This window comes from Triticum aestivum, chromosome 2B (assembly GCF_018294505.1).
Source record: "Triticum aestivum cultivar Chinese Spring chromosome 2B, IWGSC CS RefSeq v2.1, whole genome shotgun sequence".
In the NCBI taxonomy this organism is placed as follows: Eukaryota; Viridiplantae; Streptophyta; class Magnoliopsida; order Poales; family Poaceae; genus Triticum; species Triticum aestivum.
This window is the reverse complement of record NC_057798.1, coordinates 188107128-188179216: the sequence shown is the minus strand read 5'-3', so window position 1 is coordinate 188179216 and position 72089 is coordinate 188107128. Positions and strand designations below refer to the sequence as shown.

The 72089-nt window shown below is 47.1% G+C and overlaps 1 protein-coding gene across 4 annotated transcripts; it reads left to right on the top strand.

Annotated features, from left to right (window-relative positions):
* Positions 1–46838: 46838 nt before the first annotated feature.
* On the top strand, positions 46839–65947 carry LOC780634 (MADS-box transcription factor 18). 4 transcript variants are annotated; one of them, XM_044466956.1, is made up of 8 exons: positions 46839–47229; positions 63469–63550; positions 63728–63792; positions 63878–63977; positions 64084–64125; positions 64389–64427; positions 64566–64698; positions 65524–65947. In XM_044466956.1, exons 1-8 carry the CDS (start codon positions 47045–47047, stop codon positions 65811–65813), a joined length of 936 nt encoding a protein of 311 aa, XP_044322891.1. In that variant the 5' UTR covers positions 46839–47044; the 3' UTR covers positions 65814–65947. The 4 variants fall into 4 exon arrangements, with proteins under 4 accessions (XP_044322891.1, XP_044322890.1, XP_044322893.1 ...); XM_044466955.1 differs by having other exon boundaries at positions 46845–47229; positions 64503–64698; XM_044466958.1 differs by having other exon boundaries at positions 46847–47229; positions 64566–64678.
* The last annotated feature ends 6142 nt before the right edge of the window (positions 65948–72089 follow it).

The window sequence follows — 72089 nt, the reverse complement described above, 5'->3', positions numbered from 1 at the left end:
CATCGCCATCGTTGGCGCCATCTTCGCCGTCATTCACCACATCACCTTCATCTGCAGCAACTACCACCCCATCATCATCAGAGGTGAAGGCCCGGACAAGTGCATCCACATTGTCATCCACCCACCGCGCCAGGTCACCTCGGATGGCCTCGGGCACCGGGGCGATGGCGGCGTCGAAGTCAAAGTGGGGGTCGATGTTCTGAAGATGGCTGAAGACGCGGGAGAATGCACAGGCGAGTAGGCCGCGGCTCCTCTCCTCGACAAGCTGATGAGCCCTCTTAGAGCGATTCTCTAGATGCGTCACCACGTCAGTGAAGAACTGGAGATTACCAGCGTAGTTGGTCACATGAGGTTGCTCAGTGGTCGCATCATAGATATTGACCAGGGCCGTGTTGGCACGTTCCCTAAGCGTTCGGAGAATGGGCCCATGCACGTGCTCCAGCGTCTGCCGCTGGTGAATCTCATCTTCGTTCCGCCGCGCAACGGACTCGGTGTCATTGACCCTCCATTGGAGAGAAGCAGCTCGGCACGGGAGGAGGCCAACTCAGCCTGCATCGTGACTAGGGCGGCTGCGGTGGCCTCAGCATGCTGCGTCGCTTCAGTCAGCTTGGTCCTGAGAGCGGCAGTCCTACCCGCAGCCTCGGCCTTGATCAGCTCCAACCTCTCATCATACTCGCGCTCAAGACCCGCACGAACTTCCGCCATGCGGTGGTCAATCTCTTCTTGGATTCGGACCTCCCGCGCGCCAACGTTGTCCTCCGCCTGGGTAACCTGGCGCTCCCTCATCTCCAACCGTTCAAGATCGAGATTGTGCTCGGCAGCCTCCAGCGTCACCGCTTCCGCGCGCCTCCGGAGCTCCTCCTCTGCGACGGGCGTCCCCTTCAGTGATGCAAGGGCAGCTTGGTGCAGCTCCACTTGCTGCTCCAGGGAATTGCACCAGGCTTGGAGCTCCCACGCTTGCTCCTCCGCGATCTCGCGTCGTTAGTATGCCTCCTAAGCCTCCTCAATGGCTCGGGAGCAGGCCTTCCGCGAGGCCATGAGAGACGCTTCGGACTTTGCATTGTCAGGATCACGCTGATGACGCACAAGGCTGACTGCCACCTTCAGCTTGCGCCGCTCCTCAACCAGCCGCAGGCCTTCAGCTTCAAGACACGCGTCCACATCCGCGAGCTCCCCACCAAGCTGGCCCATCGCATCCGTCACCTTCCAGAGAAACTCTTGGCGGATGGCGCTGCGCTCCCGCGCTCACTTGAGCATGTCGTTGACATCAACCTCCGCCACCGGCGTTGGCGGAGGGCCCTAAAGTGGTTCACCCCCTCTCGGCAGGGGGCTGGGAGCTGGCGCCCCCATGATCGTCGGACGGACCCCGCCAGGGACCCAGGCCAGCGCAGATCCGTCCCCCGAAGAAGAGCCGAAGATCAACTTCAACCACTCACCGTCCATGATTAGGGGAGGAGCCCGGGGCAGGCTGGTTGCGCCCCGGGCGAGCTCGCGGAGGAAGGACGGCGAGCGCACAGGCTCGAGGCACTCCACTGGTCGGCCCATCTCTCCAGCCGAGCTCACGTTAGGTGTAGCGCGCAGGCTCGGGACGCTCAAGGCCAGCAATGGAGATGAAGCCTGAGGAGGTGGCCTCTTAGCTGGCTTCGCAGGCTCGGCAGGAGGGATCCTGAAGGGCCACAGTCAGCGAAGGGAACAACGAATGAGGAGTTACAAGAAGTAGGAACTTACTCATTGCTACGTCTTGAGCTTGCGTTGGATTTCCTTGAAGAGGAAAGGGTGATGCAACAATAGTAGCGTAAGTATTTCCCTCAGTTTTTGAGAACCAAGGTATCAATCCAGTAGGAGGCTCCTCAAAAGTCCCACACACCTACACAAACAAACAAAGAACTCGCAACAAACGCAATAAAGGGGTTGTCAATCCCTTCACGGCCACTTGCGAAAGTGAGATCTAATAGAGATAGTATGATAAGATAAATATATTTTTGGTATTTTATAATATAGATGCAAAAAGTAAAGATGCAAATAAAAGTAGATTGGAAGCAAATATGATAAGAGATAGAACCGGGGGCCATAGGTTTCACTAGTGGCTGCCCTCAAGATAGCATAAGTATTACTGTGGGTAAACAAATTACTGAAGAGCAATTAATAGAAAAGCGAATAATTATGAGATTATCTAGGCATGATCATGTATATAGGCATCACGTCTGCAACAAGTAGACCGACTCCTGCCTGCATCTACTACTATTACTCCACACATCGACCGACTCCTGCCTGCATCTAGAGTATTAAGTTCATAAAGAACAGAGTAACGCATTAAGCAAGATGACATGATGTAGAGGGATAAACTCAAGCAATATGATATAAACCCCATCTTGTTATCCTCGATGGCAACAATACAATACGTGCCTTGCTGCCCCTAATGTCACTGGGAAAGGACACCGCAAGATTGAACCCAAAGCTAAGCACTTCTCCCATGGCAAGAAAGATCAATCTAGTAGGCCAAACCAAACTGATAATTCAAAGAGACTTGCAAAGATAACTCAATCATACATAAAAGAATTCAGAGAAAATTCAAATATTATTCATAGATAAACTTGATCATAAACCCACAATTCATCGGATCTCGACAAACACACCGCAAAAAGAGTTCACATCGAATAGATCTCCACAAGAGAGGGGGAGAACATTGTATTGAGATCCAAAAAGAGAGAAGAAGCCATCTAGCTAATAAGTATGGACCCGTAGGTCTGTGGTAAACTACTCACAACTGATCGGAGGGGCAAGGATGTTGATGTAGAAGCCCTCCGTGGTCGATTCCCCCTCCGGCAGAGTGCCGGAGAAGGCTCCAAGATGAGATCTCGCGGATACAGAAGGTTACAACGGTGGAAATTGTGTTTCGTTTGCTCCCTGGATGTTTTTGGGGTACGTAGGCTTATATAGGAGGAAGAAGTACGTCGGTGGACGCCCGAGGGGCCCATGAGACAGGGGGGCGCGCCCTATAGGGGGGGGCACCCTCCTATCTCATGGAGGCCTCGGCTGCTTCTTGACTTGCACTCCAAGTCCTCTGGATCACGTTCGTTCCAAAAATCACACTCCCGAAGGTTTCATTCCGTTTTGACTCCGTTTGATATTCCTTTTCTTCGAGATACTGAAATAGGCAAAAAAACAGCAATACGGGCAGGGCCTCCGGTTAGTAGGTTAGTCCCAAAAATGATATAAATGTGTAAAATAAAGCCATAAACATCCAAAAGGGGTAATATAATAGCATGGAACAATCAAAAATTATAGATACGTTGGAGACGTATAAAGCATCCCCAAGCTTAATTCCTGCTCGTCCTCGAGTAGGTAAATGATAAAAAAAGAATTTTTGATGTGGAATGCTACGTAGCATAATTCTTAATGTAATTTTCTTTATTGTGGCATGAATGTTCAGATCCAAATGATTCAAAATAAAAGTTCATATTGATAAAAGAAATGGTAACACTTCAAGCATACTAATCAAAGTAATCATGTCTTCTCAAAATAACATGGCAACAGAAAGTTCATCCCTACAAAATCATATAGTTAGGCTATGTTTCATTTTCGTCACACAAAGATGTTCCCAACTTCTATACCCCGATGAGAAGCAAAGCAATTGTTTCATACTTAAATAATCTCAAACTTTTTCGACCTTCACGCAATACATGAGCGTGAGCCATGGATATAGCACTATAGGTGGAATAGAATATGATGATGGGGATTGTGTAGAGAAGACAAAAAAGGTGAAAGTCTCACATTGACGAGGCTAATCAATGGGCTATGGAGATGCCCATCAATTGATGTCAACATGAGGAGTAGGGATTGCCATGCAACGGATGCACTAGAGCTACAAATGAATGCTCAACAAAAGAAAACTAGTGGGTGTGCATCCAACTTGCTTGCTCACGAAGACCTAGGGCATTTGAGGAACCCCATCATAGGAATATACAAGCCAAGTTCTATAATGAAAAATTCCCACTAGTATGAAAAAGACAACTTATGAGACTCACTATATGAAAAACATGGTGCTACTTTGAAGCACAACATATGAGACTCACTACATGAAGAACAAGGTGCTACTTTGAAGCACAAGTGTGGAAAAAGAGATAGTAGCATTGCCCTTTTTATTTATTTCCTTTATTTCTTTTCTTCCTTTTTTTCTTTTTTTGGGCCTTTATATTTTTTTCTCTTTTGGCCTTTCTTTTTTTTTATTTGGGCAATGCTCTAATAATGATGATCATCACACTTCTATTGATTACAACATATGAACTACAACTCGAAACTAGAACAAGATATGACTCTATATGAATGCCTCCGGCGGTGTACTGGGATGGTGCAATGAATCAAGAGTGACATGTATAAAAATTAATGCATGGTGGCTTTGCCACAAATACGATGTCAACTACATGATCATGCAATGGTAATATGACAAAAGTAAAGTATGTCATGATGATGATAAACGGAACGGTGGAAAGTTGCATGGCAATATATCCCGGAATGGCTATGGAAATGCCATAATAGGTAGGTATGGTGGCTGTTTTGAGGAAGATATAAGGAGGTTTATGTGTGATAGAGCGTATCATATCACGGGGTTTGGATGCACGGCGAAAGTTTGCGCGGCAATCACGAGAGGCTAGCAATGGTGGAAGGTGAAGTGCGTATAATCCATGGACTCAACATTAGTCAAAAGAACTCATATACTTATTGCAAAATCTAGAAGTCATCAAAAACAAAGCACTAACGCGCATGCTCCTATGGGATAGATTGTTAGAATAAGACCATCGTCGTCCCCGACCCGCCACTCCATAAGGATGCCACAAGCGTAGGTACAACTTCAATGTTTCAAATTTTTACACAACTTTAACCAACGGTAGCATGCTACGGGACATAGCTAACTTCAAACACAAGCATTCCTTTAAATTCATAATCACCAAACAGCCATACTTTAATATCACGACCTCCATATCCTCCAAAAACAATTATCAAGTGTCAAATTGATCATAAGCATCCAATTCACTTCTATGATAGTTTTTATTATACCCAACTTGGATGTCCATCATTCTAGGACCAATTTTATAACCATAGCAAATACCATGCTGTTCTAAAAGACTCTCAAAATAATATAAGTGAAGCATGAGAGACTAGCAATTTCTACAAAATAAGTCACCGCCGTGCTCTAAAAGATATAAGTGAAGCACTAGAGCAAAAACTATCAAGCTCAAAAGATATAAGTGAAGCACATAGAGTATTCTAGCAAATTCCAATCAAGTAGGCTTCTCCCAAAAGGTGTGTACAGCAAGGATGATTGTGGTAAACTAAAAGCAAAGACTAATATAATACACGACGCTCCAAGCAAAACACATATCATGTGGCGAATAAAAATATAGCTCCAAGTAAAGTTACCAATGAACGAAGACGAAAGAGGGGATGCCTTCCCGGGGCATCCCCAAGCTTAGGCTTTTGGCTATCCTTGAATATCTTGGGGTGCCTTGGAAATCCGCAAGCTTAGGCTCTTGCCACTCCTTATTACATAGTACATAAAAGCTCTACCCAAACCTCGAAAACCTCACAACACAAAACTCAACAGGAAATCTTATAAGCTCCGTTAGTGAAAGAAAACAAAACCACCACATAAGGTACTGTAATGTAATCATTATTTATTTATTTTGGTGTTAAACCTACTGTAATCCAACTTCTCTATGGTTTATAAACTAATTTACTAGCCATAGATGCATCGAAATAAGCAAACAACACACGAAAAACAGAATCTGTCAAAAACAGAACAGTCTGTAGCAATCTGTAACTAACGCAAACTTCTGGAACTCTAAACATCCTACCAAAATAGGAAGTCCTGGACAATTTGTCTATTGATCAGCAGCAAAAAGAATCAACACAAAATCACGTTTCTGTGATTTAACAAAACTAAATTCGTGCGCGCAAAGTTTCTGCTTTTCAGCAGAATCAAATCAACTATCATCATAGGTTATCCTATATGTTCTACTTGGCACAAACACTAATTAAAAGATAAAAACACATCTAAACAGAAGGTAGATGCAAGATTTATTACTAAACAGGAACAAAAACAAAAAACACAAAGAAAATTGGGTTGCCTCCCAACTAGCGCTATCGTTTAACGCCCTAGCTAGGCATAAAAGCGAAGATAGATCTAAGTAGTGCCATCTTTGGCACTAAATTCATAAGTAGCCCGCATGATAGATTCATAAGGTAATTTGACTTTCTTTCTTGGAAAGTTCTTCATGCCTTTCTTTAATGGAAATTGGAATCTAATATTCCCTTCCTTCATATCAATAATCGCGCCAATCGTTCTAAGGAAAGGTCTACCAAGAATAATAGGGCAAGAAAGATTGCAATCTATATCAAGAACGATAAAATCCACGGGCACAAATTTCTATTTGCAACAATGAGAACATCATTGATCCTTCCCATTGGCTTTTTAATGGTGGAATCCGCAAGGTGCAAATTTAAAGAGCAATCATCAAGATCATGGAAACCTAGAATATCACGTAAAGTTTTCGGAATCGTGGAAACACTTGTACCCAAATCACACAAAGCAAAACACTCATGATCTTTAATTCTAATCTTTATAGTAGGTTCCCACTCACCATTAAGTTTTCTAGGTATAGAAACTTCCAAATTAAGTTTTTCATCATAAGATTGCATCAAGGCATCAACGATATGTTTGGTAAAAGCTTTATTTTGACTATAAGCATGAGGAGAATTAACAACGGATTGCAACAAGGAAATACAACCTTCTAAAGAACAATTATCATAATCAAATTCCTTGAAATCGGAGATAGTGGGTTCAATGGTATTTAAAGTTGTGACCTCTCCAATCCCACTTTTACCAAATTTAGCATCAAGATCTAAAAACTCCGAATTCTTGGGACGCCTTCTAGGTAAAGTTGACTCATCATCAGTCCCATAATTATCAAGATTCATATTGCAAAACATAGATCTACTAGGAGACGCATTAATAACTTTAAGGTCTTCATCACTATTTTCATTGAAACTAGAAGAACACGCCTTTACAAAGCAATCTTTCTTAGCACGCAATCTAGCGGTTCTTTCTTTGCACTCATCAATGGAAATTCTCATTGCTTTGGGAAACTCATTGATATCATGCTTAGGAGAATAAGATCTAAGTTTAAGAGAATCAACATCAAGCCAAAGTCTATCAACGTTCCTAGCCAAATCATCAACTTTGAGCAATTTTTCTTCAAGCAAAGCATTAAAATTCTTTTGAGAAATCATAAATTCTTTCACATTATTCTCAAAATCAGAGGGCATCTTATTAAAATTACCATAAGAATTATTGTAGGAATTTTCATAATTATTAGAGGAATTACTAGGGAACGGTCTAGCATTACAGTTTCCTCTATAAGCATTGTTTCCAAAACTATTCCTACCAACAAAATTCACATCCATAGATTCATTATTATTCTCAATCAAAGTAGACAAAGGCATATCATTGGGATCAAGAGGAGTATTTTTAGTAGCAAACAATTTCATAAGTTCATCCATCTTTCCACTCAAAACATTGATTTCTTCTATAGCATGCACTTTTTTACTAGAAGATCTTTCGGTGTGCCATTGAGAATAATTAGCCATAATATTATCAAGAAGTTTTGTAGCATCTCCTAACGATGATTTCCATAAACATGCCTCCCGCGGACGAATCTAAAAGATTTCTAGAAGCAAAACCGGCATAAACTTTTGTATGATCATCCATAAATTCAAACCATGAGTAGGGCAATTGCGAATCATCAATTTCATTCTTTCCCAAGATTGGGCAACATTCTCATGATCAAGTTGTTTAAAATTCATAATATCGCTTCTAAGAGAGATGATCTTAGCGGGAGGAAAATACTTAGAGATAAAAGCATCTTTGCACTTGTTCCAAGAATCAATACTATTTTTAGGCAAAGACGAAAACCAAACTTTAGCACGATCTCTAAGTGAAAACAGAAATAACTTCAATTTAACAATATCATTATTCGTATCTTTCTTCTTTGCATATCACACAAATCAACAAAGTTGTTTAGATGGGTAGCGGCATCTTCACTAGGAAGGCCGGCGAATTGATCTTTCATAACAAGATTCAGCAAAGCAGTATTGATTTCACAAGACTCAACATCATTAAGAGGAGCAATCGGAGTACTAAGGAAATCATTATTATTGGTATTCGAGAAATCACACAATTTGGTATTATCTTGTGCCATGGCAACAAGAAATCCAACACACAAGCAAACAGAAAAAGGCAAGTGAAGAGAGAGGAGGAGATTGGGAAAGAGAGGGCGAATAAAACGACAAGGGTGAAGTGGGGGAGAGGAAAATGAGAGGCAAATGGAAAATAATGTAAATGCGAGGGGGATGGGTTTGTGATGGCTACTTGGTATGTCTTGACGTGAGCGAAGACCTCCCCGGCAACGGCACCAGAAATCCTTCTTGCTACGTCTTGAGCTTGCATTGGTTTTCCTTGAAGAGGAAAGGGTGATGCAGCAATAGTAGCGTAAGTATTTCCCTTAGTTTTTGAGAACCAAGGTATCAATCCAGTAGGAGGCTCCTCAAAAGTCCCACGCACCTACACAAACAAACAAAGAACTCGCAACCAACGCAATAAAGGGGTTGTTAATCCCTTCACGGCCACTTGCAAAAGTGAGATCTAATAGAGATAGTATGATAAGATAAATATATTTTTGGTATTTTATAATATAGATGCAAAAAGTAAAGATGCAAAATAAAAGTAGATTGGAAGCAAATATGATAAGAGATAGACCCGGGGGCCATAGGTTTCACTAGTGGCTTCTCTCAAGATAGCATAAGTATTACGATGGGTGAACAAATTACTGTCGAGCAATTAATAGAAAAGCGAATAATTATGAGATTATCTAGGCATGATCATGTATATAGGCATCACGTCCGCAACAAGTAGACCGACTCCTGCCTGCATCTACTACTATTACTCCACACATTGACCGACTCCTGCCTTCATCTAGAGTATTAAGTTCATAAAGAACAGAGTAACGCATTAAGCAAGATGACATGATGTAGAGGGATAAACTCAAGCAATATGATATAAACCACATCTTGTTATCCTCGATGGCAACAATACAATACGTGCCTTGCTGCCCCTGATGTCACTGGGAAAGGACACCGCAAGATTGAACCCAAAGCTAAGCACTTCTCCCATGGCAAGAAAGATCAATCTAGTAGGCCAAACCAAACTGATAATTCGAAGAGACTTGCAAAGATAACTTACATAAAAGAATTCAGAGAAGATTCAAATATTATTCATAGATAAACTTGATCATAAACCCATAATTCATCGGATCTCGACAAACACACCGCAAAAAGAGTTTACATCGAATAGATCTCCACAAGAGAGGGGGAGAACATTGTATTAAGATCCAAAAAGAGAGAAGAAGCCATCTAGCTAAAAAGTATGGACCCGTAGGTCTGTGGTAAACTACTCACAACTCATCAGAGGGGCAAGGATGTTGATGTAGAAGCCCTCCTTGGTCGATTCCCCCTCCGGCAGACTGCCGGCGAAGGCTCCAAGATGAGATCTCGCGGATACAGAAGGTTACGGCGGTGGAAATTGTGTTTCGTTGGCTCCCTGAATGTTTTCGGGGTACGTAGGCTTATATAGGAGGAAGAAGTACGTCGGTGGACGCCCGAGGGACCCACGAGACAGTGGGCGCGCCCTATAGGGGGGCACCCTCCTATCTCGTGGAGGCCTCGGCTGCTTCTTGACTTGCACTCCAAGTCCTCTAGATCACGTTCGTTCCTAAAATCATGCTCCCGAAGGTTTCATTCCGTTTGGACTTCGTTTGATATTCCTTTTCTTCGAAATACTGAAATAGGCAAAAAAACAGCAATACGGGTTGGGCCTCCGGTTAGTAGGTTAGTCCCAAAAATGATATAAATGTGTAAAATAAAGCCCATAAACATCCAAAAGGGGTAATACAATAGCATGGAACAATCATAAATTATAGATATGTTGGAGACATATCACTCGTCCATGGCGAAGTACTTCCTGTGCTTCAACGGGCGGCAGGGGCGATCACTGCCACCCGAAGCCTCCTTCCTCTTACGGAGGGTGTCGAAGTCTATGCGGAACCGGCCCAAGCTCTCGACATAAGGGCCGGCGCGAGGCGTGGACGAAGAAGCACCAGGGCGACCTGCCTCAGGGGCGCCAGGCTGGGAGGACCGATCAGGCGCCACCTCTCAATGGCCTACCGAGGCCTCAGGAGTTTCGGCCTCGGGAGCCGCAGGTTGCGTTCCCTCATCAACTACCACCTCGGGACGGGTTTCGCAAGCTCCGGAGGATGACGCCTCGGGAGCCCCGCATGACATCGTCATCTCGACACCAGACCCCCCAACCTCCAGCGATGTTTGCCTCCCCGCACCACCTCCTGAGGCAAGATTGACGTGGGCGACAGGGGAGGAGCCACGGCGACAGGATTTTTGCGGGGCCCCATGAGGTCAGCTGGGCACAACCCCCATTCGTCGAAGCAGGGCATCTACCTCGCGAACTCGGCCCTGCCCGAGCAAAGATACAGGAGGCCGCCCCCATGCCGGATGTCGCCCGAAGAGGGGTCGCCAATCAAGACCTTCAGCACCTTCCTCGGCGTTTCAAGCGCAAGATCCCCCTCCTGAAGCCTCATGCGGTCTTGATACCCAGTTAGGGTCCACATCGGTCAAGAATGGCGCTGGAGGGGAGCGATGCAACACTGGAGGAACTCCTTCACCACCTTGGGCGCAGTCACACCAAGCGTCCTCAACCTCTCGAATCGGCGCCAGATAAATGCGAGCTGGGGCTCGCGAGCTTCTCGTGACTCCATCCTAGATTGGGGATAGCATGCAATGTCGGATGCACGAGGAGGGGGCTGGGCACCCCGACATCCACGTACGGCCACCGCTCCCGGAACCCGCTCATGGAAGGTGGAAGGCCAAAATCAATCCCTGAGGCGGCTGTCTCTGGCACGGCCTGGAAGCTCACGCATCCCAAGCACGGAGACAGGTCGGTCAGGCGCAAGGAGAAGAAGTGGTGCAGGAGGGCAATGGAAGGGGCAATGCCCACCATGGCTTCACAGACAAAGGCAAAGACAACAAGAAGAGTAATGGATTGGGGATCGAGATGCATCATGTGGATCTGGTAGTGGGAAAGCACCGCATTGAAGAAGGCAGAGAAGCAAGGAACCAGGCCAGCCCACAGGGCGTCGGCAAAGAATCGAACCTCTGTGACGATACTGTTGAAGGAGGCATGGGACGCAGGCCAAGCCGTCGTCCTTCTGCACTCGTTGAAGCTGGAGGCGAGGGCGGAGCGGACCTTGTCCAAGGCTTCCGGATTGAGTATCAGCGACCGGCCGACGGCGGGCGCGAGTGCTAGAGGCGAGCTAGCCAAAGCGCGGGCTTCTTCCCTTTCTCCTTTTTTGTTGGCGCCATGGCAACGGAAGGGGGCAGAGCTCCAGTCGGATTGGAGGTGGAAACAGAGGCTCAAGGAAGAAAGGGGAACAGGAAGCACGCGGGCAGCAAGGAGAGAATAACTGTGTACAGTTTCGTGGCCGCCTAGCCAAGCGGATATTAGGGGAGCGTGGGGAAGCGGAGACGCCCACGTCCAATCAACCGCCACGTGGCGACCAAGTCCGCAGGCTGTTGGGGCCCGCGGTGCTCCGCACTTACCCTTTCACTTCGCTACTAAGCCAAGTCCAAGCGCGCCTTGGGGGGGCTACTATCGGCATTCTGGGAACGAGGGTCCCCAGACTTGCCTGACTGCGGCCTGCGGCGTGGCTCAAGCAGAGGCCCAGTACGGCCCGTCTTCATCAACCCGAGCTCAAGACCCTCGCGAGGGGCCAAGCCTCGCGGGGCAGACGATGCAAGGCTTCCTCAGGGGCGGCCTCACCAGGCTGGCTCGCGAGGAGGCGGAGAGATCAAGGCAGGGGTACCCCGCGAGGTGCTCATGACGCAAGCCATGACGATCGAGACCAGGCGGGCGCCATGCTACGCAGTGTCCTCGTTTCCTCTTTGGTGCAAAGGGGGCAAGCACAGGCGCAGAGTACCGAGGCATCAAGCAAAGGTTACCATTTCGGTGCAACAAGACCAAGACCAGGAGAGCGGCAGGACGGAGGTCACCGTGGAGCCCAAGATGGCGTCATTGCTAGTGCCTTTGGCAGTCAAAGACCAAATTTAGTCAGGATAACTTGTACTAGATGTTCCCCTTCAAAATGGTCGTTGTTGGATCCCTTCCCGCTCAATATTTGGGAAGAGGACCAGGGCCTCTATAAATAGAGATAGCCACCAAAGTAGATCGGATCTCATCCAGAGACGATCGAATCCACCCAAGTAGAACACGACACCAGAACACCCCTCGCGAGGCTGTTCTTCCTCTGTATTGTTCATCATCAACCCCTGAGGCAATCCACCACACCACAAACTAGAGTAGGGTATTACACCACAACGGTGGCCCGAACTAGTATAAACCTTGTGTCCCCTGCGTTGTTCATCGTGTATCTTCGATTCACGGCGAGGCGTTGGGACGTGGATCGGCACGAGGTAGATCTTCGCGCGCACCCTGGAGTTCGGACCTTAAGGGTTTTGCTGGAACCCGATATCCGACATTTGGCACGCCAGGTAGGGGTGCGCTGAAATCCTCTTTCTACCAACCTGCATTCCACTGCTTCGTCGCATCCATGTCCAGTGACCCGACGGCCAACGCCGACCGCTGGGCGGCATGGCCTGCCCACGCCGCGCCATCTGCCCAAGGTGACCTCAACCCCGCGCCTCAGGCAGCCTGCGCTCCGCAGAACGCTGCGGGGTGCCACTACTAGAAAAACCCCTACTAATGGCGCACCTAATATGGCCATTAATGGCGCATCTGTGGTGCGCCATTAACAGCACGCCATTAGTAATTTTTACTAATGGCGCACCACCTGGTGCGCCATTAGTATCTGGTATACTAATGACGCACCTCGGGTGCGCCATTAGTATAGGCCAGGTGCGCCATTAGTATGCCTCCTAGGGGCCATGTATACGCAGGTGCTTTGGCATACTAATGGCGCACCACCTCCGGATGCGCCATTAGTAACCGACGCATACTAATGGCGCACTGCCCAGTGATGCGCCATTAGTATGCACTGTCATACTAATGGCGCACTGTCATGTGATGCGCCATTAGTATGAATATTAGGTTTTTTTTATTTTTTTATTTTCTGTTTTTTGCACAGGTTACAAAATGTATAATTTGACAAAATATAGACAGCACACATCAACAACAGATTCATCAAATACAATAGAAGATTAGTCTTTGAATACAATTCATCATATTAGTCTCCGAATACAATTCATCATATTAGTCTCCGAATTGAAAAGACCGAACAAAGATAGAACATTATATTACAAGTCTCGAGACCGCGAGTAGCGAGTCTGTCTTCACATTACAAGTCGATATCGATCATCTAAACTACCATCACATAGAAGAGAGCTGCGGTCATCACGATGAGCATCATCACGATGAAACTCGTCTTCATCCGGTTCCTCCAACGCTCCCTCCCCTCTCCCGCTAGATAGCGGGCGTATCTAGATTCGGCCTCGGCCCTAGTGGTGTACCCTTTGTAACTGTTACCGCTGAATCGGTGAACCTGTCTCCGACACTCCTCCCAGTCATCGTAGACTCCGGGAACCTTACCCTTGTACACGACATACGTCGGCATCGCTATGCACTAGCCAAACGAAACGTTAGTACCAATTCACAGACAATACATAAGCAATATATAAGTATGCAACAGAACGATCGGAAGAGAAAAGCAAGACATTAATAGCATCGATTACATCTAAGTTGAACGACTCTCGAAACCAAAGAGACATACTACAAGTTCATTAAAGTTTAATTACAACATGAGCCAATCGATGTTTCAGAACTAGACAACTCGACTCAAGGGACCGGAGCGTGGATGAAGCCGCCGTCTATCGTGGGAGTCATGAAAGAACGGGCGTTGTCATCCTGCATTTGTAGCATTGTGTCGATGTCACTGTTGGACGGTTGATTTCTGAGGTAGAACTGCCCCGAGGTACGAAGGACATCTTGATGGATGATTTCCGCAAACTCCGACTGGATGCGAAAGAATTCTTGTCGGAGGTCCGCGTCCTGGATTGCCGACACGCTCGCGGCCCAATCTTTGAGTTTACTCGGTAGCAGAAGTTGATGATGGTCCCGTACGATCGCCCGCATGTGATGGATGGCGTAGTAGGCACCCTTCTGACCGCCAGGCGGCTGCTTGACGCAGCAGAACGTCGTATTGTGGGAGAACACGTGCTTGCCGTACTTACGAATAGGCCTGGTGAAGGTGCCTCCAGATTGGGCGTAGCCGGGGAGAACATCATCAAGAACCTTCTTGACATTTGTGTAGTCTACGTTCGACTGACGGTCCGGGTCGAAATACGTGGCCATGGAATATTTGGGGCTTAGGAGGATGAGCGTGCAACGTGTGTCACTGCAGAAAACACGGAATGTTAAAAGAAAAACGATCGAAATGTAAGAATTCATATGTTACGGGCCGGTTGAGGGGAGGACTTACTCGGGAAAGTAAGGCACGAGGAAGTTATCCTTATCTTGGTTTGCCAGAATGACGCCTTCGAGGTAAGAACTCGCGACTTGCCGGTCCCCAGCGCTGCCCAAGATCTTGGCACGCATGTAGAAGGGGTCGACTATCACGATGTCCGGGGTCTTGTCGCGAATGATCCGCATCTCCATACTCAGCGAAAATAGCCGAACGAAGGTGTAGTGCAGCGGATGAAGGTTCAACATAGCGTGGATGTCATCAAAACGCAGGACGATCGTACGCCCAATGGAGTTATCCACAAAGCCCTTGCCCTCTGGCACCTTGGCCGCGAAAACCGGGTATGCCACATCCTTCTCTCTGAGACGCCGCTTCTCCAAAGCAAGAACACTGTCATGCAGACTCCGCATAGCACCGGTTGCAGCATTGAGCATATTTGTCGGTAGCATCGCCCTACCCGCCACATGCACCCTCCTCGAGATATCCTGCGGTGAAGGTGGCCCGTCCTGAGCACGGATCGTACTCGGTGCCGGCTGGCTCGCACCCTTCTTAGTCTTTCTTTTGCGTGCCTTCTTCTTCTCCTGTAATGGGACCGAGTTCTGCTCACAGACCGCCTTCTTGAGTGTGTTGGGGCTGATAATATTTCGCACCTCGCCTATCTGAGGCTCGGTGAAGTCGGCAGCTGGAGGCGTCTCCTGAGAGCTGAACGCCAGACGGCGCCTGTTGCAACTTGGCTTCTCCGCGGTACGAGCTAGATCGCACACGTCTTTTGTTGGGTTTGGTTCTTGAGAAGGAGGCCCCATGAAGTCGCCATCGTACCCATGCTCGGCAAAGTACTGATCGACATTGCCAAATGTATCATCGTCGTCGTCGTCGTCGTTCTGATCCTGTGCCATATGCATGTTTGGATCTAGTGGCATAGGGATGTCCGGCACCGTTACGGCGGTCTTGCCATGGGGCCGACTTGGCGCCGGCACGACTGGCGGTGTTGTCTTTGGGGTGGTGTCCCCCGCCCCCAAACGAATCTGGCTCTTCGGCCAAAGCAGGGGCCAGCTCAGGCAGGCGCTGAGGGTCATCACGTCTTCATCGTCGGCCCCGACGGGTCGAATCGGAGGTAACAAGTCGTCGCAGCCTGGCAGCACCCGAACCAGTTGAACCCTAAACAAGTTGGGTGGCATCTGGGTACCGTGGAACAAGGGGTTGCCCGGTTGAACGATTTTGCCCTTGGCGACATCGACCAACTCGTTGTTCACGAAGTGGAGGAGAGTGCACGGAACGTCGGCGGCGCCCTGCGAAAACATGTAGGGCGTCAGGGATGCCCAGTCAAAGGCAAGGAGATGAAGTCCTCGGCCGAGAGAGGCTTAATTAGTTACCGTGATGATGGCGTCGAGCTCGGCTAATGTCGAGGCACCGCCAACGGCGGGCGTGCAGTTGACGGAGGGGCCGCTTGCTGAAGAGGTGCCGGCCGGCGTACACCCGGGTGCATTAAGCTCCCGTGCCGGCGTCGGAGACACCAATGCCGCCTCCGCCGGAGGCACCAATGGCCCCGCCATCGCATTATGCGAGTTGCTGGCCGTGAAGCTAGGAATCGGGGGCGGCCCCTGTTGGCCGCCCGCAATCCACGCACTCAACCCCGAGATCAAGGTAGGCACAAGGGCGGTGATCGTCGCTCCGAGTCGTTGTTCCACTTGCTCTTGGACAATCTCCGGAATCCGCGCCACCTGTGCCTTGAGTTCTTGAACCTCTCGCGCCTGGCTTTCCGAGCTGGTCTTTTTCTCCTTCCGCACACCAGCGGTATAGTATGACCCCCATTTTGTCGACAAGCCTTTGCCGGCCACACGACCAGCTGACGTCGGCTTACTGAGCTTATCCTTGTTCTTCATTACATTCAACCCCCTATTTAGAGTGGTGTCCCAAGGGTTGCTCTTAGTCGACCCCGCGCTACTGCTTTCAGTCGCCTGCGGAAGGAATGTGAACCATTTAGAAATTTGGCTTCATTAATTAGAATGCAACCATATGGAGCTAATTACGCGGGGGTGTATTCCTTACCAGAACAAGCTCAAGCTGCCCTGGTCTTCGGATCCGTGGTAAGCTCCTTTGTTTTCGGGTCCTTCTTGTACCGGGCCCTGACAAAGTTCCTGGTCTGCTTGTCACCGTATTTATCGAAGAGGGGCGGTAGGCCTTGCTCGGCACGGTCCGCCTCCTCCTTGTCCCATATAGGCTCCGCCACTCTGTAACCGCCGGGACCGAGTGTGTGTTCCCCTATGTTCAGCTCCCGCATTTGTTTCCCCCACTCACTTGATTGGGAGCTTGCGGTGCTCGAGCAATTGATCTTGAAGTCGTTGTAGTCATCTTCGGTGATCGAAGGATTTTTCTCCTTGATCTTCTGATAACTCTCACCTTTCTCGATCATTCTCTTCACATTGCTTTTCCAAGTAGACAGGGCCTTGCTCATCTTCGTGAGGGCAGCATTGTTCACTTTATTCCCTTTGAGGCTTGTGTTTTCAAATTCAGCGGGGAACTTGTATCGTTCGTGCAGCTTCGTGAAGAGGAGGTTGCGCAAATTCCCTCGGTCAGGATGCCTCAGGTTCTCGGTGTTGATCGAGACGGTGCTCCGGACAATGCACCCGAGCTGAAGCGAGTACCCCTTGACTATTCGTTCGGGCGCCGTTGGATTCCCGTTGGAGTCCACTTCAGTAACTTCCTCCTTGAGGGTGCGGAGCACGATCGGGCGCCGGTCCTTCCGTTGCCTCTTCGGTTGGCTGCCATCTGTGCGTGCGCCGCCATCATCAGTGGTGGCATCCTCGGCGGCACCATCAGTGGTGGCATCAGTGTGGTCATCCTCGGCGGCACCATCTGTGGTCTCAGGATCGGTGGGGAAGGCGGCGGCCTCATACAAGTGAGGTTGTTCCTCCAGCTCCTGGGACAGCTCCCAGAATGCCTTGCCGCCCGAACCCCCGGCCTCATCGTTGTGGGCCATGTTTCTCTCTAAATAGAAACAAAGTTTGGTCAAAAAGTTGGTTATTGTCAAGGAACAAGATCTCTAAGTTGACCAAATAACCTAATTCTCAGGGTAACCTAGTTCTTGAGGGGTGTGTCTAGAAAGTTGGTTGCTGCAAAGATACAACGTTGTGAGTTTGGTCAAATTGCCTATGATGTTTGTGATATTGCCTTGGATCTTGAAGGCACTGTTGCATGATGCAGTGGTACAGCCAGCATGGGACCTCATCTTTGCAGGCTAATTTTCTAGATTGTAACACTGGGATTTGTGCACAAGCTAAGCTAGCTAAGACAGTAGCTTCCTTGCAACCCACAAAAGACAAAGGAAAAGGGGTGAAAAGGGGGAGATGGTTAGCTTTGATGAGCAGGCAACATCTTCCTAACCCCCTTCTTCTTGTCTCCTCTCACTATCTCTCTCACACACATGGCAAGCAAGGGTGTCTGAGTGTGTGAAAAAAATACTAAACTAATCCAACCACTAAAGCAAATTAATTTTTATTTCGGTTGAGAATCGGGCACCTTCTAGGTCAAGAAAATTGGGCATGACCTTTGCTAATTTTCTTGACCTTGGAGTGCCCCATTTCTCAACCGAAACGGAAATTAATCAACGTTTCAGGAGAAAGGGGTCATTTTAGAAGATCACAAGTAGCAGCAGCATCACTTGACAAAATCACAACTAGCAGCAGCAACTCGCAGATAGCAGCAGCAGCATCACTTGACAAGTAGTACAGCAGCAGCAGCAGCATGCATGCACTTGGTGCACAGAGTCCCATTTTCAATTTAGTTTCAGTAAAAATGCCACTAGCAAATACAGAGCAAAAATCCACTAGAAGTACACTGTAAACCCACTAACATTTACAGTGTAAATTCCACTAACAATTACAGAATGACAAAACAATATATTTATACTACAACATATATAAAGAAATCTCCGAGTATGGAGATCTTGTAATCAGAAGTAAACACAAGCAAGCTTCAATCCAGATAAAGGCAGTGGAGGCAAAGGCACTAAATCAAAATAGACACCTTAATTGTTTGTGTCCTACATATGTACACCGAAACAAGAATATTACTTTATACTGCAGCCATCACTGCAGCCTGAGCCTCACCCGTTAACTGTTGATTCCTCAAAAAACCAACCTCTTATCTATACTTACTAGTACTTTATACTGCCAAGCAAAAGGAGCGTTAGCATCCCTCTCCCTGTTTAATCTCATAGCACAATGATAAAGTTATCTTGTCCTGGCCATGGGGAAGCACCAAAACCCAATGGAGCCATTTTTTTTGTTTTATGAGTTATATAAAAAATTAAATAGTTCCGTGGTTCAGGCATAATTGCCCTCATGTAGGATGGACGGGTGGCCAGGCAGGCTTGTTTAGTTTCGTCACTCAGTGTAGCTAGTTGTCTATACTATCGACCAATAACCAGTTGACTTGATGATCATCGTGTTCATTTTTCTCCTTCACTTTCCTTCTGGTGGAAGCAAGGCATCACTGGTTCATTGTGCATGTATGCATCACTGGTGGAAGCAACCTACACAAAACATATATCACCAACAGGACGGAAAGCGTCTTATCAGACCACATATCATCTCATCTGATTGCAATCTACCTTCCAGTCTTTTGTATCCCCTCACCCTTTCCAGGAGAGACACAACTAATTCTCCAGTGAAAAACAATCAAAGGCAGACACAAATAATAACGCATTCTTCATACTAAAAACCTGTGAACCAAGAGCAACGATACAGTAAACTAAGCTAACATCACACCCGCTGGAAAATTAAAAATGCACAGCCCATCGTGTTGGCCAGAGTTAATCATATAACAATATGCTTCTCTAAATTATAGGAATCTGAGCAAAGCCACGGCAAGTAAAAAAAATCATGCTACAAGACAGATCAGACAACCGCAGTACAAATCATCTACACCCTGATATCCCCATCCTTCCAGGAGACTAACTAATCTCCAGTGTAAAACAAGACAGCCATACAATGTTCATACTAAAACCTCTGGTTACATGAAAAAGTGTTCCAGTGAACCAAGAGGAACAACTATGATGTGAGTGAATTAATCTAGGATGACACCACTGGAGAACTAAAAATACATAGCCCATCGTGTCGGCTAAAGTCAACCGTGGGATAATAAGCTGCGCTAAAATTCATGCTACAAGACAGATCAGACAACCTACTGAAACAATATCAACAACAGGAAGCAAAGCATCCAGATGAACATGCAACTGCGGGAAGCAAAACTCGTCTCCATGCATACCTCTCGGACCACAGTATTCTCCAGGGGTAGGGGTCCTCTCACGAGTTCTCTTTGCCTGCAATTCAGAAGGTCATCAGCGAATAGGAATTCAAATGCATGGATCATAATCATTCTGCATTAATAAATAATTTTACTCGAGGCAATGAATGAAATGTGCATCAAACTGGTCCTGGCGGAAGCTGAGTGCAAATTATCATGCTCATATGGAGATGGGATGGGAGGAGGGAAGGGGATAGGGGTCGGGGCGGTAGCTTACCTTGGAGGAGCGGGCCGGGGTGGAGGAGGCGGCGTCCGGTGGTGTGGACGGGGCGGCGTCCGGGCGGCGGGACGGTGGTGTGGACGGGGCGGCGTCCGGGCGGCGGGGTCGCGTCGAGGCGGCGGGGCAGCGTCGAGGTGGCGGGGCAGCGGCGTCGGGGCGGGGTCGAGGCGGCGTCGGGGCGGCGTCGGGGCGGCGGGCGGCGTCGAGGCGGCGTCGGGGCGGCGGGGCAGCGTCGAGGCGGCGGGGCAGCGGCGTCGGGAGAGGAGAGGGGAAGGGGATCTAGGGCGAGGGAGAGGGCGAGGGAGGGAGAGGGCGAGGGCGAGGGCGAGCAGTGGGTCAGGGCAGCGGCGGCGGCGGCGGTGGATCGAGAGGGAGAGGGAACTGGCGAGGGGGAGAGGGAAGGGGGGATCGGGCGAAGGGGGAGAGGGAAGGGGGGATCGGGCACCTCACCGTGGGCACAATACTAATGGCGCACCTCACCGTGGTGCGCCATTAGTGTATCCATACTAATGGCGCACCTCACCGTGGTGCGCCATTAGTATTTTTTTTATTTCAACTCAAGCCAACAGGTTATGTACCACCAGAACTGATCCACATCAAGTCCCCTCTACTAGCTCGACTGGTCAGCAGCCAGTTCTCACACCAGGAGGTCCTGGGTTCGACTCCCAGGCTCCACAAATTTTTTTTAGCATTTAAAAAGCTGTTTGATACTTATTTGTGTTTAAATATGTTCAAACTTGTTTAAATAATAACAGTAATATTTTTTTATAAGACAGTAGCATTTAAAAAGCTGTTTGATACTTATTTTTTTATAAGACGGTGCGCGGGGTGCGGGGGGTCGGCGGCGGCGGTTGAGTAGGGGAATCGAGGGTGCGGGGGGTCGGCGGCGGCGGCCGGTGGACTGGGGGGGTGCTCGGCGGCGAGGGGGACCGGATCTGGCGAGGTGGGATAGCGATCGAGATGGAGGGGGATCGAGGTGGGCTCCACAAATTTTTTTAGCATTTAAAAAGCTGTTTGATACTTATTTGTGTTTAAATATGTTCAAACTTGTTTAAATAATAACAGTAATATTTTTTTATAAGACAGTAGCATTTAAAAAGCTGTTTGATACTTATTTTTTTATAAGACGGTGCGCGGGGTGCGGGGGGTCGGCGGCGGCGGTTGAGTAGGGGAATCGAGGGTGCGGGGGGTCGGCGGCGGCGGCCGGTGGACTGGGGGGGTGCTCGGCGGCGAGGGGGACCGGATCTGGCGAGGTGGGATAGCGATCGAGATGGAGGGGGATCGAGGTGGGCTCCACAAATTTTTTTTAGCATTTAAAAAGCTGTTTGATACTTATTTGTGTTTAAATATGTTCAAACTTGTTTAAATAATAACAGTAATATTTTTTTATAAGACAGTAGCATTTAAAAAGCTGTTTGATACTTATTTTTTTATAAGACGGTGCGCGGGGTGCGGGGGGTCGGCGGCGGCGGTTGAGTAGGGGAATCGAGGGTGCGGGGGGTCGGCGGCGGCGGCCGGTGGACTGGGGGGTGCTCGGCGGCGAGGGGGACCGGATCTGGAGGGGGATCGAGATCGAGTGTCCATGAAATTTAAAAATATTCATGATAGTTCAAAAAGTACCCATGAAATACAATCGAGAAATGAAGTCTACGATTTAAATACAATCGATCTTAGCTAGCTATCTGTTCACAATCTTCTTGCCCTTCTTTTTCGCAAATGGAGTTCTTCTGTGGAACGGACGTCCTTTAGGTAGGGTGGTCCTGCTTCTTCTTGTGGTGTATGCTGCTACTTCATCATCGTCGTCATGTTCGATCCTCGGGTCGCCGTACTTGTCGAAGTCTTGCTCATTGGCTACTCCATCCATTCCGATGATCTTCCTTTTGCCTCTCCTCACGACAACACGACTGGGCTTTGGCGGGTCGGTAATGAAGAAGCATTGGTCCACTTGGGAAGCCAGTACCCATGGCTCATTTTTCGCGGTGACGTTTGCGCCCGCGGTCTTGGATTTGGCTTCGGGTATAACCATGGTGGTGAAATACCGGTCTTCTTTTATGACGTTCTTGGCCCATCTGACACGGAACATCGGGACCTTCTCTCCAGCGTAGCTCAGCTCCCAGATCTCCTCGATCCTTCCGTAGTATCTGTCCTTGTCGTTACCGGTGTAGGATTCCATCGTTACCCCGGAGTTCTGATAACCATCGCTCTTCATGTCCTTGGCCTCGGTGTAGAATGTGTAGCCGTTGATATCGTATGCCTCATAGGTCATCAGGTTGTGCTCGGCGCCCTGTGACAAGGCGAATATGAGTTGTTCTTCCGCGGAAGAATCCTCATGTAAAGGGTACGACAGAAGCTTCTGCTTGAACCAACGCGTGAAACATGAGTTGTGCTCTTTGAGTATATCTCCGTCCGTCCTCTGTTGGCCTCGGTCATTGTACGTCTTCTTAATAAAGGTTTTGTGCTCTACCACCCAAGGATCGACCACGTCTATGTGTTGTAGCGCGACTAGGTTTGCTCTTTCAAAGTCGGCGAGTCGACCCTCGAAGTCGACATGCATTTCGCGGCGACCCTCACGGTGACCCCATCCAGCGAGCCTGCCGAGGTGCCTGTTGACGGGCAGACCAACGGGGTTCTCGATGCCTAGATAATTCGTGCAGTAGGAGATGCACTCTTCGGTCAGAAAGCCCCTGGCTATGCTTCCCTCTGGACGTGACATGTTGCGAACGTATCCTTTGATGACACCATTCATCCTTTCGAACGGCATCATGCTGTGCAGGAACGTCGGCCCGAGTTGGATGATATCCTCCACTATATGGACCAGCAGATGCACCATAACGTCGAAGAATGCGGGCGGGAAGTACATCTCAAGCTCGCATAGTATCACCACGATCTCTTCCTGTAGCCTTCTGAGTTGCCTCACGCCAATCGACTTCCGAGAGATGACGTCGAAGAAGTTGCATAGGCCAAATAGCGTTTCACGGACGTGCGCGTCCATGATCCCACGGATTGCAACTGGAAGTATCTGCGTCATCAGCACGTGACAGTCGTGAGACTTCATCCCGCTGAACTTCTGCTTCGCTGGGTCTAGGTATCTGCTTATCTTCCCCGCGTAACCGTAAGGAAGTTTTACTCCTAGGAGGCAGGTGAAAAACTGCTCGATCTCCTCCTGACTTAGAGTGAAGCACGCGGGAGGGTAGTCATTTCCGGTCTTCTTGGCCTTTTTGCCTTTGCGACGACTTTCTGTGTCCTGCTTCGCCTCATCATCATCATCATCATCATCATCATCATCATATATAGCGTGAAGCTCCTGCCTGATGCCCATTGATTTCAAGTCTGCCCTTGCTTTCGGCCCATCTTTGGTCCTCTCTGGCATGTTGAGCAGGGTACCAAGCAGACTCTCGCACACGTTCTTCGTGATATGCATGACATCAAGGCTGTGAGGCACACGGTGGATCTTCCAGTACGGCAAGTCCCAGAAAACAGACCTCGTTTTCCATACCTTCAGCAGCGGCTCTGGCGCCTTTTGCTTCTTTCCCGGCAGTGGGCAGTCTTTCCAATTTTTCAACAGCTTGTCTATTTCCTCGCCGCTCCTCGTACACGGGCGTTTTCGGGGTTCGGTTTCACCATCGAACAGATCCTTGCGTTTCCTCCACGGGTCATCGTCGCGAAGCCACCTTCGATGTCCCATGAACACGGTTTTCGAAGACCCGGGATCTCTATCTAGCTGGCGATACGTTGTGTCATCCATGCACCTTACGCATCCAGAAAATCCGTGGACTACCTGCCCCGCAAGATATCCGTAACCGAGATAGTCGTGCACCGTCGTGAGCAGTGCGGCTCTCATAGGGAAATATTCTTTCTCTGCGGCGTCCCACGTATTGGCTGGCGTTTTCCACAGCGTGTCAATCTCCTCTTTCAGCAGCCCCAGATACAGATTGATGTCGTTCCCTGGTTGTTTCGGCCCTTCAATTAGCATACTCATGTGAATGTACTTCCTCTTCATGCACAACCAGGGGGGAAGGTTGTACATCCACACGAACACAGGCCAGGTGCTATGTGTGCTTCTCTGGCTGCCAAACGGATTGACTCCATCGGTGCTCGCGCCCAGCATGATGTTCCTTGGATCGTTCCCAAATTCTGGGTATTCGAAGTTCAACGCTTGCCACTGGCTCGCATCCTTAGGGTGACTCAGCATCTTGTCTTTTTTATCTATCTCCGGATCATTTGCGTCATCTTCTCGCTTCTTCTCCTCCCTATCCGCGTGCCAACGCAGGAGCTTTGCTACCTTAGGGTCCGCGAAATACCGCTGCAGACGAGGAGTGATCGGAAAGTACCACACCACTTTTCGAGGAGCTTTCTTCCTCTTCTTGTATCGAGTGACACCGCACACCGGACATATGGTAGACTCCGCGTGCTCGTCCCGATAAATGATGCAATTGTTCATGCACACATGGTATTTCACGTGCGGTAAATCCAGAGGACACACGATTTTCTTCGCCTCCTCCAAACTGGTCGGGCACTTGTTCCCCTTGGGAAGACGTTCGTGCCAGAATGACATGTTCTCGTCGAAGCATGCGTCGGTCATTTTGTGTTTTACCTTCATCTCCAGAGCCATGAGCGTTACTTTCAGGCGGGTATCCTCGGGCCTGCATCCTTCATACAATGGAGTAACCGCGTCTAACTCAAGTTGATCCATCTTGGCTTTCTCTCGGGCGGCAGCTCTTGCGTTATCCGTCTGCTTGAGAAGCAGCTCTTGAATATGAGGGTCCTGCACCCAGCCCATCGATGGTCCAGCGTCGTCTGCTCCGCCGGCATCATCATCATGTCCTGCATCTTCTACATGATGACTGTGTACAGCATCACCGTCGTGATCATCTCCTGGGGATTCTTCGTCTTCTCGCCCCCCCCCCGAGCCGCGGTGGTTGTCTTGCTGCCCTTCCTCATTTCTTGCCCGGCCCCCATGGACGACTTCGTAGTCATCTTCATCACCTTGCCACCTATAGCCATCCATGAAACCACGCAAGAGCAGGTGGTCCCGCACCTGCCCGGAATCCGGGTCCGCAATAAGGCTATTCAGCTTGCATCTTCGACACGGACATCTTATCTCCGTCTCGTTCTTTTGAAGCATCTCGGCCTTCGCGGACCTCAAAAACCTATTCACGATGCCTTCGGTCATCGTGCGGACCATGGTCGCCTGCGGGGTAGAGCAAAACGATATTTTAGAACCAAGAAAAAATTTGGCATGACTTTCCCTAAAAATAGGACCAAAAAGAATGCTTAATGCCAAAATTCTCGCCGAAACGGAAATGAATCAACATTCCGGCAAAATATTGGCAACTATCGCATTTCAAATACCGGTACACCTCCAAACACAAACACATATGCAACACCACAAACATATGCAACACCACGAACATACATAGATCTAGCTAGGCCATAAAAAGTGCATGTGCACATTGTTGTAGGGAGAACAACATAAATATAGCTTCCCCCCTTACTTACCTAGCAAAACAAGGTAACTTAACCACTTAATTTGAATGAATCTATGGTGGAAATGAGGTGAAAAAGAGGAGGCACCCGAGACAAGGAGGAGGCGGTGGAGAGAATGAAGTGGGGAGAAAGTGAGTGTGGGAGGAGAGGCTGTCCAAAATATCTTGTTGCTGCCCACTTACTAATGGCGCACCAGCAGCAAATGCGCCATTAGTAATCCAGGTTACTAATGGCGCACCCCCTGGTGGTGCGCCATTAGTACTTTTGCAAAAAAAGGAATAAAAACAATAATAAAAAAATAACATTAGTGGCGCACCTTCTGGCTGGTGCGCCATTACTAGTTACAACTAGTAATGGCGCACCACCAGTGGATGCGCCATTAGTATGTTTGGACAGGCGCACTAGTTCAAAAAAAAAATTGTACTAATGGCGCACCGTCGGCAGGGTGCGCCATTAGTAGTTTCAACACTAATGGCGCATCAGAAGGTGGTGCGCCATTAGTATATACTAATGGCGCACCACAAGTCTGGTGCGCCATTAGTGTCATTTCCATCTATAGCCCTTTTCCTAGTAGTGTGCGGTCGACGCGGTCAAGCGCCACCTGCCCTCACCCCACGGCAGGTACGATCAGCAGCAAGGGCCTCAAACCACGCCGTGACCACAGCACCGCACACCCGACAGGAGCAGGCGAACATGAAGGCCGCACTCACGATGGCTCGAGAGCTGCTACGGTGCATGCTGCAAGAAAGCGGCCATGACGTGCTGCTGGAGCACGTCGCCGAGCTCCTAGATGCCGCTGCTTCAGGGGCGCCCCCTTTTTGCCTCCAGCTTCCACCCCAGGACCCAGGCGGATCACACGGCAGGCCCATCCGCGCCCGTGCACCCTCAGGCGTACTCCAAGGCTTCGTCAACACCAGCTCGACCATCAGCGCTAGACGTCCACCTGTGCCAGCACCGCCCCTGGTGAGCGAGGGTATGCGCATCGCCGCTTATGGCTCGGGCGGGCCGCCGCCCTATCACCCCTAACATGGTGCTTCGAGCCAAGCCACGTGGAGCGTGGAGCACTACGGTGAAGCCTTTGGGGCGGCGACCCCGGAGGCTTACGTGCCCCACATGGTGGATCAGGAATACGCACTGGAAGAAGACCACGGCTCGTTCCTCGGGCCAGGCTGGGAGGAAGAGACGCCAGAAGCCGAGCCCTTTCAGGAGCCTCAAGGAAGCCTCACCAACTGCCCCGGTGGCAGCAGCTATCGGGTACCGCTAATTCCTCGAGAGCAAGCTTATGCTAACCATGGGTCGGAGGAAGTCCAGATCACTACAGCAGAAGGCTGCGCCAATGCGGCAGCCCCCCTCCCCTCAGGAGGAGGGCATTGGGGGCTGCAGGAGAGGGGCCGGGAGCCAGGCCCCTCCCCACGGCGCGCGGAGCAAGGTGTTCCTCGGAGGTAGGCCCTCTGCTAGGGAGGTGCCGCAAGGCCTGCCCCCGGCGGAGGACCCGTGGTTGTCGGGGGAACCGCTGGCGTCCCCTTTTCCCCATTGGTGCCGTCCTTGGTTTCCGGTCACCATCAATGGTGGTCAAGGGTGGCGCAAGGCAGGGCCCTCATCTGGCGATATGAAGCAAGGCCGGTACCTGTGAAGAAGGCCCAGTGCCTGTGAAGCTCGCCGCCCGTGACACTCTCAGTAATAATGAGTTGGGGTTGTACACGCCCCGGAGTCTCCGGAGAGCCGCCTCGGGCCTCGGGGGCTCCCTCCCACGCCCAGTGGCAGCACTTAGCGCCGCGCTGGTGAGAAGACGTCGAAGACTAGACTAGGTGTCGGACGCGGCCTTTTGCTTTTGCTCCCTTTTATGTGGTCAAGCTTTCTCATTTCAGATTTAAGTTGAAGATGAATTTGTGTTTGTGTATGTGGGGAGGGGTGTCTTGTCTTGTTCGCGTGATTTCTCGTTTTTTGTTTCCTTCCCAAGTTGGAATTTGCACTAGCCGCCTCCCTCTCGCGAGCCCCCTCGCGGGTGGGGCTGGGCTCAGCACACGCGCGCATACCGTCCAGCAGCCCGCACTCGCTCACGCAAGGCTCTCGCCACATGGTCAACAGGTCTCCCGAGGGACCCTCGGAGAGTCACCACAAGCCTACTCGAGGCTCGCCCAGGATAAAGGTAAAATCACAGCAACCAACTCATCGCAGGGCCCGTAACATCATGCGGGCACCCATTCGGCGCCGCCCTTAACAACGCATGGACAACAATCCTTTTTACATGAGGGGCTCCCCCTCCCAAAATGCTCTTACAACCTTCAGGGCCACGCCCGAGCTTTTTCCGCGCAGGATAAATAGCAGGGGGCGCAGGATCAATCAGACACGTCGCTCACCGCATCCTCTTGGTCATCTCCAGAAGCGTCGCTGGCGCCACTGTCGCTGGTGCTGGCTTCACCATCGCCGTCGTTGGCGCCATCTTCGTCGTCATTCACCATGTCACTTTCATCCGCAGCAACTACCACCCCGTCATCATCAGAGGTGAAGGCCCGGACAAGTGCATCCACATTGTCCTCCACCCACCGCGCCAGGTTGCCTCGGATGGCCTCGGGCACCGGGGCAATGGCGGCGTCGAAGTCAAAGTGGGAGTCGATGTTCTGAAGATGGCTGAAGACACGGGAGAACGCACGCGCGAGCAGGCCATGGCTCCTCTCCTCGACAAGCTGACGAGCCCTCTCAGAGCGATTCTCCAGATGCGTCACCACGTCAGTGAAGAACTGGAGATTACCGGCGTAATTGGTCACATGAGGTTGCTCAGCGGTCACGTCACAGATATTGCCCAGGGCCGTGTTGCCCTTTCCCTGAGCGTTCGGAGCATGGGGCCATGCATGTGCTCCAGCGTCTGCCGCTGGCAAATCTCATCTTCGTTCCGCCGCGCAACAGACTCGGCGTCATCGACCCTCCATTGGAGGAGAAGCAGCTCGGTACGGGAGGAGGCCAACTCAGCCTGCACCGTGACTAGGGCGGCCGCGGTGGCCTCAGCACGCTGCGTCGCTTCAGTCAGCTTGGTCCTAAGAGCGGCAGTCCTGCCCGCAGCCTCGGCCTTGATCAGCTCAAGACCCGCGTGAACTTCCGCCACGCGGCAGTCGATCTCTTCTTGGATTTGGACCTCCCGCGCGCCAACGTCGTCCTCTGCCTGGGTAACCTAGCGCTCCCTCGTCTCCAACCGTTCAAGATCAAGGTTGCGCTCAGCAGCCTCCAGCGTCAGCGCTTCCTCGCGCCTCCGGAGCTCCTCCTCTGCGACGGGCGTCCCCTTCAGCGATGCAAGGGCAGCTTGGCGCAGCTCCACTTGCTGCTCCAGGGAATTGCACCAGGCTTGGAGCTCCCGCGCTCGCTCCTCCGCAATCTCGTGTCGTCGGTCTGCCTCCTAAGCCTCCTCAATGGCTCGGGAGCAGGCCTTCCGCGAGGCCACGAGAGACGCTTCGACCTTTGCATTGTCAAGATCACGCTGATGGCGCGCAAGGCTGACTGCCACCTTCAGCTTGCGCCGCTCCTCAACCAGCCGCAGGCCTTCAGCTTCAAGACACACGTCCACGTCCACGAGCTCCCCACCAAGCTGGCCCATCGCATCCGTTGCCTTCCGGAGAAACTCTTGGCGGATGGTGCTGCGCTCCCGCGCTCGCTTGAGCATGTCGTTGACATCAACCTCCGCCACCAGCATTGGCGGAGGGCCCTGAAGTGGTTCACCCCCTCTCGGCAGGGGGCTGGGAGCTGGCGCCCCCACGATAGCCGGGCGGACCCAACCAGAGACCCAGGCCAGCACAAATCCGTCCCCCGAAGAAGAGCCAAAGATCAACTTCAATCACTCGCCGTCCATGATCAGGGGAGGAGCCTGGGGCAGGCTGGTTGCGCCCCGGGCAAGCTCGCAGAGGAAGGACGGCGAGCGCACAGGCTCGAGGTACTCCGCTAGTCGGCCCACCACTCCAGCCGAGCTCGCGTCAGGTGTAGCGCGCAGGCTCGGGACGCTCAAGGCCAGCAATGGAGATGAAGCCTGAGGAGGTGGCCTCTTAGCTGGCTCCGCAGGCTCGGCAGGAGGGATCCTAAAGGGCCACATTCAATGAAGGGAACAACAAATGAGGAGTTACAAGAAGGAGGAACTTGCTCGTTGCTACATCTTGAGCTTGTGTTGGTTTTCCTTGAAGAGGAAACGGTGATGCAGCAATAGTAGCGTAAGTATTTCCCTCAGTTTTTGAGAACAAAGGTATCAATCCAGTAGGAGGCTCCTCAAAAGTCACATGCACCTACACAAACAAACAAAGAACTCGCAACCAACGCAATTAAGAGGTCGTAAATCCCTTCACAGCCACTTGCGAAAGTGAGATCTAATAGAGATAGTATGATAAGATAAATATATTTTTGGTATTTTATAATATAGATGCAAAAAGTAAAGATGCAAATAAAAGTAGATTGGAAGCAAATATGATAAGAGATAGACCCGGGGGCCATAGGTTTCACTAGTGGCTTCTCTCAAGATAGCATAAGTATTATGGTGGGTGAACAAATTACTGTCGAGCAATTAATAGAAAAGCGAATAATTATGAGATTATCTAGGCATGATCATGTATATAGGCATCACGTCTGCAACAAGTAGACCGACTCCTGCCTGCATCTACTACTATTACTCCACACATCGACCAACTCCTGCCTGCATCTAGAGTATTAAGTTCATAAAGAACAGAGTAACGCATTAAGCAAGATGACATGATGTAGTGGGATAAACTCAAGCAATAAGATATAAACCCCATCTTGTTATCCTCGATGGCAACAATACAATACGTGCCTTGCTGCCCCTGCTGTCACTGGGAAAGGACACCGCAAGATTGAACCCAGAGCTAAGCACTTCTCCCATGGCAAGAAAGATCAATCTAGCAGGCCAAACCAAACTGATTATTCGAAGAGACTTGCAAAGATAACTCAATCATACATAAAAGAATTCAGAGAAGATTCAAATATTATTCATAGATAAACTTGATCATAAACCCACAATTCATCGGATCTCGACAAACACACCACAAAAAGAGTTTACATCGAATAGATCTCCACAAGAGAGGGGGAGAACATTGTATTGAGATCCAAAAAGAGAGAAGAAGCCATCTAGCTAATAACTATGGACCCGTAGGACTGTGGTAAACTACTCACAACTGATCGGAAGGGCAAGGATGTTGATGTAGAAGCCCTCCATGGTCGATTCCCCCTCCGGCAGAGTGCGGGCGAAGGCACCAAGATGAGATCTCGCGGATACAAAAGGTTACAGGGTGGAAATTGTGTTTCATTGGCTCCCTGGATGTTTTCGGGGTACGGAGGCTTATATAGGAGGAAGAAGTACATCGGTGGACGCCCGAGGGGCCCACAAGACAGGGGGCGCGCGCTATAGGGGGGCGCCCTCCTATCTCGTGGAGGCCTCGGCTGCTTCTTGACTTGCACTCCAAGTCCTCTGGATCACGTTCGTTCCAAAAATCATGCTCCCGAAGGTTTCATTCCATTTGGACTCCGTTTGATATTCCTTTTCCTCGAAATACTGAAATAGGCAAAAAAACAACAATACGGGCAGGGCCTCCGGTTAGTAGGTTAGTCCCAAAAATGATATAAATGTGTAAAATAAAGCCCATAAACATCCAAAAGGGGTAATATAATAGCATGGAACAATCAAAAATTATAGATACGTTGGAGACGTATCAAGCATCCCCAAGCTTAATTCCTGCTCGTCCTCGAGTAGGTAAATGATAAAAAAAAGAATTTTTGATGTGGAATGCTACCTAGCATAATTCTTAATGTAATTTTCTTTATTGTGGCATGAATGTTCAGATCCAAATGATTCAAAATAAAAGTTCATATTGATAAAAGAAATAGTAACACTTCAAGCATACTAATCAAAGTAATCATGTCTTCTCAAAATAACATGGCAAAAGAAAGTTCATCCCTACAAAATCATATAGTTAGGCTATGCTTCATTTTCGTCACACAAAGATGTTTCCAACTTCTATACCCCCGATGACAAGCCAAGCAATTGCTTCATACTTAAATAATCTCAAACTTTTTCAACCTTCACGCAATACATGAGCGTGAGCCATGGATATAGCACTATGGGTGGAATAGAATATGATGATGGGGATTGTGTGGAGAAGACAAAAAGGAGAAAGTCTCACATTGACGAGGATAATCAACGGGCTATGGAGATGCCCATCAATTGATGTCAACATGAGGAGTAGGGATTGCCATGCAACGAATGCAGTAGAGCTACAAATGAATGCTCAACAAAAGAAAACTAGTGGGTGTGCATCCAACTTGCTTGCTCACGAAGACCTAGGGCATTTGAGGAAGCCCATCGTAGGAATATACAAGCCAAGTTCAATAATGAAAAATTCCCACTAGTATGAAAAAGACAACTTATGAGACTCACTATATGAAAAACATGGTCCTACTTTGAAGCACAATATTTGAGACTCACTACATGAAGAACAAGGTGCACATAGTCAAAAAAAGAACAAGGTGCTACTTCGAAGCACAAGTGTGGAAAAAGAGATAGTAACATTGCCCTTTTTATTTTTTTCCTTTTTTCTTTTCTTCCTTTTTTTCTTTTTTTGGGCCTTTCTATTTTTTCTCTTTTGGCCTTTCTTTTTTTTCTGTGGGCAATGCTCTAATAATGATGATCATCACACTTCTATTGATTACAACATATGAATTACAACTCGAAACTAGAACAAGATATGACTCTATATGAATGCCTCCGGCGGTGTACCGGGATGGTGCAATGAATCAAGAGGGACATGTATAAAAATTAATGCATGGTGGCTTTGCCACAAATACGATGTCAACTACATGATCATGCAATGGCAATATGACAAAAGTAAAGTATGTCATGATGATGATAAACGGAACGGTGGAAAGTTGCATGGCAATATATCTCGGGAGTGGCTATGGAAATGCCATAATAGGTAGGTATGGTGGCTATTTTGAGGAAGATATAAGGAGGTTTATGTGTGATAGAGCGTATCGTATCACGGGGTTTGGATGCACCAGCAAAGTTTGCACCAACTCTCAAGGTGAGAAAGGGCAATGCACGGTACTGAAGAGGCTAGCAATGGTGGAAAGGTAAAAGTGCGTATAATCCATGGACTCAACATTAGTCAAAAGAACTCATATACTTATTGCAAAAATTTAGAAGTCATCAAAAATCAAGCACTACGCGCATGCTCCTAGGGGGATAGATTGGTAGGAAAAGACCATCGCTCGTCCCCGACCGCCACTCATAAGGATGCACAAGCCAGGTACACTTCATGTTTCAAATTTGTTACACAACTTTAACCATACGTGCATGCTACGGGACTTGCTAACTTCAACACAAGCATCCTTTGAATTCATAATCACCCAACTAGCATGACTTTAATATCACTACCTCCATATCTCAAAACAATTATCAAGTATCAAATTAATCATAGCATCCAATTCACTTACTATGATAGTTTTTATTATACCCAACTTGGATGCCTACCATTCTAGGACCAATTTTATAACCATAGAAAATACCATGATGTTCTAAAACACTCTCAAAATAATATAAGTGAAGCATGAGATACTAGTAATTTCTACAAAAATAAGTCACCTCGTGCTCTAAAAGATATAAGTGAAGCACTAGAGCAAAAACTATCAAGCTCAAAAGATATAAGTGAAGCACATAGAGTATTCTAGCAAATTCAAATCAAGTAGGCTTCTCCCAAAAGGTGTGTACAGCAAGGATTATTGTGGTAAACTAAAAATCAAAGACTAATATAATACACGACGCTCCAAACAAAACACATATCATGTGGCAAAAAATATAGCTCCAAATAAAGTTACCAATGAACGAAGACGAAAGAGGGAATGCCCTCCCGGGGCATCCCCAAGCTTAGCCTTTTGGCTATCCTTGAATATCTTAGGGTGCCCTGGGAATCCCCAAGCTTAGGCTCTTGCCACTCCTTATTCCATAGTCCATAAAAGCTCTACCCAAAACTTGAAAATGTCACAACACAAAACTCAACAGGAAATCTTATAAGCTCCGTTAGTGAAAGAAAACAAAACCACCACATAAGGTACTGTAATGAACTCATTCTTTATTTATTTTGGTATTAAACCTACTGTAATCCAACTTCTCTATGGTTTATAAACTAATTTACTAGCCATAGATGCAACAAAATAAGCAAACAACACATGAAAAACAGAGTCTGTCAAAAACAGAACAGTCTGTAGCAATCTGTAACTAACGCAAACTTATGGAACTCTAAACATCCTACAAAAATAGGAAGTCCTGGACAATTTGTCTATTGATCATCAGCAAAAAGAATCAACACAAAGCACGTTTCTGTGATTTAACAAAACTAAATTCGTGCGCGCAAAGTTTCTGCTTTTCAGCAGAATCAAATCAACTATCATCATAGGTTATCCTATAGGTTCTACTTGGCACAAACACTAATTAAAGATAAAAACACATCTAAACAGAAGGTAGATGCAAGATTTATTACTAAACAGGAACAAAAACAAAAAACACAAAGAAAATTGGGTTGCCTCCCAACAAGCGCTATCGTTTAACGCCCCTAGCTAGGCATAAAAGCGAAGATAGATCTAACGAGTGCCATCTTTGGCACTAAATTCATAAGTAGCCCGCATGATAGATTCATAAGGTAATTTGACTTTCTTTCTTGGAAAGTGCTTAATGCCTTTCTTTAATGGAAATTGGAATCTAATATTACCTTCCTTCATATCAATAATCGCGTCAATCGTTCTAAGGAAAGGTCTACCAAGAATAATAGGGCAAGAAAGATTGCAATCTATATCAAGAACGATAAAATCCACGGGCACCAAATTTCTATTTGCGACAATGAGAACATCATTGATCCTTCCCATTGGCTTTTTAATGGTGGAATCCGCAAGGTGCAAATTTAAAGAGCAATCATCAAGATCATGGAAACCTAGAATATCACATAAAGTTTTCGGAATCGTGGAAACACTAGCACCCAAATCACACAAAGCAAAACACTCATGATCTTTAATTCTAATCTTTATAGTAGTTCCCACTCATCATTAAGTTTTCTAGGTATAGAAACTTCCAAATTAAGTTTTTCATCATAAGATTGCATCAAGGCATCAACGATATGTTTGGTAAAAGCTTTATTTTGACTATAAGCATGAGGAGAATTAACAACGGATTGCAACAAGGAAATACAACCTTCTAAAGAACAATTATCATAATCAAATTCCTTGAAATCTGAGATAGTGGGTTCAATGCTTTTGAAAGTTGTGACCTCTCCAATCCCACTTTTACCAAATTTAGCATCAAGATCTAAAAACTCCGAATTCTTGGGACGCCTTCTAGGTAAAGTTGACTCATCATCAGTCCCATAATTATCAAGATTCATATTGCAAAATATAGATCTAATAGGAGACGCTTCAATAACTTTAAGATCTTCATCATTATTTTCATGGAAACTAGAAGAACACGCCTTTACAAAGCAATCTTTCTTAGCACGCAATCTAGCGGTTCTTTCTTTGCACTCATCAATGGAAATTCTCATTGCTTTGAGAGACTCATTGATATCATGCTTAGGAGAAGAAGATCTAAGTTTAAGAGAATCAACATCAAGCGAAAGTCTATCAATGTTCCTAGCCAAATCATCAACTTTGAGAAATTTTTCTTCAAGCAAAGCATTAAAATTCTTTTGAGAAATCATAAATTCTTTCACACTATTCTCAAAATCAGAGGGCATCTTATTAAAATTACCATAAGAATTATTGTAGGAATTTCCATAATTATTAGAGGAATTACTAGGGAACGGTCTAGCATTAAAGTTTCCTCTATAAGCATTGTTTCCAAAACTATTCCTAGCAACAAAATTCACATCCATAGATTCATTATTATTCTAAATCAAAGTAGACAAAGGCATATCATTGGGATCAAGAGGAGTAATTTTAGTAGCAAATAATTTCATAAGTTCATCCATCTTTCCACTCAAAACATTGATTTCTTCTATAGCATGCACTTTTTTACTAGAAAATCTTTTGGTGTGCCATTGAGAATAATTAGCCATAATATTATCAAGAAGTTTTGTAGCATCTCCTAACGTGATTTCCATAAACGTGCCTCCCGCGGCCGAATCTAAGAGATTTCTAGAAGCAAAGTTCAAACCGGTATAAAATTTTTGTATGATCATCCATAAATTCAAACCATGAGTAGGGCAATTGCAAAGCATCAATTTCATTCTTTCCCAAGATTGGGCAACATGCTCATGATCAAGTTGTTTAAAATTCATGATATCGTTCCTAAGAGTGATAATCTTAGCGGGAGGAAAATACTTAGAGATAAAAGCATCTTTGCACTTGTTCCAAGAATCAATACTATTTTTAGGCAAAGACGAAAACCAAACTTTAGCACGATCTCTAAGTGAAAACGGAAATAACTTCAATTTAACAATATTGTTATCCGTATCTTTCTTCTTTTGCATATCACACAAATCAACAAAGTTGTTTAGATGAGTAGCGTCATCTTCACTAGGAAGGCCGGCGAATTGATCTTTCATAACAAGATTCAGCAAAGCAGTATTGATTTCACAAGACTCAACATCATTAAGAGGAGCAATCGGAGTACTAAGGAAATCATTTTTATTGGCATTCGAGAAATCACACAATTTGGTATTACCTTGCACCATGGCAACAAGTAATCCAACACACAAGCAAACGGAAAAGGGCAAGCGAAAAGAGAGGAGGAGATTGGGAAAGAGAGGGCGAATAAAATGGCAAGGGTGAAGTGGGGGAGAGGAAAATGAGAGTCAAATGGCAAATAATGTAAATGCGAGGGAGATGGGTTTGTGATGGGTACTTGGTATGTCCTGACTTGAGTGAAGACCTCCCCGGCAACGGCGCCAGAAATCCTTCTTGCTACGTCTTGAGCTTGCGTTGGTTTTCCTTGAAGAGGAAAGGGTGATGCAGCAATAGTAGCGTAAGTATTTCCCTCAGTTTTTGAGAACCAAGGTATCAATCCAGTAGGAGGCTCCTCAAAAGTCCCACGCACCTACACAAACAAACAAAGAACTCGCAACCAACGCAATAAAGGGGTTGTTAATCCCTTCACGGCCACTTGCGAAAGTGAGATCTAATAGAGATAGTATGATAAGATAAATATATTTTTGGTATTTTATAATATAGATGCAAAAAGTAAAGATGCAAATAAAAGTAGATTGGAAAAAAATATGATAAGAGATAGACCCAGGGGCCATAGGTTTCACTAGTGGCTTCTCTCAAGATAGCATAAGTATTACGGTGGGCGAACAAATTACTGTCGAGCAATTAATAGAAAAGTGAATAATTATGAGATTATCTAGGCATGATCATGTATATAGGCATCACGTCCGCAACAAGTAGACCGACTCCTGCCTGCATCTACTACTATTACTCCACACATCGACCGACTCCTGCCTTCATCTAGAGTATTAAGTTCATAAAGAACAGAGTAACACATTAAGCAAGATGACATGATGTAGAGGGATAAACTCAAGCAATATGATATAAACTCCATCTTGTTATCCTCGATGGCAACAATACAATACGTGCCTTGCTGCCCCTGCTGTCACTGGGAAAGGACACCGCAAGATTGAACCCAGAGCTAAGAACTTCTCCCATGGCAAGAAAGATCAATCTAGTAGGCCAAACCAAATTGATAATTCCAAGAGACTTGCAAAGATAACTCAATCATGCATAAAAGAATTCAGAGAAGATTCAAATATTATTCATAGATAAACTTGATCATAAACCCACAATTCATCGGATCTCAACAAACACACCGCAAAAAGAGTTTACATCGAATAGATCTCCACAAGAGAGGGGGAGAACATTGTATTGAGATCCAAAAAGAGAGAAGAAGCCATCTAGCTAATAACTATGGACCCATAGGTCTGTGGTAAACTACTCACAGCTCATCGGAGGGGCAAGGATGTTGATGTAGAAGCCCTCCGTGGTCGATTCCCCCTCCGGCAGAGTGCCGGAGAAGGCTCCATGATGAGATCTCGCGGATAAAGAAGGTTACGGCGGTGGAAATTGCGTTTCGTTGGCTCCCTGGATGTTTTGGGGTACATAGGCTTATATAGGAGGAAGAAGTACGTCGGTGGATGCCCGAGGGGCCTACGAGACAGGGGGGCGCGCTTCTTGACTTGCACTCCAAGTCCTCTGGATCACGTTCGTTCCAAAAATCACGCTCCCGAAGGTTTCATTCCGTTTGGACTCCGTTTGATATTCCTTTTCTTCGAAATACTGAAATAGGCAAAAAAAACAGCAATACGGGCTGGGCCTCCAGTTAGTAGGTTAGTCCCAAAAATGATATAAATGTGTAAAATAAAGCCCATAAACATCCAAAGGGGTAATATAATAGCATGGAACAATCCAAAATTATAGATATGTTGGAGATGTATCACTCGTCCATGGCGAAGTACTTCATGTTCTTCAACGGGCGGCAGGGGCGATCACTGCCACCCGAAGCCTCCTTCCTCTTACGGAGGACGTCGAAGTCTATGTGGAACCGACTCAAGCTCTCGACGTGAGGGCCGGCGTGAGGCGTGGACGAAGAAGCACCAGGGCAACCTGCCTCAGGGGTGCCAGGCTGGGAGGAGCGATCAGGCGCCACCTCTCGATGGCCTGGCGAGGCCTCAGGAGTTTTGGCGTCGGGAGCCGCAGGTTGCGTCCCCTGATCAACAACCACCTCGGGACGGGTTTCGCAAGCTCCGAAGGATGACGCCTCGGGGGCCCCGCGTGACATCGGCCGCTCGACACCAGACCCCCAGCCTCGAGTGATGTTTGCCTCCCTGCACCACCTCCTGAGGCAAGATCGACGTGGGCGACGGCGGGAGAAGCCACGGCGACAGGATTTTCACGGGGCCCCATGAGGTCAGCTGGGCACAACCCCCATTCGTCGAAGCGGGGCATCTGCCTCGCAAACTTGGCCCTGCCCGAGCAAAGATACAGGAGGCCGCCCCCATGCCGGATGTCGCCCGAAGAGGGGTTGCCAGTCAAGACCTTCAGCACCTTCCTCAGTGTTTCAGGCGCAAGATCCCCCTCCTGAAGCCTCATGCGGTCTTGATACCCAGTCAGGGTCCACATCGGTCGAGAGTGGCGCTGGAGAGGAGTGATGCGACACTGGAGGAACTCCTTCACCACCTTGGGCGCAGTCACACCAAGCGTCCTCAACCTCTCGAATCGGCGCCAGATAAAGGCGAGCTGGGGGCTCGCGAGCTTCTCGTGACCCCATCCTAGATTGAGGATAGCATGCAATGTCGGATGCACGAGCAGGGGGCTGGGCACCCCGACATCCACGTACAGCCACCGCTCCCGGAACCCGCTCATGGAACGTGGAAGGCCAAAATCAATCCCTGAGGTGGCTGTCTCTGGCACGGCCTGGAAGCTCACGCATCACAAGCACTGCGACAGGCCGGTCAGACGCAAGGAGAAGAAGTGGCGCAGGAGGGCAATGGAAGGGGCAATGCCCACCATGGCTTCGCAGACGAAGGCGAAGACATCAAGAAGAGTAATGGATTGGGGATCGAGATGCATCATGTGGATCTGGTAGTGGGAAAGCACCGCATTGAAGAAGGCAGAGAAGGGAGGAACCAGGCCAGCCCACAGGGCATCGGCAAAGAATCAAACCTCTGTGACGATCCTGTCGAAGGAGGCATGGGACGCGGGCCAAGCCGTCGTCCTTCCACTCGTTGAAGCTGGAGGCGAGGGCAGAGCGGACCTTGGCCAAGGCTTCCAGATTGAGTATCAGCGACCGGCCGACGGCGGGCGCGATTGCCAGAGGCGAGCTGGCCGAAGGCGCGTGCTTCTTCCCTTTCTCCTTTTTTGTTGGCGCCATGGCAACGGAAGGGGGCAGAGCTCCAGTCGGATTGGAGGCGGAAATAGAGACTCAAGGAAGAAAGGGGAACAGGAAGCATGCGGGCAGCAAGGAGAGAATAACTGTGTACAGTTTCATGGCCGCCTAGCCAAGCGGATATTGGGGGAGCGTGGGGAAGCGGAGACGCCCACGTCCAATCAACCGCCACGCGGCAACCAAGGCCGCAGGCTGTTGGGGCCCGTGGTGCTCCGCACTTGCCCTTTCGCTTTGCTGCTAAGCCAAGTCCGAGCGTGCCTTGGGCCTGGGGGCTACTGTCGGCGTTCTGGGAACGGGGGTCCCCAGACTTGCCTGCCTGCGGTCTGCGGCGTGGCTCAAGCAGAGGCCCAGTACGGCCCGTCTTCATCAACTCGAGCTCAAGACCCTCGCGAGGGGCCAAGCCTCACGGGGCGGACGATGCAAGGCTTCCTCAGGGGCGTCCTCACTAGGCTGGCTTGCGAGGAGGCGGAGAGATCAAGGCAGGGGTACCTCGCGAGGTGCTCATGACGCAAGCCATGACGATCGAGACCAAGCGGGCGCCATCCTGCGCAGTGTCCTCGTTTCCTCTTTGGTGCAAAGGGGGCAAGCGCAGGCGCGGAGTACCGAGGCATCAAGCAAAGGTTACCATTTCGGTGCAACGAGACCAAGACCAACAGAGCGGCAGGACGGAGGTCACCGTGGAGCCTAAGACGGCGTCATTGCCAGTGCCTTTGGCAGTCGATGTTCTTGAATTCAAGAACATTGATCCTTCTTATAGGATCCTATAATGTTCTGCCATAGTTTCCTTTATTTTGTATTCAACCTGCTGATGACTTTGGTCTCGTTACAGTTGTGTGCATCACAATAATGCAGAGGTTGTGGGTGTCTCAACTCATTTTTTGAGAAATATTGAACAATGCAACACATGATTTGTTTTGCAGGAAAACATATGAAGCAGTTCACAAGCCCATCTCACGGGGTAGAGATGGTAATTTCATTTTCTCAATGTGCTGATAAGCCATTAACTAAAGCACCCACTGATTTTCTCCTATAATATGACAAGGGCTAGAGTATTCATCGGTCCGCGATGTATTGATATATCCTAAAATCTAAAAAGTGCACGCGCACCATTTAGACGGAACGAGCGGCCGGCTCCTGGCCGCTCGATCCCGCCCTGAATCGCCGCACGCGTCCAACTTTCGTAGGCTACGATTTTCCCCGATTTCCCATTCTACCCCTCCGCCGCCACGTTCCCCTCTTCCTCGCCCGACGCCACCGACCACTCGCTCCCCACTCGCCCCCGATCTCTCTCTCTCTCTTGCACGACGCCCCCGCTCGCCTCTCTCTCTCTCTTGCGCGACGCCGACCACCAGTCGCCTCTCTCTCGCGCGCGCGACGCCGCTCTCTCCCCGTTGATGCGCCCTCTCTCTCCCTCTCGCCGGCATCTTGCTCCGCACCGCCGCTCACTGCTCCCCACAACCCTGGTTCACACAAAGCTGTCATTTTTATTCGCCGGCGATGCGCTGCTGGGCGAGGAGGAGCTGGATCCACATGCGCTGGTCCTCGATCTGCTTGTGGATAGGCGTGAGGAGTCGCTGAAGCGGAGCCCGAGCAGCGCCGGCGCGGGCGTGAAGACGATGGCGGGAGGAGGTGGAGCCCGAGCAGGAGGATCTGGAGCCGCATCTCAAGTATTGAAGCTACCTCGGCGACGCAACGACGCTTGATGTGGAGCGGCGCCTGAGCCGCGGAGTCGGCGGTCATATCCATGGCGACGGCGATGCCGCCAAAGGTACTCTTCCTCCTCTGGTTCAATTCAACCCCTTTCTTTCATGGATTAAAGCATGGAGTACATTCAGTTCAGCCCCTTGCACTGATTTGGAGGTAGCAGTAGCAATAGCACTGATTTGCAGTGATTTAGAGTAGTTGCAGTAAATCTAAATTACTCCAATGTGCAGATTTGCAGTAAACTTGAATTACACTAGTGTGGATTTGCACTGATTTGGAGTAGCTTTGATGCAGTAGGCCTGCTTATTTGATCTACAGTTGGGAAGGAGATTAATAGGCCTGCTTATTTGAAGATTTATAGTTGCACAGGAGTATTCAATTAGTTGGCATACTCATCATTTCTACTTGCACAAACTGTATCCAATTAATTGACATCCTCAGCCACAAGAGTAGCTATTTTTTAGTCCCATCTTCAAATTTTTGAGGGTTGCCCAAGAGTATCAAATGACTTGGCACCCTCAGCCTTTCTAGTTGCACAGGAGTATTTAATTAGTTGGCATCTTGAGCATTTTCTAGTTACACAATAACACCTAACTAGTTGACATCCTCAGCCTTTCTAGTTGCACAAGAGTAACTACTTTTAGTTGGCATCCTCTGCATTTTGTAGTTGCATAACTAACATAATATCAAGTTGGCATCATCAACCTTTTTTATCCAGTTTTTTCTGAAGAAGAACAAATATTTTGTATGCAGTGTTAACTAATCACCTTCGGCACCTTTTGTTTGCAAAACCTTAGGTGATCACATCGGAATGTGATCACTTTTGACACCGTTTTCTGATGGCAGGAAATAGAATTTCATCTTCTTTTCTGTTTCATTTTTAGTATATAATACATCCTATAGAACATATTCCCCCTATTGCAATTTGTGTGAGACAAGACTACTTGTATGCTCGTTTTTAATACTGTTCTTGTGCTTTTTCTAGTCTCGTTTTTAATACTTTTAATACAGGAAATAGAATTTCATCTTCTTTGCTGCACAAATTTGCAGCAAAAGTTCGCTTTGGATACAAGTTTAGCTGCATAATTATATGTTTATATTTGCACAAACAACAAATCCAATCTTTTTCTATGGGAGAGAAGTGAAGTGGTGGTTGGTAGTGGTCGGCTCGTCACCTGGCGGATCTGGGAGGGATCGCTTGCGCGATCGAACGGCCACGGGCCGGCCGCCCGTTTCGGTCAGTTAGTGGCCGGCCACTTTTTAGACTTTAGGTTTTCTATTTCATATAGTCCGTGTGTTGGTTGAACACATTTTTTGCAGGAAAAGATAGACTGAATATAGTGTCTGCAAATAGAAGCCCATATTTGTGCCAACTAAACATGGATCCAAAACCATCTTTTCCTGCAATGTGTGCAACCAACAACCAAAAGACTAGAACAAATGGACTCCAGTCTGGGCTGTTTTGTTGCACACATTTGCATAAAAAGGTTGGCTTGGACCCATGCTTAGTTGCATAAATACGTTCTTCTTTTTGCAGAAACAGTACACCCAGTCCATCTTTCTAGTCTGGGATTTTTCTTTTGCACAAATGCCGCAGGAAAGTTGGTTTTGGACCAATATTTTAGTTACACAAATATGTGCTTCTTTTTGCACAAACAGTACACCTAGTCCATCTTTCTAGTCTGGGCCATCATACAGTTGAGATTAGTACTTTTTCTGGAGAACTCAATGCAGCTAGTATTTTCAACAACATCAGCGTCATTTTTATAAACTTGGTTTTTGGTTTGGTGACGGTGTGATGATTTTTTTTTCTCTCGTCATGCAAGTGTTGAATAACTATTTTTCTGACTTGGTATCCTCAAGATTTCTTGTTGCACAAGAGTATCCATTTAGTTGGCATCCTCAGCATTTCTAGTTTCAAGGAACAATATACAACTAGTTGACATCCTCAGTTTTTCTAGTTGCACAACAGTATATAATTTAGTCCCATCTCCAAAAAAATTGAGGGTTGCCAAAGAGTATCTTTGGCACCCTCGGACTTTATACTTGCACAGTAGTATCCAATTAGGTGGCATCCTCAGCAATTCTAGTTACACAATACTTTTCTAACTAGTTGACATACTCAAGACTTTTTTTAGTTGCACAAGAATATGTATTTAGTTGGCATCCTTAGCATTTCTAGTTGCACAATACTTTTCTAACTAGTTGACATACTCAAGACTTTTTCTAGTTGCACAAGAGTATGTATTTAGTTGGCATCCTTAGCATTTCTAGTTGCACAGAGAACATAATACTGTGTTGGCATCCTACAATTTATACAGTACCTACAATTTATTGAACATTTTTTCTATCTACAATGTGCAGGTCTATGATTCAGACAGTAGCTACATGAAAAGAAGGGCATGATTTTCTGCAGATCAATGCAAGTGAACATATCAAGCAAGGTCTGCTATAGCAACTTCAAAGATAGAAGCAAAATCAGATTTCAACTATAATTGTCTATAGCTATTTTAGTTAGATTTGCACATTTAGATCAACGGTTTGATGGCAGTGTGTTTCAAATTTGTGATGGCAGTGTGTGAACCTATTTTCTAAGAACTATATTTGCAGATTGTTTTTTATTAGAACATATCGTATATCGCTCGTCATCGTATATTGTTTGTCTTCTTCCAGATTTTTCAAGTTCCTGCCAAGGTTGCACAGTTTTGACCCATTTTATATTTCCAGTTTCACAGTTCCTGCTTATAGTTGGGTGCTAGAACGGGGTTAGTTGCACAAAATAGGTTTAGTTTTGTATAATCTATTGAGTTGGCACACAACACTCATTCAGTTTACTACCTTATTTGGCTTAGTTGCACGAAAGCAATCTACTGGTTGAACAGTTTTTCCGCAAACACACTATGCAAGATTCATTTGATTTTTGACAACCAAATACATGAGTTCTTGCCAAAGTTGCACAGTTCTGACACTTTTATATTTCCAGTTGCACAATGCCTCCTCATAGTTGGATGCTACAACTGGGTTAGTTGCACAAGAAAAGGTTTAGAGTTGCATAATCTGTTGAGTTGGCACACAACACTCATTCAGTTGGCTATCTTATTTGGCTTAGTTGCACGAAAGCAACCTACTGGTTGCATAGTTTTTCCTCAAACACACTATGCACGATTCATTTGATTTTTGACAACCAAATATACAAGTCAAAGATGTGTGCAAGGAAATCACTACAAGGAGCAAGATATACAAAAGAGAATCTCGAAGAAGATGGGCAAGTCTTCTCACCTCTGGATCCTAGAGGTAGGTTTTCTTTTTCGTCCCTCCTCTCTTCTGATCTGGCTTTTTCTGGTCTTCTCTCTGATTTCTAAGCCCTCTTCTCTTCTCTTGTTCTTTTGTTCTGGCGATGAAGGTCCCGCAAACTGGGCAGATCCTTCTTTCGTGAGGAAGAAGAAGATCCTGCCTGGTCTTTGATCTACTTTTTTTATTGTCTTTTTTGTGATCTCTAAGCCTCTTCTCTTCTCCTATTTGTTCTTGGGAGCCGCCATGTTGTCCTTCTCTCCTAGCGATGAAGGATTCTACAACCTGGGCAGATCCTTCTTTCATGAGAAAGAAGAAGATAGCCAGGGCGCAGTTGGTGGGCGGGGCATGGTTTGGCGAGGAGGGTGCACGTGATCCCGCGGCTAGCTGGCGGGCGGGGCAGTTCCCTTTTTCGCTCCAATGGGCGGGGACCAGGTGGACCATTTGGGCGGGCGGCGGGCGGTTCCCTTTTTCGTTCGGGCGGGCGGGACCAGGTGGACCACGTGGGCGAGCGGGGGACTGTTTCCTCTTTCGCTCGAGGGGGGACCAGGTGGTTTCCTTTTTCGGGTGGCCGCTGGCTAGCGATCCCAGGGCGGCCGGCCGCCCACTAGACGCGTCCTTGATATATTTGGCACGTTGAGAGCAACTCCAACGAGGCAACCCATTTTGTCCGCGCGCGTCCGTTTGGGTCGCGGCACTGGTTGGGAAGGATCATGGGTAGGACCGCTTTTGAGCCGCTTGCGGAGGAGGATCTAGGTGCACAGTGCACCAGGCAGGACTCGACCCTACCGAATCAGAAATCAATAAGAGCGAAATGCCTTCTGACTATGTGGATGCTATGGAAGCACAAAAATGATGTGGTGTTCAACGGTGTGCTACCGTCGATCCCCCATCTGAAGCAGCGGATTATGGACGAAAGAAGGCTATGGGGCAAGGCGGGGTTACTCAACAAGGGGACACAAGGTCTTGAGGCGGAGGTAGACCGGTGGGCCATAGAATCCTAGTAGATTTTATTTTCTTCCCAAGGTAGTGCCTGAAAATCCGGCATGTAAATAAACTTTGTACATATGACACTTGGGGAGTCTTCCTTTCTTCTTCAATGAATGATACACATACTCGTGTGTATTCGAGAAGAAAAAACATTCGTCCGCGTGTGTCCGTTTGGGTCGCGGCGGACAGAAAAGTCAGCCCAACGCGCCGACCAAATGGACGCGTGTCCGCTTTTCGTCCGCTTGCCGACCCATTTTTTAGCCTTATTTTGCCTTGGCGCGGACATGAGATGGATGTGCGCGCCGCCCGCCTACCCCTCCCCTGGCCCGCTAGTGGGTGGCACATTAGCCATCCTCTCCCACCCTCCGTATTGACAGCAAACCCTCGCCCGCCTCCGCCGCTTGGTCGCCGCCGCCCAATTGCCGGTGCCTCTGCCAGCAGCCGGTGCCGACACACCTCCCCCCAACGTAGCTACCTCGCCGCCACCGTTGTCTCGCCGCCGGGCTACCGAAACTTCTGATCCCACCTCCCGAGGCCGCCACGAGCAGCAAGCCGCCTCACGGCCCTGGCTAGCTCCTTATTTGGTTGTGAAACTATGCTATTTTTTTATATGTTTCCTTGTGAAATAATGCAAAATGTGTACATATTTGTTGAAGAGGGGCGGCCAGACGGCCACGCCGACAAATATGGGTCAGCGCCTTGAATATTAAACAGGGCGGACACCGAGGTGTGGCCGACCCAAACGGACAAAAACGGACAAAAGCGTCGTTCGTTTGTGTCGACGCCTTGGAGTTGCTGGGATAACTGAAGATTGAACATATCCCAATGACAATGATCAATGACCGTCCTACTCCATCAACGGAGTGAAAAGAGATTCTCTTCCGAACACTACTACAGTCATGCAGCATCCCTTTTCTTTTGAAAGTATGTCTTCCTTTTTGAGCATTCATAGAGGTTGTCATTCATAGTTTCATACGATGATACGACACACGTTTGAACAGTCTAGACTTTCTTCGGTCTTCACCGAGCAGACCCCACTGGCAGGACGGGGTCACCTCGTCGATGCCAAATGTCGCTTGCCGTCTCGCTCCCTTGTACCCGACAACCGCGGACCACACAGGAGGCACAGCCAACCCGACCACGCTCGCTCCGGCGACCAATCCCCGGCCGTGGACGAGGCAGACCCCAGTGGTGCACCAGCGCCACGGGCCCGCGGGCCCACCAGCACCAGGGCCGCAATAACGACCCCCGCCCGATTCAATGGCCGTGATCCTTCCCCGTCTCCTCGAGATCACCCCGGCCAACCATAACTCGACAGCGCGCCACTCCAAACCACCCCGGTTTCGCAATACCACCCCTGGGCTCCCCATCTAAACCGCCCCCGCCTCGCCCCCCCATTCCCTGCGAGCTCCACACAGCATCACACCGCATTTCTCATTCTTCCTCCCCACGTCGCCGTAGCAGCTAGCTAGCCGGGAGGGAGGGGCCGCCGCCGCCGAGTGAGGGAGCCGGAGGAGGCGGGTTGGAGGCAGGGCGGAGATGGGGCGCGGGCCGGTGCAGCTGCGGCGGATCGAGAACAAGATAAACCGGCAGGTGACCTTCTCCAAGCGCCGCAGCGGGCTGCTCAAGAAGGCGCACGAGATCTCCGTGCTCTGCGACGCCGAGGTCGCGCTCATCGTCTTCTCCACCAAGGGCAAGCTATACGAGTACTCCAGCCAGGACAGGTTATATCACGCGCGCCCAGCTACCCCTCCTTCCTAACCCATTCCGCTCCTTCCTACGAGCTCCATTTGAAGATTTTGGGTACCAGAATTTTGATTTGGGCTGCTTTGTATTCATTCCACGAGTAGCTGTCTCGTTCGATAGTTCCGGTGGGGAAATTTGGTTGCGGGAGATAGTTGCTCGGCGCGTGCGTGGTTATTATTTCGTGCTATTCTTTGTGGGTTCTGCTCGGATGGGTAATCTAGTTCTCCTTGTTTGGATCGTAGAATCGATTGTTGTTCAATTAACCAGTATCTCAGAGTTACTCATACTCGATTGCCAGTACTAATTAATTAACGTACGTACTGTCTACAGGTTCTACCATGTGATTATGCAACTCTAATGTACTTGATCGATTACTCTATAAGTTATAGCATATATTGCGCGAATGGTACTTCAGTAACCCCTTATTCATTTTTAGGACCAATAAAGGTGATTTTCTGATGATATCTGTTCCAAAAACTAAGTCCAGTTATTCTCATGAAATAGTGGTGAGGAGGACTTGCACATCAGATGTATAAGTTTTCCTAAATGGACTAAAGTTTGCTATTCAATGATGCTGATGCTAATGTTTCACTATCATGTTAATTGCATATATACTAGTAGAATATATATGAAACTAGCTGCTTGGTTACTGTAGAAGCAATTTAATAGGAAAGCAAAGCCTACACATATCCCTTCTCATCCCCTCTGCATCTGTCCGTCAGATATTAGCCAGCTATTTTATTACCCAATGTTTTTTGTCAGTTCTAACTGGCATGCATGGCCATCAGCTTATTTGATAGATGTTTCGGTTTTTTATCAGTATTCTTTATCCATAAGAACACTGAGATTATGTCGTTGAAAATTTGATCTTAGTGTTGGATTAGTTTAAGTTCCAAGGAGAACAATCGTTACACAAAACCTGAAACTGGCCAATTGAACGTACATGTTTTGTTTGAGATTTTTGGACTTAACAGTTTAGACATCTTTATATTTTATGAGTTAGATAAATGTTTGCCCCTCGAAAATGTCCGTGGCCGCCCTCTGTTATTTGCCTAAAAGGGATATACATGTCGGGGTAACCCAAATATATAGTTTTCAACGTTTTTACTCACAGTTGAAAATACTTGCATATACTATTCTAAGGCTTAAACATATAATATTTGTGGTATATCATTTCATAGTTAGACAGACCACAAAATCACTTGTGTGTATACTGTATACTATCTTTTTTATTTACTGATTACTTGTTCCGCGGGAGTATATGCCGCTTAGTTACGAATATCCATTTCGGCTCCCGAGCTCATCTGATCTCCGTGAATAGTAAAATCAAAACAAATAGTACAAAAATAAAAAAAACCTGATTTTTTTTTTGCATGGAGAATATTTAACGCGTGAGGTCCGTGCCAAATTTCAGCGCATTTGGACATCCGAGCAGCTCTCAGAAAAAAATCGGTTCCGAATAGTAAACTTTTTCACATACCCCAATTTTGTATTTTTTTTCTGAGAGCTGCTCAGATGTCCAAATGAGCTGAAATTTGACAAGGACCTAACGCACTAAAACATCTTCCATGCCACCAAAAATTAGAATTTTTTGAAATTTCTAATATTTATTTTGATTTTACTGTTCATGCACGGGAGCAGGTGAGCTCGTGAGCCATTTAGTTGCTCTCACTTACTTAAGGTTATAGTTTCGAAGCTAGGGTAGTGCAACCTTCTGGCAAGAACGTTAGGCTATACTCGTATGGGGCACTTCATAACTTCTCTTCACTTGTTTTGCTTTTATGAACCGTGCTTTGCACAAATTTCTGCTTAACAATCATTTCAAACTTCACTGCAAAATAAAAAACAATCATTTCAAACTACATTGCCAGTACTATGGTGAGCTTGAGATACCCTCCAACACTCCTTTGTTCATTCATGAAGACATGAACTAATTTTTTTCATTTGAATGAACTAAGGAATATAGGAGTGTACCCTAGCTAAAGGCTAACCATTTGCACTCCTTGTACAAAATGGTTGGTCTTAGCTAGCTAGTTGTATGAACAAAGCAATGCCCAACTTTATGTTAATCAAATTTACTAGTGCATAAAAGGTCATTCCTAATGGTGCATAGAAAGAGACTCGTGGGCTAGTTTTAATCCTCACATTACGTTTAGATGTTTTTTTACACAATTGATTACCGGGCTAAATTACTGCTATTGTCATGTTAGCAGGGAACAGTTACCATGATAAAAGTGTATGGCTGCTAGTTAATAATTTATATGTTTTTAGATTAGATATTACGATGTTATGCAGAAGTAGAGAGTGATATTCAAGTGCCACCAACAAAAAACTATAGCATATCGTCATAGAAGTATTAACACGGAAGTCTTACATGTATGGAGATGGATGGAGAATAGTGTTCAATAACCTGTAACAAAGTGGCCATTGCTTAAATCTGTTAAGTAATAAAGCGCCCCTTTTTGAAAACAAAGTGGCCATAACCTACCAATAACTTAGCTAGCAAGTGAGTATTAACCTGGCAACCACGTGTGTGGAAAGAAGTTGTCAAAATATATCAACATGAGATCTACTTGGGAGGTGAATATTTTTTCCAACATACGTCGTCACCATGACTTCACCAACTGCACAGCTCCGCCATAATCATCGTCGTATCCTTGTCAAGGGGTAATTGAGGCCAGCAAGAGCAGGTTGTCCATCAAGTCGTCGTTGCAGGGTTGTCGCGATAGCATAGGAGTTCCTGCCTTGGGTGTACTACATGTAGAATCTAACATCTGGTGGAAGATGGCTTCTCTCTGCTTGCTCATCTCCTCCCCTTTAGTGGAATCGTGCGTGGTGGCAGCCAATGCATGTATGTGTTAGATCTAGGAGAGCGTGGCGCCACCGCATCCATGCAAGGTGACCCATGCCGCTAGTTGGTGGCGAACGATGCGTCGGTACTATAACATCAGATTCCACGTACATTGCAAAACTCTTCATCACATGTCGACTTTGGCCAGTCACTACTGGCTTATTGTATATGTGAATTGGATATCGCACAACGTTCCCCGTGTGTGTTGTTTTTAAAAAAAAAAAGAGGATGACCCCCGGCCTCTGCATCTGGGCGATGCATACGGCCACTTTATTAATTATTCTCACAAGACCTTATAAAATCATACAACAGTAAGACTAAAGCCACCGTCTAAGCAATAACTGTCGCTACACCTATCCAATTGACGAAGGGCGCTGATATCCTGGGCCTAATATCAAACGGACATCGCAGCCAGACCTAACATCTAAGACATGAGGTCCCAACCAGGATGCCAGCCGGGTATGGGCACCCACCAGTCCGGCGTGCTCCTCAACCAGGACGCCTGCTGGGTATGAGGCCGCCGTAGCCACTTGCCACCAATCCATCTTCAGAGTTGTATTGTTGCATCTACCTTGCATGGTCTAGCTACTGTTGACGCCACCACGACGCCAGACAGCTTCCTCCTCCTGCGCGAGTCCATCTCTGCGCATCGGACGCCGAGTCTCCACTGCGCCATGCCGCCGAGACCCACCGTCAATGATACTGTTGATGCCACACTGCTCCACCTACATGCCATCTCGCATCGACTCCGAACTACCAGCAACTCCACCACCCTGAGCAGTCCTCGGTCGACGCCTTCAGAAAGGAACACAACACCAAAGTGCCATCGTCGTCCAAACAGAGGAATAGAGGCTTTCGCCTGCGCTCATGGCAGAGGTGGGGGGCGTATGATCCACACCGAAGCCTCCACGAAGGGAATCGGCGTCGAGGGCGTTGACTTTGGTGCGGCCGCCACGCCGGCCTGGAGTTTCCCCCGGATCCATGCACACCCGCTAGATCCATCCAGGCAGTATTGGCGTCGACCGTAGTCGCTATCGTAGCCAGCACGAACCGGAGTAGATCGAGTCGGAGACGACGCCTCCCATGGAACTCCAGTCGGCCATCGAGGAGCCGCCGTAGCGCCGCCGCCTCCACGCCGCCCACGCAGCCGTTGAAGGCCCCCATCTACACCCGCGGATGCTGCTCGCCAGGCAGGCCGCACCGCACGCCACCGTTCGAGGCCACCGCTCCGAGATCCCCGCGCTGCCCGAGGCATCGGCGGTCAGATCTGAAACAGATCGACCACGGTCACCATAGGAGCGCCGTGCCACCACGCCGCAAACATGTGGCGTCGAAGAGCCGATCTCATAGCAAGCGAGCATCTTTATATCACCATGTGCATCGAGGACCTTAGTGCACACGCAAATCTGCTTAATCGTGTGTTGTGTAGAGCAGATTGGACACACCCTAATTTGCATGGCGTTCAGTATAAAAGACACATAATTTTATCGAAAAAGTCTTTTGCCCCGCTTTATATATAAAGCAGTCAAGGTTTTTGAGTCGCTGACTAATCGCCGATTAGTCGTCGACTAATCGCCTAGTCGTCGCGCCGTGACTGGCTTGCGCGGGCGACTTGGCTCGCGGAGCGAGTCGCCCGACTGCTGGCTCAACAGCGATTTTCTGCGATTAATCGCTGCGATTAGTCGATTAATTGACTTGCTGGCTCGACAGAGAGAGGGAAAGGGAGGGAGCTCGGGAGGAGAGGAAGCCATGGCGCTCGCGGCCGTGACCTAGGAACCGCCGCCGCAGCTCGCCGGCGATGCACCCCCTTCAGATCGACGGCGGCTGGACCTCCGCGGCGACGGCCGTGACCTCGAGCGAGGCTGCGGCGGCGCAGACTAAGGCGGGGGAGGAGGAGATGAAGCTGCAGGACTGAGCCGGAGGCGGGTGAGGCTGGGGAAGAGGCGGGGGAGGGAGAGGAGGCGGGGGAGGAGGCGCCGCCTCTCCTCGCCGGCGGCGCAGAGGAAGAAGTTCGAGGGGAGAGGCGCAGATGAAGGAGTGCGGGCTGGCATCGCTAGGTTTAGCGAGTGGATGAGGGTCGGGAGTGGTTAGCTGGGCCGTGCTGGGCCTGTTCGGACTGATAACTTTGCTTATCTGGCAGTAATGGGCTATGCAAAGGAGGGAAACAGGTGCGGGAGTGCACTGTACTGCCATGGCGACTTGGGGCGATTAGTCCAGGCAAGTCACTGACTCAAGCCAGCAAGCCACTAGCCGCAGCCTTGGCGACTTGGCTTGACTCGGCGACTCAAAAACCTTGAAAGCAGTGATCAATAGCACCTGATACAAACGCATGCTCCCACAACACACGCACACACACAAGGCAGGATACATAGGCGTTGAGCGCAGTAACACAATTCCTAGCACTACAAGAGCAGCCGGGGGCTTCCACCGCGAACACGCCACCGCGAAGAAGTGAAGCCGCATATAACGAACCATGGGCTCCAAAGCAGCGCCTTTAGGAAGGATATGGCACCGGAGCGCTACCACCACCCGATCTAAGGATCAGAGTTTCCCCTGGAGCAACACGACGGGCAATGAGAGTTGCGACGACGCCTTCAAGAAGGGAGCAAGCTTCGCCGCCACCGGTCCATCCGAAGATAGAGCAGGTTTTCACCCCGGCCAACACTCACCGCCACCGAGCACCACACCTCGGCTACCACGCCGCCCACACGGCCGTGGCAACCGGGCAACACCGAGGCACGGGCTCTGCCCATGAGCATCGCGCCACCACCACCAGGGCCGCCGCCCCGGTATCCAAGACCTTGACACCAAGTCACCCAGGACCCGCCGCTACCCCAGCCGAAGATACGAGCGGAAAGGCCCCGCCTTTTGCACCCCTGGTGGACACCCAACGTCGAGACCCAATAGGTCGGCCGGCCACAACTAGCCTCCATCGAACCGTCCTGCAGCACCGGGCGCGATACGAGTGCAATCCTCTTGCTGGGCGTGAGACGGGCCGGTCTTGCAGCCAGACGCGAGGCGAGCTCGGTCCTGCGGCACTGGGCGCGAGATGTACCGCAGCTAGGAGAAGGCCAGCCCTCCGACAAGAGTAGCGACCGAACGGTGAGGAGAGGGGTCGAAGGCCGACACAGGTCTCCTACAAACGAGCCGACACTAGAACGATCCAGCTGTCGCCACACCCGACCCGCCACCACCACAACACTCTGTGCCTCCATGCCCTGGCCAGATCCGCCCGGAGCCCCGCCACCCCGCACCGGAGCAGCTCGGACACTGGCCGCACCACCACCACCTCCACAGGGTCGTCGGCCACCACCGCCAAGTTCGACCATCACAGCGCGAACACGTCCCGAGATCACCGGACCCCACGAGCGGAGCTGGGGGAGGCGAGGAGGAAGCAGCACCGGCGGGCCACGGGGACATGGGCGAAGAGCGCCGGAGCAGGGGCCGGCCGGGACCCGATGCCGCGGGTAGGGGAAGGCGCCCCGCGACGCCAACCACCCCCGCGCAGGGGGAAACCGCCCCGCCGCCGCCAATGCCACGCAGCCTTCTGCCGTCGGTGCCCTCGACTGCGGCGAGGGAGGGGGAGCCGGGGCGAGGGACCGGGGTAGCGGCGCTGGGGTTGCCTCCCGAGGGCGTGTGCGGGAGTGCCTCGGGAGGGGAGGGGAGGGGGAGCAGTTGATGGAGAAAGTCCTGTGTATGCTTCTTAGAGCTTGTTCAAAGACACATGATTTTCATACATCACATAGCTCACATCAGGTCATCACAATGAACATATAATATAACTAACATACTTTTAACATCCATATATATCTCTACTATTAATGGGGATTCCGTAATCGTTTCGTTTGTTTCGTCTTCGCCTCCTTCCAAAACCACGTGTTGCGTTAACTCAACCAAAACAAATCAAATTTTACCAAAAGCTCAACTAAATCAAAAAAAAATTCTTGTCTTCCCCTACCCATACCCAAATCAAACCAAATCAAAGCTTACTAAACCCCAATTAAATCAAAACTTTTTTGCCTTCCTCTACCCATACTCAAATCAAATGAAATCTTACCAAAATCTAGAACATGATTGGTGTAAGATATATGTCTAACATGATTGGTGTTGAACCACTTGAATATGATGCCCCATTGGAACGCATGGGCAACTAGCTAGTTCTAGATACTATCTATCATAATAGAGAGTATGTATGCGAAAATGCCTTTTGGAGCTCGGCCTCCATGGAGGCCGGTTTTTGAAAAACACTAAAATCATGAAAATTTATATTTTTACAGTTCAAAAAAATCTGAAAAAAATTACAGATATACATGGAGGCATAACACACATGTGTGTAAATTTTTAGGACGGAATACGTTGAAATAAAGGCTGTGTAAAAAAGACAAATCTGAGGCCTTTTAACACATGTTACTATTCATCCTCAAAGTCCAGAAATTTGTCTTTTTTCTATAGGTCGCATTTCGAAGTATTTCATCTTGAATTTTTACACACACGTGCATTTCATCTGTGTATAGTTACATATTTATTTTCAGAATTTTTTGAAGTCAAAAAGTTTGAATTTTGAATTTTTCAAAAATAAAGGGCTCCATGGAGCTCGGTCACCAAAACGCCCTACTCGTATGTATGCATATTATGTATTGGGTAGTATATATTCAACCATTTACATGGTATGTACCATACTTTTAGCATACTCATTTTACATACCAATATTAATGTATTTTAAAAATATACTAAACACATAGGCTTAGTTGCAATTTTTCGTGTATTTCCCCAGATGATAGTATATGAGATGATGGTGTAACTACACTTGGTTGTAGGACGTGCTTAAGTTTACATCCAGCATAATATATCTGCATCATGAAGTGTAGATTACAGGTAGTAAGGGGAAAATATTAAGTTGCTTCTTTCTTACGCCGTTGTCTTTGCACTTTGGAATGATGAGATGCAGACATAGAGTGAGGAACATGCTGGCCGTCCGTAAGCTCCACTACCCCCTATCTCTATGCTTCTTTGTCTCTCGCTACAGAGGAAGATACTACACCTGTGTGTGCACAAAAAGCCTAATTAAAATACACAATAATGAGAACATATAGGTTGGCATAAATATAATTGAACGGAAAATAAGTGTATAACAAGTTTTAGAGGATTAGATAGCATCTGAACTAAACAAATAGGTCGGGGAAGCGAAACAAATCTTACTTGGTCACGTCCAGGCTCAGTATGTTGCAAAAGCCATTGCATGAAACATCATATTGTAACCAAATCTGGTTGTATAGTGTAAGTGAAATAAGTGACATGTCTTAAAAACAATTCAGGTTAGCAATGTGAGAAGGGAAGTGACAAGAGAACAAAACTCATACTTATGGCTAATGATTTGTTCGGGAAATGGGTGCCGGAAGAAGGGAGAGAGATATTTAGTTAACAGATGAGATGATAGGAAGGAAGTGACGATAAGAAGATAAAAAAGTAGTAGGATATATACTTAACAATTTAACATAGACAAAGAAGACCGGGGAATACCCTCTCGTGTCTACTGCACTAATGCGGACAAAACAACATAACATCTTATCTCAATTAGTTGAATTCAACTACTAACCATAACAAATGAAATTATGGCATTATAATTAACAATAATAAAACAATAGCAACTTATATTAATTAGTTGTTTAACAGTAGCAAAACAACAGAACATTATCTTAATTAGTTGAAAATAGCATGTAGTATCGTCTTACTTATAGCATAACGTCTATGTTATAAATTAAAGTACTAGAAGTGGCATCTTATCTTATAGAAATTATGTACCATCTTATGTTATAAAATTAAATTGCAATTTAGTATGTATTGGTTGAATTTACCTACTAACAAAATTAAATTACCAATAGTAGCATCTTTTCTTATAGTAAAATTATAATAGCAAAATCATTGCACAATTAACAATATAAGAAAGTACCATATAGTGATTAAACTTTCTTTTAAGAATACCGAGTACAACATAGACACACCTAGACATGCATAACACTTTGACAAGAGCAACTTATCTGTAAACATAGTCCAAGGGACAACGCAAATATATAGTACAATAGACTTGGGCTACAAGGAAGGGCATCTAGACAATATATTGACACCTAGATCAATACTAATACTCTTTAACAACCACCACCACCCTCACACCATCACACAGTGCCTCGAGAAGATCATAGTCCGAAGCTTCAAGATTGACGAAGTCAACATAGGCAGCTCGCTATTAACGGGAACACAATGGCATATAGTGATCTAATTTTTAAGTACCGAGAAAACAAAGTTACTGATCACAATCAGCGGCCCGAAGGCCAGTTCACATTCAAGATCCTTGACACGATGGCCAGAACTATACAAGGTCATCCCTCGGGAGACTCCGAGAGATTGCTCAGGATCTGGGTCGTCGTGGTGGCTAAAGTAGAAATGGCCATCATTAGCTTTTGCTTCAAGATTAGTGAAGTGGCTATAGACGGGAACACAACGGCATGTAGTGATGGAATTTAACTACTAACAAAACTAAGTTACCGCCGATTAATGGCTCGGGTTCTGGTTCACATTCAAGATCATTGCCATGATGGCCAGAACCATACAAGGTCATAGATTGGGGATCTCTGAGAGGTGGCTTGGGATCAGGGTCTTCATGGTGGCTCTGGTAGAAATGGCCAACTTCATGCTCCACTCCACCTATAGTTGAAAGCCCGTGTGCTTCAACATTGCAAACGGGTTTGCCGCCCCACTCTTGAATCAACCCATGATTGGACAGGGGCTCCCCTGTTGCTAGTGTCGGCCTTGTCTCATCCTCTCCCCATAAGCGACCTCTTCCACTCCGATAACAGAGGCGAGACTACCTTCCCACCCATGAATCGTCTTGCAATAAAAGCATACCTACTCCCACGTCGGTGCTAGCATCACCATCTTCTTATCCTCCCGAGCAGACACCGGCCCCGCCATCCTTTATCCCTCGTGCCCGCGTTGGCCCCATGCCCTTCTTGCCCCCCTTGGACAGGATCCGACGATGCCCAAAAGGGAGATGGGGGAGGTGATGATGGACACCACAAATTGGATTAGTGCATTTGTGCGCCTCCCCACTGAGACCTGGTGACGCACAGCTGGGAGGTGGCCACCGCCACCGTCTTTCTTTTGCGACCGCCACTGTCTTGTTCAGATAAGGAGAGGATGTGATAGGGCTAGGATCAATAAATGGTGCTTGGCTTATAATTGTATAATGCCCAAGCACATTGCACACGACTGTAGTACCTCTCGGATCTTGGTGACAAAAGGGAGGTGCCACCGCATTGTGATTGGCACATGTACTGGAGCCTGGATAGGCTAAGAGAGGGAAGGGAGAGGAAAACGAAGAGACCAACGTGGGAGAAAAATAATGTGCGTAGTTTGTTGCGATGGGTTGCCACCTTAAAAACTGTTTTGGATGAGCATTTGGACATGTAAGACTATATTTTGTAGAAATATATCACCCAACTTTCTCCACTAGTTTGGACTTTGGATGAACTGGTTGGTGCATGAACTCAATATTGTATTAGATCCAAGAGGTCTCAAGTTCAAGACCCGAACAATGTACTATTAAATGAAATAGTTGTAACCTACATAGATCCCACGTCTAAGGCCGGGAGTAGCTCAGATGTGAGAAGGGGGGGGGGGGTGTTGAAATATATTGCCCAACCTTCTTCATCAGTTCAGACTTTAGAACGAACTCATTGGTGCATGAATTCAATAATCTATTTACTAGTGAATGTAAGACTCTGAAATAACATACACTTAATGATACACTTTTAGGACACTCATGGAGTCTACTATGTACTAAGTGCATCTCTACCCCTTCTTCTAAAACCACCTGCCCAAACTTAACTTCGGCAACTTTGAGGGCTTAAACTTGGTTGCAGCAAGTCCTTTCCATAAACTTAACTCTCTATACTTTTTCTTTGCTATTTCTTCTATGCCTTTGCATGCATATATCCTGTTTGAACTACATTTTCACAAGATATTAATTCGTACCTTGATATTTCAAATGCTCACAATTCAATAAGAACACAAATTCACTGTCATCATATTTAAAAATTCAAATTCAAACACAATATAGGGTCTAAATGAAGAAAATAATCCAAATAAAACATGACGAAAGCATAATAATAAGAACTATGAAGTTCCCACAAGTGGTCCACAAGATCACCTCTGAGATGGTCATGAGCTTCTCGCCTCTCCATCATGTGATGCTCTCTGAGGAATCTTTGGATCTTGCTGGCTTGATATATTCCAGATGGACTAGTAGCCCATTGTAATCGTAGTCAAAGTTTCTTGGTTGACCTCTCTCATCTGTAATGATCATGTTGTTGAATACCACACATGTTGTCATGATCTTCCACATTATCTTTAGGTCTCAATACTCAACAGGGTCACAGACAATAGCAAAGCAATCCTGCAACCCACCAAAAGCTCTCTCAACATCCTTTCTCATGGCTTATTTGGCAAATTGCAATGTGAGATATCGTGTTGTCTTTATCACTTTGAATTATCCTCACAAGTGTGATCCCTTGAGGGTAGATGCCATCTGCAAGGTTGTAATGGTGGCCATTGACAACATAGTTACAAGGTGGAGCTTGGCCGGCAACAAGCCTCGTGTAGAGAGATCTCTTCAGGACATTGAGGTCACTATGTGAGCTAGGCACTCGAAAGTATGAATGCCAAATCCATAGATCCTCTAATACAACTGCTTTGAGCATGATGGTTGAATCATGGCAATACCCTCTGAACCGCCCATGCCATGCAGCAGGACAATTCTTCCATGTCCAATCATGCAACCAATGGACCCAAGCATCTCTGTCCACCCTCTTGCTTGACCCATAGCACAGAAGCCTCACATTGTCTTCATCAGTGGGTGCCCACCTAAGATCTCGTCACAACTTTTGATATCCCTTCATATTCTCGAGGATGGTATCTTCTCCAATGTGAATCTACTCATCAACGAGGTCAATTGCCACTCCATATGCAAGCACTCGAACTATTGAGATACCCTTTCATCAAAGGACTTGCACTGGTTACTCCAACTGCATCACTTCTCAGTGTGAACCATTGATCATCCTCCTCCACAGCTCTTGCAATGTGCACGAAGATCTTTGTGCATTCATAATTGTTGCCCTAAATGATTTATTGGATACACGGGGGATTGTTCACAAATTAATCCTGAAAACTTTGGGCATCTACCTGCGATAGATGTGATGGTGGCCGAGAAGCACATTTCTCATTCCTCTCTTCCACTCAAATGATCACGGGCAATGCCATCTCAAAATCATCATCCTCTTCTTCCTCGGATGACGGGATGCTGAAAAAACCCTTCCAATCGCCCCTTCATCTACAAAGTTTTTCCAAGGATCAGTTTTAGTGCACAAACCAAGAAAAACGGAAAAAAGGGAAGAGTTTACCATTGGGACAATCGGTCAAACACTTCGTGAGCGAGGAGAATGCCGGCGCGGCTAGCGGGGGTGCGCACATGAGGTGCAAGATGAACTTTCGACCTCTCCATTGATCTACATGGAGGTGCCAGAGCCCACGATGGCAGGTGTAGGCCACGCGGGGAAGGAGACGTTGAAGCAGCACAAAGGATGTGGAGGAGCAACTCCACCTTGCTGCTACAATGTGTACAACACAAGTGTTGAAGGAACAACTTCAACGTGTTGTGCTAGATATTGCTCTAGAGGCGAATGTAGGCCGAAAGGGCAGCAAGAGTTCAATCCAGAACTCCTAGGGGCACAAGATCTACTCCAAGATCTTAGATAAGAACAAGTTCTATTATAGGTAGTGGGTACATAGTCTGGGTACAAAGTAGAGGTGAGGACCTCTATTTATAGGGCTTTGAGAAGCCTTCACATACTTCTACTTATTGCTGGAATAATCTAGAAATATTATTTAAGTTTCACCATTCTACTCATAGCTACTCACAACTAGAAGACTCTAGAAAACAGTAGGTAGGATAGAAAAGAAAAGAAAAAATACTACACTAAAGTGTTAGTATCTAGAAGTAGCCAAATAATGATCTCTTTCTTATTCCAAATGAAAGAGTAAGAATTTCCCTTGCCCTTGTGTGTAGTATCCACATCAAATTGCCATGGTCTCCCAAGAAGAACATGGTTGGCGTCCATATCAACCACGTCTCACAACACATTTGAGCGATAATGCTTGCCCAAAAATAGTGGCAGGTTGCATTGTTGGTGATCCACATATTCACTCCTTTCTTGATCCATCCAATAGTGTAGGGATTTGGATGATTATGGGTTTCAAGCTTTAAGTGGTTCACCAAATTCCAGGAGATAAGATTCTCGCAACTGCAACTATCAACCACTAATTTGCATACCTTGCCATTCACCGTGCATTTGCTCTCAAATATTTTTTCCCGTTGTGTGTCGTCAGGTTGTGGTGTGGAACATAGGAGACGCCGAATCACACATACCACCTCTTCACCTTCTTCTTGACAAACCTCTTGTCCCTCTACATCTTCAGATTTTTATTCTTCCTCATCGTCTTCACCATCATGGATAGTTGTGTTCACAAATTTTCTTAGTGGGCAACCGCTGGATATGTGTCTCTCTTCACCACATTTATAGCATTTTGGGCCTTCATTGGACTTACCCTTGCCATTAGTTTGCTTCTGGCGGGTCGTTTTGTCTTTGGTGTACCGGTCTTTTCTTCCACTCTATTAGGCTAACTCCTAGACGAGCCTTCGGCATGAGGATATGGAGGATATGGAGCCTTAGTTGCCTTTCTTGTCCTCACAAACCTCTCGGCCTTTAAGGCTAGAGTTTGTGCTTTATCAGTGGACCAGATTTGTTGCATCATTAATCGATCTTGAATAGCATCATTGATACCATTGATGTACCTATCAACTTGTTGATCTTCAGTTTCGGCAAGGTTGCACCTCACTTGTAGCCTTAGAAACTCCTCTGTGTAATCTAAAATAGTCCTATTTCCTTGAGCACAATTTTGAAATTGGATAAATAGGATCTGGTCATAATGAGCGGCAAAAATCTCCCTTTTCAAGAGAATTTTCATTTGCCGCCAAGTTCTCACACGAGGTTCTCCTCTCAGCCGGCGTTCTTCTTGAACGCGATGCCACCATGCACCGGCTCCTCCTTTTCGCTTGTATGCGACCAAAGGAACTCTACGATCTTCCAGAAGCTCCATGATCTCAAAGAAAGTCTCCACTTCATATAACCAATCTAGGCACCCTTCAATATCAACATTTTCATTAAAAGTTGTGATCTCAGCTTTCACCTTGTATGTATCTCTTGCATATGTATGGTTGGGTACTCTCCGATATGCGTAGAGATCTGGTTCTTCAAGGGCATCATCATATTCTTCACCTTCAGAAACTTCAACATAAATTGCCCTTCTTGAAGCACGTTGAACAGCGTGTTGTTGTGGCGGTCTTGCTCCAAGATTATCTCTCCTTCTTTGATGAACATCTTCTTCTTTAGATGAATCTCCTTCATTAGTAGCAGGGGAACAACCTTTCTTATCATCTCAACCAGCTGGTCAAATCTCCGATTAAGATCTTCACGCAGCTCTTTGATTTGCTATTCTGCAGCATCCATCCTCTTCCCCAATTGTTCTATTGCTTGCTGCAGCTTGCTCTCGAAGAGGATAGCAAGAACTAGTATGGGTCAACAAGACTCTGATGCCACCTGAAGCAGCACAAAGGTTGTGAAGGAGCAACTCCACCTTGCTGCTATAATGTGTACATCACAAGTGTTGAAGGAACAGCTTCAACGTGTTGTGCTAGATATCACTCTAGAGGCAAATGTAGGCTGATAGGGCAGCAAGAGTTCAATCCAGAACTCCTAGGGCACAAGATCTACTCCAAAATCTTAGATAAGAACAACAAGTTCTATTATACGTAGTGGGTACATAGTCTGGACACAAAGTAGAGATGAGGATATCTATTTATAGAGCTTTGAGAAGCCTTCACATACTTCTACTTATAGCTGGAATACTCTAGAAACATTATTTAAGTTTCACTGTTCTACTCATAGCTACTCACAACTAAAAGACTCTAGAAAACAATAGGTAGGATAGAAAAGAAAAGAAAAGAAATACTACACTATAGTGGAAGTATCTAGAAGTAGCCAAACAGATATGGCATGTCTTTTCTTTCTTCTTTTTCTGTCATCTATTGTTCCTCATCAGACGTGGAAGCCGGGAGCGTGTCCGCGCGACTGTGGTAAGCTCCTGCTCCTCTGACGGGTGCGTGGAGACAAGCCGAGGGTGCGTGGTGACCGCAGGAGGGATGGAGCTCGGGTCGGGGTGAGGCGGGTGGCGGGACCTAGGGCCGCAGCAGGGCTTCCGGCGAGTAGGGAGAAGGCACAAGGCAAGTCGGCGGGGAGGTCGGAGGTGCCGCCTCGGAGGAGCTATGTGGCGTTGGTTGGCGGTTGATTTTTTTAGCCTGCCAAAATCGTTTGGTTTGGTGAGGGTTTGAGGAGCTCGTGCTTCCTGGTCAAATTTGAGCAGTAAAGGGCTAGGTCGAGGAGTTAGGGTGCTCCCAATACTAATCTCTTAGCACGAGTTCATAGGTAAAATGCGGATGTGGCACATCAATTAAAGAAGAAAGAGAATGGGCTCTTAGCATGTTTCTGTACATAGTGTAATTAACACTTTCATTCGGTGTGGCTCGTCTTCCTATGTTCTCTCTTTCGTTATTTCTACGACTAGGCCACACTATTAAAATGCACATATGATCCATAAACCAATTAAATACAACATCACTTAGAAACAATATTAAGTGATGATGCATAGAGGTGATTGTCTCTAAAGATTTATTACCACCTAGGATGACTAAAACTTTTGGGAGTTAAATTTTTTCTATTAATGGCTAGATAGTGTTAGCTCCCAAGAGAGCAGTTTTTTCTGGGCGTTATAGAAATTTGGAGGAAGCAGGGCTAGAGATGCACTAAGTTGTCCGATTCTAAACAAACCTTTTGAATTTTCTCCTGTGCTATCCTTGGCTTTCTGTGCACACAGTGCATGTGATGATGATATGCATCAGGATGTGACACACAAGTTGCTTTACAACTATATTCAACAACAAGGTTTGCTCCAAAAACAAGTACTATTCTATTTTGCTATACTTAAAAAATATGAGAAAATAGCCCTGATCAGTTTGTTTTTCACTCTCAAATAAGGAGCACATTAGGCCTGGTCATTTCAATAGTTTCAGTCACAGGACAGGATTATTACACTGTCGTAATTTTGGAGATAATGTCTGAGTATTAGTTTGGTTCTAATATAAGACCTCAATTGCCTTTTTGTGCATGTACGGCCTTATTTGGGGACATTTATTCAGTAGCATGGATGTGATTCTTGAACGTTACCAACGTTACTCATTTGAAGAAAGAGCTGTACTGGATCCAAGTATTGGAAACCAGGTAAATAACATTCTTACATTTTTTTTGTCGATTGTTTTTGAGATAGCTAACCACTCATTCCAAGTGGTAACATTCTTACTTGTTGTGGAAACTATTTATGCATGTTCATGCAGTGAATGTTCATCTAGCTAATTAAATTTACTTATTATATGTACTTCACATTCTTTTTCTTTGTAGGCAAACTGGGGAGATGAATATGGAAGTTTGAAGATAAAACTCGATGCACTCCAGAAGAGTCAAAGGTATTGTATTTCTAGGAACATTCTCATTCTGGTTATATGATGGGTGCTAAGTGCTAACTGGCGTTTGGTCTATTTCAAACTCAAGGCAACTCTTGGGTGAACAATTGGACCCACTCACCACAAAAGAACTCCAACAGTTGGAACAACAGCTTGATAGTTCTTTGAAGCACATAAGGTCAAGAAAGGTGAACCAATTGTGTTGATGTTTTGCCATTGGTGTGCAGAGCTAGTTTTCATCTGCCAATTTTTAACTGAAATCTTATGAAATAGCATGCCTTTTTCATTTTACAGAATCAACTTCTCTTTGAGTCTATATCTGAGCTTCAAAAGAAGGTATGTTACTCTCATTAAGTTTCCTGTGTGGTTTACCTACGTGTGTACAGTGATCACCAAGGAGTATTGTCGATATGACGCATTGGCCTCCCGCCTTTATAAACACACCGTCGTCTGAAACATTTGAAGAAAGAACCACTTGAATTCGTCCATTTGTTTTCCCATGTTTTAATCATAGTTAAACATCTATTTCTTCATCATTTGTAGATATTAAGTAGACCTAGGTTAGCAAATATTTATAATCATTGTCTTATACTTTGCAGGAGAAGTCATTAAAAGATCAGAATGGCGTCCTGCAGAAGGTAAATTTTCTTGTTTACTGTAAGGTGACTAGCTGTGTAGGCCAGAGGCTAAAATCTTGTTTTTATTTTTCATAGCACCTCGTAGAGACAGAAAAGGAGAAAAATAACGTTTTGTCAAATATTCATCACCAAGAGCAGTTGAATGGAGCAACAAATATCAATCACCAGGAGCAGCTGAATGGAGCAACAACAAGCTCACCGTCACCTACACCAGCGACAGCCCAAGATTCCATGGCGACTCCAAATATTGGGTACTTATGCTTCCACTTAGGTATGCAGATTTGAAATCTTTAGGGTACCCTCCGACCTCCTTAGTTCAACTAAATGAACTAAAATTTCAGAATTTACAACACTTTTGAAATTTTAGTTCATTTGGTTGAATTAGGGAGGGCCACAGGAGACCTTAAAGGATCCAAATTTGCATCCCTACTTCCACTGTATTTACGTTTTTTCCTCGTCTACGTATCACTAAATAAAATAAGAATGTGCGTTGTTCTTCAGGCAAAGTATTTGGATGTCTTTCTTTAGAAACACCGATTACAACGTAGATGTACACACGCTCACATTCACACCACCACAGGCGCCTCGCTGTTGATGGAAACGTCGCCTCCCACTGAAAGAATAATCTGCATTAATGAGACACGAAAGCGTCAAATATGAGATTTGATCCCTGCTGGGTTAATGGTACCACTGTCTTCCTAGAGGACTTGAGCAAAACATGAACTATGCATAAGCTATCTCCAATTTTAATTCATTTTTGTGAAAGGGTTAAATCAAGGGCTGTTAGTTCATTGAGTTCAGTTCACGTGATATATAAGCGCATGCTGAAATCAAAAGCTAAATGCTAAACGTTTCTGGGAATAGCTCCGTAAGGAACAGTAAAACGCATGAGCTAAGCTTTGTTCCATTTTGCTAGATACTCCCTCCGTAAGTGGTGATTCAAACACTCTTATATTTCTTTCCAGAGGGAGTAATAAACCTGTCATGAAACCAAGGCTGGACAATGTATTTAACATAAGCGATTATTTACTAGCACTGTTCCTAGATGAAAAGCCACTGTCTGTTTAAGCACGCTGCCATTCCTTACAAAATGCAGGCCATATCAATCTAGAGAATCAGGAGGGGGGAATCCAGAACCTCAGCCGTCTCCAGCACAAGCAAACAACAGCAATCTACCACCGTGGATGCTCTCCACCATCAGCAACAGATGAAGGCTGGCGACAGCCTCATATGACTCCACCTGAAGGCGAGAATGGCGTATTGTTTCCACGTTTCGGTTCCATTTTTTTCCTGTACTATAAGATACAGCGTCTTGTTTCCACGTTCCGGTTCCATTTTTTTCTCCTATCGATGAGCACGATCTTGTGGTTGGAGTTAAGTGTGTAAGCTTTAATGGACTTGCGGTATGTTTTTACTTGTGACGGTTTTTGTATTCCATCCGTTGTAAAAAAGCAAAAGGGCGCTGCCTTCTCTTTACATTGTTATTAAAAAAAAGAGTAGGGCACTAAACTTTTCGCAAATGCATGACCACGACTTACATTTAATTATGTTTTAGCTTCTGTCAGAGATACAATTTGTGATGTACCATTTGTGTTCAGCAACTTAACTGAACTCCGGAAGTTTCACTCTGGCTTCAACTCTACTTATATAGCGTCTAAAGCATGCATTGTTGCGCCGTTCTTCACATATGTCTCCCCCCCCCCCCCCCCCCCCCCCACCTTGTATAAGGGATGATTGGTGGGAAATTCCTATTCGCTGCTCGTTGCGCCAAGTAGTCGACTGGACGCACAGGGGGGGTCAGGTTTGGGGAATCTTCTAGGTGATTCCCAGCCATTTTTTCTGGTTTTGGGAACCTTCTAGCAGGTTCCTGAACCGTTTTTTCTATTTTCCCTTTTTTTCCCTTTTTGTTTCTTTTACTTTTCTATTTATTTTTCTTTTTCGTTTAAAATTTTTATTTTATTTTTCTGTTTCCTTGCCTTTTTTTGCTCTTTCTTTTTTTTTCATTTTCTTTTCTTTGAGAATATCCAATATTTATTCGGAATTTTATAACATGTTGTTTTCAAAATTTGTTCTCAATTTCAAAAAATGTTCCCGTTTTCACATTTTGTTCACAATTTAAAAAAAATGTCCGTGTTTTAAAAAGTCTTTCAAGAATCTCAAAAAATGTTCTTGTTTTAAATTTTGTTCATAATTTCAAAAAATGTTCATGTTTAAAAAAGTGTTCAGTCAATTCAAAAAAAATGTTCTCGTTTTCAAATATTTTCTTATGTTCATGTTTTCAAAAAGTGTTCAGGAATTCTATAAAATGTTCCCGTTTTCAAATTTTGTTCACAATTTCAAAAAATGTTAGTTTTTTCAAAAAATGTTCAGTAAATCAAAAAAATGTTCTCATTTTCAAATATTTGTTATGTTCATGTTTTGAAAAAATGTGCTCTTTATAAAAATCTCTTCAGAATGAAATTCATACAAAATTTATGTTTCAGAAAATGTACAGGAATTTCAAAATATGTTCTCATTTCCAAAATTTGCTCACAACTTCAGAAAAAAAAATCGTGTTTAAAAAATGTTCACATTTTCATTTTTTTCTAGAGTTTCAAAAAAGAGAGGATATTTACATCTGTGCCCCTAACTCGAACCCACTACTCATATTTGCCCCTAATTCTGAAGCATGCTCAAATTTGCTCCTCCGCCGTTAAGTCACTACTCAGAAATGCCCTTCCGTATAGTGCTGTAGCACTTTCTGTCCAATACTGTAACACTTTCCATCTGCTACAGTACACATGGGACTTTAACGGTCAAAGGCCTTTGACTGGACGGAAGGGCACTTCTGAGTAGTGACTTAACGGCAGAGGGGCAAATTTGAGCATGCTTTGAAAAATAGGGGCAAATCTGAGTAGGTGGTTCGAGTTAGGGGCAGAAATGCAAATGGCCCTTCAAAAAATGTCCCACTTTCATAAATTGTTTTCAAGTTTCAAAAAAGTTCGTGGTTTCAAATTTTGCTTAGGAATTTCAATGTTCGTGTCTCCAAATTTTGTTTTGGAATTTGGAAAAATGTTCCCGTTTCAAGAAATCTTTTGTGTGTTTTCGAAATGTGTTCAAATTTTTAAAAATACATATGCTACTGTACATGTACTGAAAATAACATCCAACTGGAAATATCCCGCAAAGGTAAGTTGCTAAATATGTTTGCGATGCGATTTTGTTGTATGTGGCCATTTAGTCTATTGGTAGGCAGTGCTCTGGAGCAGAGCGACGTCCCGTCCTCGAATCCTGGTGGCTCTTTTTATTTTTCGATTTTTACTGCTGTTAACTTCTTGCGGTGTGTCTTAGTGGGCCGGCCCAGCCACACGGCTCCTGTGTGCGTCGCGAGTCTAGTCATGTGGCTGGCGAAGCCACACATGACGCCCAGGAAGTAAAGACAAAGCATATTTAGCTAACTTGTGGGCTTCAACATTCGCCTCACGGGTTTCAAAAGTAAATCTACAGTTTGGTGGTGATCTTAGTCGGATTTCTCTGATTATAACTCCATACTCCCCATGGTTTCCTGAAGCTATATCTTCAATCACCTGTTTGCAATCCGAGTCCACTATGTAATGGTGTTGGTTGAGGTCTTCTACCAATGCCATCGCCTCGTGTGTAACGCCCTCGATGCGACAATATCTCCCACGTGTCGAGGCACGACTTAGAGGCATAATCGCATTGAAGGCATATGTCGCAAGTGAGGTAATCTTCACACAACCCATGTAATATAATAAGGAAAGAGATATATAGTTGGCTTACAATCGCCACTTCACACAATTACATGAATAAAGCATTACATCAATCAGATACAAACAAGGCCCGACTACGGAACCAAAATAAAAGAAGAACCCCAAATGCGACAAAGGTCCCCGATCGACCCCAACTGGGCTCCACTACTGATCAACTAAAACGAAACAACACAAAGGGCAAGATCTTCATCGAGCTCCTCCTTGAGCTTGGTTGCGTCTCCTGCTCGGTAATATAGGCACCTGCAAACTGGTTTTGAAAGTATCTGTGAGCCACGGGGACTCAGCAATCTCGCACCCGCGAGATCAAGACTATTTAAGCTTATAGGAAGGATGGAGTAATGAGGTGGAGCTGCAGCAAGCGACTAGCATATATGGTGGCTAACATACGCAAATGAGAGCGAGAAGAGAAGGCAAAGCACGGTCGATGAAAGTATGATCAAGAAGTGATCCTATAGCAACCTACGTCAAGCATAACTCCAACACCGTGTTCACTTCCCGGACTCCGCCGGAAAGAGACCATCACGGTTACACACACGGTTGATGTGTTTTAATTAAGGTCAACTTCGGGTTTTCTACAACCGGACGTTAACAAATTCCCATCTGCCCATATCCGCGGGCACGGCTTTCGAAAGTTCAAATCCCTGCAGGGGTGTCCCAACTTAGCCCATGACAAGCTCTCGCGGTCAACGAAGGAATAGACCTCCACCCGAGACATTCTGATCAGACTCGGTATCCCGGTACAACAAGACATTTCAACAGGGTAAAACTAAACCAGCAACACCGCCCGAATGTGCCGACAAATCCCGATAGGAGCTGCACATATCTCTTTCTCAGGGCACACTCAGATGAGCGCTCCATACAACTAAAACCAAACCTCGAGTTTCCCCGAGAGGGCGCTGCACAGGACTCTAGTTTGGACCAACACTCAGAGGAGCACTGGCCCGGGGGGTAAAATAATGATGACCCTCAGGAGCGCGACTCCCAAGGGAAAAGAAAAGGCTAGGTGGCAAATGGTAAAACCAATGTTGGGCATTGCTGGAAGAGCTTTACTTAAGGCGAACTGTCAAGGGGTTCCCATTATAGCCCAACCGCGTAAGGGACGCAAAATCCGGGAACATAACACCGATATGACGGAAACTAGGGCGGCAAGAGTGGAACAAAACACCAGGCATAAGGCCGAGCCTTCCACCCTTTACCAAGTATATAGATGCATTAATTAAATAAGATATATTGTGATATCCCAACAAGTAAACATGCTCCAACAAGGAACAACATCTCCATGTTCCAACAAGGAACAAACTTCAATCTTCACCTGCAACTAACAACGCTATAAGAGGGGCTGAGCAAAGCGGTAACATAGCCAATCAACGGTTTGCTAGGACATGGTGGGTTAGAGGTTTGACATGGCAATTTGGGAGGCTGACAAGCAAATGGTAGGCATCGTAGCATTGGCATGGCAAAAGAGCGAGCAAACTAGCATAGCAAAGATAGTAGTGATTTCGAGGGTATGATCATCTTGCCTGAAATCCCGCAAGGAAGAAGAACGAGTCCATGAAGAAGACAAACGGACGTAGACGAATGGATCCTCACAACCTCGACGTTATCGGAACCAACCCGAAGAAGCAAACACCGGAAAAGAAGCACACAACATAGTAAACAACCAGCACATCAACATGGCATGATGCACAAACAAGTATGATGCATGTCCGGTTTAATGAGGCATGGCATGGGAAAGTGCAACAAACAATACTACAAGTTAAGTGGAGCTCAATATGCAACGAGGTGCATGTTGACGGAACACCACGATAAGTTATTTAGTTTGATCCCGTTTATGTACCCAACAATATTAAATGTTGTTAAGCATGGCAAGAGGGTGAAGCAAATGAAAACTACCTATCTAGTCAAGGTTAAATGAGGCCGGAAGCAACAAACAACAATTCCGGAGAATCCCCATATCATATTTATGGATTAGGTACTGTTCTGCCCTAAACACAATTTTAGAGTTGTTAAACATGCAAAGTAAGTACACCATGTTAAACTAGGCAAAATTCTACCCCATTTACATATAAAGTTTATTTAATTCCGAGCTACGGGTAAATAGTTATGAATTAAATCATTTTAACATGGCATAGGAGCAAATTAATGCAAACAGCATTTTTAACATTTTAAATATGGATGAAAGTTGGATATTATTAATCTACACAAAATTCTGAGCCAGTTTCATATATAAAACATTTTAATCCGATGCACGGTTTGTGGGTTATTAAATGCATGAACTAGGGGGACTAAACTGCAAAACTGTTGTCTCAGGATAATAGACAAATCGTCCAGACGCTGAAAAAAACATGCATCGGGCCGAATCTGAGGAAGCCCAACAGCGAGGAAGAGAAAAGAGGAGGGGCGCTGGGGTCGGCTCACCCTTGGGCCTGGCCCGGTCGGAGGGAGAGGCAGGCCAGCTGGGCTGGCGCGGTGCGGAGGAGGTGGCCCGGCTGGGCCTGGCGCTGCGGCCCACGCGGCTGGCGAAGGGAGCTGGGGAGGAGGCCGAGCGAGGCTGGCGCTGGAGATGGGCCTTGGGGCGCTCGCGCTGGGGAAGCAGGCCGGTGGGAGATGGATCTGGCCCGGTTCGGAGGAGGTGGCCCACTCGGGCGCGGGCGATCTGGGCCTGGAGGCGCGGGAGGCTGGACCGCGGGGAGCTGGGCCTTCGCGGGGGCGCGGGCGAGCTGGGCTGGTGCGGAGGCCCACGAGGAGGGGCTCGTCTCCCTCGATCCCGATCGGATCGGGGAGGCAGGGGCGGCGGCGCCCGATGGTGAAGCCGGCGAGGGACGGCGGGGCTTCCCCGGTTGCGGCACGGGAAGCAGCGGGGATGGGGAGAGGCGGATCCGACGAGGGAAGGCCCGGATCCGGCGACGACGCGGCAAGACGGGGCCGGCGGGGAGCTTGGTAGGTGGCGGCACGGGAGAAGTACGGCGGGGTCGAAGCGCGGTGGAGACAGGCGGCGGGCGGCGGACGGCGTCGGGGAGGACGAAGGCGGCGCCTCCCGGGCGGCGGCGCGAGGAGATGGACCCGCGCGGGCCGGTTGCGGGCTTTCCGGGCCCGGCGGCGAAGTGGGGAGGCTGGGCGCTGACGTGGCGCGCGGTGAGTGGAGGGGAAGCGGCGGCGGGGTGACATGTCGCGCTCTCATTGGGCGGAGTGAGGTGGCGCGCGGGGACGGACATGTCCGGCGCGGGCGAAATTGTCCGGCGGCGCGAGGTGGACGAAGGTTTGGGTTTGGACTGCGCGAAAAATTCGGAGGGGATCACATATTTATAGGTAGAGGGGGCTAGGAGAGTCCAAAAGAGGTGCGGTTTTCGGCCACGCGATCGTGATCGAACGACCGAGACGATGGAGTAAAGTTAGGTGGGTTTTGGGTCAAAATGGAAGGGTGTTGGGCTGCAACACACACGAGGCCTTCTCGGTCCCTCGGTTAACCGTTGGAGTATCAAACGAAGTCCAAATGGTACGAAACATGACAGGCGGTCTACCGGTAGTAAACCAAGGCCGCATGACAAGTCTCGGTCCAATCCGGAAATGTTTAATCCCCACACAAGAAAGAAAGGTAGAAATGACCACTGGAGGAGAACGAAGCGCCGGATTGCAAAACGGACAACGGGGAAAATGCTCGGATGCCTGAGACGAACACGTATGCAAATGCAATGCACATGAAGACATGATATGAGATGCATGACACGCAAGCAATGACAACGCAACAACAGCGAATAACTGCACGACACCTGGCACATCGGTCTCGGGGCGTTACAACACTCCACCACTACGAGAGGATCTCGTCCCGAGATCTAGAATGGCACCGGAGGGAAACGGAAGAGGAAGATAAGCAGTAAAACTAAGTTGCTTC

Coding starts and splice junctions, on each gene's coding strand:
- LOC780634 (XM_044466955.1), top strand. CDS start 47,045: ATGGGGCGCGGGCCGGTGCAGCTGCGGCGGATCGAGAACAAGATAAAC. Junction 63,793..63,877: donor GCACTCCAGAAGAGTCAAAG/GTATTGTATTTC, acceptor TTCAAACTCAAG/GCAACTCTTGGGTGAACAAT. Junction 64,699..65,523: donor GTACTTATGCTTCCACTTAG/GTATGCAGATTT, acceptor TACAAAATGCAG/GCCATATCAATCTAGAGAAT.